The following is a 72,089-nucleotide window of genomic DNA, read 5'->3' on the forward strand; positions in this document are numbered from 1 at the left end:
CTTGTACAGATAAGCAAATGCTGAGGGATTTTGTCACCACCAGGCCTGCCTTACAAGAGCTCCTGAGGGAAGCACTAAATATTGAAAGGAAAAACTTGTTTCAGCCACTGCAAAAACATACCAAATTTTAAAGACCATTGGCACTATGAATAAACTGCATAAACTAATGGGCAAAATAACCAGTTATCATCAGAATGACAGGATCAAATTAACACATGACAATATTAACCTTAAATGTAAATAGGCTAAATGCCTCAATTAAAAGACATAGACTGGCAAAATTGAAAAAAGGGTCAAGATCTATCATAAGCATTTCTATTTACCAATAATAGACAAACAGAGCCAAATCATGAGTGAACTCTCCTTCATAATTGCTACAAAAAGAATTATATACCTAGGAATACAACTTAAAAGAGATGTGAGAACTCTTCAAGGAGAACTACAAACACTTCTCAAGGAAATAAAAGATGACACAAACAAATGACAAAATATTTCATGCTCATAGACAGGAAGAATCAATATCGTGAAAATAGCCATACTGCTCAAAGTAATTTATAGATTCAATGCTATCCCTATCAAGCTACCATTGACTTTCTTTTCAGAATTAGAAAGAAAAAAAAACACTTGAAATGTCACATGGAACCAAAAAAGAGCCCATATAACCAAGACAATCCTAAGCAAAAAGAACAAAGCTGGAGGCATCACACTACATGACTTCAAACTATACTACAAGGCTACAGTAACCAAAACAGCATAGTACTGGTACTAAAACAGACCTATAAACCAATGGAACAGACAGAGGCCTCAGAAAACACACCACACATCTACAACCATCTGATGGTCAACAAATTTGACAAAAGCAATGGGGAAAGGATTCCCTATTTAAAAGCGGTGTTGGGAAAACTGGCAAGCCATGTGCAGAGAACTGAAACTGGACCCCTTTCTTACACCTTATACAAAAATTAACTTATGATGGATTAAATATTCATCTAGTAAGGAATTAATATCTGGGATACATAAGGAATTTAAACAATAGCCTAAAACCAAATGATCACATTCAAAAGTGAGCAAAGACATGAATATTTCTCAAAATAATTTTTCAAAAGAAGACATAAAATGATCATCAGGCATATGAGATAATGCTCAACATCACTAATCATCAGGCAAGTCCAAATCAAAACAGTTAACATATCATCTTATCTCTGTTAGAATGGCTATTACTAAAAAGACAAAATATAAAAGATCTTGGCAAGAATGTGAAGAAAAGGCAACTCTTCTACATTGTGGGTGGAAATGTAAATCAGTATAGCCTATATAGAAAACAGTATGGGAATTTCGGAAAAAACTAAAAATAGAATTACCATGTTATCTAGCAATCTCACTATGTTGTTCCCTTATCCATAGGAAAAATAAATTAGTCTATCAAGGGATACTACCATTCACATATTTATTGCAGCCCTATTTACAACAGCAAAGATATCTAATCAATTTAAGTATTCATAAATAGATGAATGAAGAAAATGTGGCATGTATACACAATGGAAAGCTATTCAGCCATAAAAAAGAATGCAATTATATTGCTTGCAGCAGCATGGATGAAAACAAGAGGTCATTATGTTAAGAGAAATAAGCCAGAGATAGAAAGACAAATTTTACATGATCTCACTCATATGAGGGAGGTAAAAAAGAAAAAGAAATCTCATGGAAGTATAAAATAGAATGATAGATACTAGAGGCTGGGAAGAGTTTGTGGGTGGGAGGGGGAATGAAGAGAAATTGACAAATGGGTACAAACATGTATTCAATGTAAAGTATAAGGTCTAATATTCACTAGCAGAGCAGAGTAATTATAGTTAGTAACAATGTTTTATAAGCTAAAAGTAGCTAGAAGACAGACAAATAGAAATGACAAATACTCAAGGTGATGGATACCCCGAAGACCCTGACTTGATTATTACACATTCTATACAAGCATAAAATATTACATGTACCCTACAAATATGTGAAATATTATGTATCGGTAAAACAGTAAGCTAATAAAAATTGAGAGAAAATTACTTCATAGAAAATAGAAAAAGATTTACAAATGGACAATAAAAATGAAAAAAGGGTGTTCAATGTTATTAATATTTAGGAAAACATAAATGAAAACAATAATAAGAATTCTGAACACACTAAAGTAATCAAAGCAAAAAAAAAAAAATGACCATGTAAAATGTTGGCAAGGATGTAGAGCAACCGGAACCCTCATACTTTCCTCATGTGGATATAAATAGTACAACAACCCTAAGAAACACATTAACAGTTTGTTATGAAGGTAAACAAACATCTACACTCTCATTCAAGAATTTCAGTCCTAGGTATTTACCCAAGAGAAATTAAAAGATATGTGCAAATAAATACTTACACAGGAATATTAATAGCCAACAACTGGGAAACAATCCGAAGACTCATCAACAAAAGAAAGAATAAACAAAGTGTAATATATTGATACATTGGATTACTTCTTAGCAATACATATGAATGACTCCTGAACATAGAAAATATGTTGCTATGTATATGTATATGTATTGTATGTATCCATTTGTGTGTGTATATATGGATTTATGCATACATATACATCATATGTATATGTGACTGCATCTCAAAAAGATGTTGGGCAAATGAAACAGGATGCATAAGAAAATCTAGTGTATGGTTCTTTCTATCTGAAGTCCAAGAACAGGCAAAAGTAATCTGTGGTGATAAGTACAGATAGTGATCATTTCATCAGGTCTGGGAAAGAATGACTACAAATGGGAGTAAGGGAACTTTTGGGAATGACAGAAATGTTTTATGTCTTGCTTGTAGTAATGCTTATACAGGTTAACAAGATGAACTAGTACTTAACAAATTGAACACTTAACACATTTGCATTTTATTGTATAAGAAATATGACTTAGTATAGAAAAAAAAGAAAAAACAATGATTATTTGCCATTTATTAAAATATTTTTGGGATAAAGTTACCATAAGTATATACTTGATTTAAAATTTTTGACTTGTAATAATGAATGCAATTTATTTCTTCATAAACTTCATTATCTTTTCTTTCCATGACAAAAAGAAAGGATATAATACCTGGAATAATCATTCAGCTCTTTAGCTGGCAAGGGACAAAGCTTTATTCAAAACACCTCAAGTAATAAGAATATACTGTGAACATGCATATTGACCTAATTTTGAGAAAACCCAGAAACAGTCATAGGTCAGACCTCTGGAATTTGGAAAAGGTCAAAAATTAACGAACTCAAAGCATGTTTGGGAGCTAGTTAGCCTATCCCTGCTTCAACAGAAGAACAATGTCAATCTCTGTTTCTTATTGATTCTTCTGCTTCTTCTGATCTGGCCACTACCAAGCCAGATATCTCACGTTCTAATACTGTAAATCTTTTGCCTTCCACTTACACATATTTGCTCCCTCATAGCTTCTTCTTTAGTTGTTACTTCAACTTATTCAATTTTATTATTGCTAATAAAATAACCCCCCCTTTCTCCATATCTATTCAGCAAAACGTCTCCAAATAGAATATGTGAGTTGGCCTAATTAATCCTTATCTGCGTTTCAAGTATATAGTAACAGAAATTCAGGCTAAATTACCTCCCAGGCCATTCTACCAGACAGCCTATAGGCTAGCTGCATTGAGGCAATTGTCCTTCCTTGAGTGAACCAGCTATGAAGTAAAGACAGGGTAAGGTGATGCCATCAGAGCAAGATTTGGGTTAAAAAACTAAATTCAGCTTTTCTCTCAGCATTGGCTACTCATAAGCAAAGAAATCTCCTTTAGATGCTGCAGTAATTGGTAAGAAATGGGATTGGCCTGTCTTGTAGGTTGTTACTCCCAAATAATATAAAAACAACTGAATTCCATGATACTTTGGGGAAGGGGTAAAGTTTAGGGGAAACTAGCAGGAAGGCACTACTCCCTGAAGTTGATACCTAATTTGCATTAAATAACCTAAGACAAAAAAATTGACAAAATCTATATCAAGGTTTTAGATGTTTTAATAGAAAACATTTACATGTGACATTTGTGCAAAAAAAAAAAAAAAAAAAAAAAAAAATAATTTACCCATAATCAAAAAAAAAAATAAGGTAATCTACTACTTAATTATCACTTTTCAAATAAATTACCTTTTTAGAAACTTACAAGTTAAAAGACTCCAAAAATCCATTTAAAAATGATCAAGTAAAAGCACATTCTATTTTTCTTACTTGATTTGTTTTTAGTACTTGTTTCTGTCTTTCCTAATTGACTAGTTAGGAATTCTCTTCAAATGTTATTTTCTTTCACCAATGTCTACATCACCAGGACTTCTTTATTGTTTTGCCAACATAGTGACCAACCAGTCAACATCACAGACTCCACTGTCCCACCTATCAGTAGGAATGAAACACCCTACTGCCTTTCCACAAAAGAGTCTTCAACTTACCCCGCGGATTTGTCCTTCTTTTCACCCACTGCATTAATAAGAATTTTATTTCTCAATTATAGGTCCCAAATCACAGATTCTCCCTCCTTTCAATTCTATTTGAATCAGCACACAAACATGCTAAATCCTATCTTTTAAAAAGAGGGAGGGAAGGAAGGAAAGAAGAAAGGAAGAAAAGAAGAGGAGGGGAGGAAAGAGGAGGAGATAGGGTAGAGATGGGAAAGAAGGAAAACAATTTTCTTCCTAGTCTACTTCCCTTTGCACTGTCTCTTTTATCTCAAAATTTACTGAAATAATGATATATATTAACCTTCTCCACATCCTCTCCTTTTACTCTAGTCTCAATTTAATCCAACAATACTATCATTCTCACAACATCACAAAAACTGCTCTTGTTAAAGTCGCCAAATTTTTAAATCCAGTGGTTCAGTCTCTATTCTTATCTAATTTAAACTCTTATCAGTACCTAATAGGTAGTCTCTGTACTTTTCTGAAAATACTTTCTTTTCTTGGCTCCAGTGTTTCCACATTCTTAGTTTTCGTTCTGTTTCACTGATGGCCATTTTGAGATATCATTTGCTAAATTTTTCTTTGTTTAACTTCTAAATTTTGAAGACCTGAAAACTCAGTCTTATAACTCTTTCTCTTTTTTATTGACACCATCCACCTAGTTGATCTCATCTAGTCCCACAGCTGAATTCCAACTGCAAGTCTCAAAATTCTGTTTCTTGAACAGCAAACAAATTTCATACAGTAAGTAACTAAAGCACAGTTTCTATTTTTTCTTGCCCAAATTGCTCTTTCCTGAGCTTTCTTCACTCTGGCAAGATGACCACCATCTGCCCAGCTTTTCAAGACAAATATGTAAGCCCATGCTCTTCTCTTGCTCAATGTAGGAATTCTCTAGTGAATTCCCATTCCTCCAAGAATTGAGTTGATGGATCAGATTCGCTGTGCACTGGTTGCTTGTCTGAGTTTGCTGAGAAATATCACTTATATACATAAGTTGTATGAAGAGGGTTTTTCACTGACAGGCAGCAAGGGACAAGAGCACCATAGAATTCATTGCTGGTTGATCCTCAAAGTCTCAAGAAAACTGCAGGATGAAGGAAGCCTCAACTGCTTGTGCCCCACTTGCATCACAACTGTGAGAATCTGGAAAGCAGCCTGCCCAGGGTTTTATACTCTGCAGTCGCAAGACTCACTGCACTAAAGCACTGCATGACATCCTGCTGTTACAGGGACTGAAACAGAGCCTAGGCTATTGCAGTCAATCCCCTCTTATCTAAGAAATCTGCATTCCCATCAAATTTTAAAGTTTTTAGGTTTTTTGTTTTTTTGTTTTTTTTTTTTTGACAAGTACAAGTAAAAAGGAGGGAGAACAAGGTCACTCGCAGAACTGTTCTGCAAAATCATGGTCTTCACCTTTATTTATTTACAGTGTCCCAAAGAATCTGACCCCATGCACCTTTCTGATGTCCTCTTTTATTGTCCCCCTCCAATTTTTTACTATGCTATTGTCACATTGGACATTTTCTATTTTTTGAACATTGTGTTTTAAATTAAATGCTAGACTAGTCAATCAAATATAGCCACCAATGTTCTCTGTCTAATTATTCTTTTATAATTTTCTGCATTGAAAGCATCACCATCTTGCCTTAGTCTTGACTTTTGACAATGAACCCCATTTTAATATGTAGTATTTTTGTATGCCAAACTGGTGTCTTGTCTCTTACATATGTGGTAATGTTGATTTTATGACTACTGCTAAAACACATTTGCTGTGATTAAAATTCACACAATGATTTCAAATAGAAAATTAAAGAAATTATCACCATCTGATATTTATCTTGTTGTTTTTTTAATTTACTATCACATTATAATATTAACTCCATCAAAGTAGAAGCTTCACCTGTCTATTCTCCACCATCTTCCCAGTTTAAAACACATCTGGTTTATAGTAGACATTCCAAAAACTTTCAGAGAATTGTGATGAAATTTCAGAAAAGTATATGTGAATAGTGTGTGTCCCAATATACATTAGCTATTCTTGTTTTAAGTAATTTTTATGGCTATCACCATTTATATTATTAGTGTTATAAGTAGTTATAGGTAAAAATAGTATGTACAATATGTATACATGTTAGGAAGACTGTAGTAGTTCTCATTAAAATGTTAATGTAATGGGGGGGGCATGTGTTTAGCTTTATTCCACATGTGTGACGCTAGCCTTCACTAACTACTAGTAAACACTTGGATGTGGGAAGGAAGAGCATCCATTTACTTCACACAGCCATAGGCGACACAGTGTTCTGTAACAGCCACCTGGGACAGGTCCTAAATTGAATACAAGTCAGCCATGTGAAGCTGGATCCCACCTAGCTGATTTTCAGAACCGCTACCACCAAACGTCCCGCTCTCTCTCCCTGCTTCCAGCTTAGTGGTTTGCCTGATGCTTCCAGCCTCAGGCATCTCCTCAACCTCTCCCCAGGGAAAGTCCTCAATGATCCCCAGGAGGACCTTCATCAATATTGGTGAAAAGACTTAAGGAAATGAAAGAAGTCTCTTCCACAAAACACATAAGGTTGTTTCATAAAAGAGAATGATTATCTTTAGAGATTTTTCAGCTCAAAAAGAAAATGTTACCTTGGTTTAGATACTGAAATTAAAATGACACCTAATATAGGAAAAACAACAAAAAGCTTATGCCAGCACTATACTAAGAAATATATTCTTTGTAGTTTATGTGGACTCAGTGACTTTTACAGGCCCTAAGCAGTTCTGTTTTTGTGGGCTCCTTTCTTCATCAAAATTATCAAAAATATATTTTTTGACCCTATTAATTGACTTAAAATGAATGCCATTACATGTTAAAATTTTTTTCTTTACCTAAAAGATTCTTGCATTTTCTTCAGATTTTAAAATAAATTAAAACCATTTCATAGGCCTGCAAAAGAAGGAAGGCCCTGCTGCTGTGTCTACAGTGCTTAATGGATAAGTTGACCCTGCTCAAATGAGAGGAAAATATTTTGAATGCAGTTTGTCTCTCAAATGGCTAAATGATTCTTCAAACCAAGCACTATATTTGTGTCTCACAGAGTTTTTATAGTTTTCTGTATCACTAAATAATCATTTAACATGTACTTAGAACACTTAGAACACATAAGGCAATAAACACAAGGACTGTGGTTGCCCAGATTACTAGAGGAGCTAAATTGAATATATTTCTCTAACCAAATTGAAGCAAAATTTTAAAATAATCAAACATGTTGCTATTTAATATCCCTGAACATATGGGTTCACAACAGCACTCACTGATTTTTTTTTTTTTTTGGTAGGATCTTTAAAAACTAGAAAGATCTACATCAAAATAAAAGTTACATCTTGGTCCATTAAAAATGAATATGGAATTGGCAAACCAAAGATCTTATTACAATGATCAATTACTCTTCCCTTTCCCTTCTCTTCTGCAATTATTCAGACAGGGTTTTATATACTCTGTCCTACCTCCTTTCACCAACATGCCCATAGGGAGGATAGCTATACCTTCCAGTGAGCCTTGGGAATTCCTGCTTATCCTTTTGCCTTAGTACCTTCCTTTCATTCTTACAAGTTAAACAATGAATCATAGTCATCCTATCTATAGTGACTCGAGAGCTGATTGTTCATTCAATTCCATTTACACTCTTGTCAAATTAAACCATTTTAAAAGCAGAGAAAGATAAGGAAGCTATCTGTACCAGACGAAATCCCTTGAAACATAGGTCTGTATATGTAAATTCCAAATGCAAACATTACCATTCACTTTCCATTGGCTATATAATAAGGTTGACTATAAGAATCTTCTTAATCTGATTTCAGCCTCTAAATACACCATGCTCTCACCCATCTAATCTATTCACTGTTCTCCCCACTTACTTTTCATCATACTCTGACACTCCCCTCTCATAGATATTTCAGATAAAATATTTTGCCCATTCCAGGCCCAGCTCCAGAGAGCCAAATGTTAAAAACTAGCCTATCCCGCCAGTATCCCAAGCAGATCTTTCTCTTCCACCCTCTCTCTCTACTGTGGAGGGATATTAACTGATAATTAAATTTTTTTTCTCTACAAGAACTTTTTGGATTTAATTTATTTTTATTTTTATTTTTATTGTACTTTGGGCTCTGCTGTACATGTGCACATCCTGCATCCTGCAGGGTTGTTGCATAGGTATATACATGCCATGGTGGTTTGCTGTCTTCATCCCCCCGCCCTCCATCACCTATATCAGGCATTTCTCCCTGCATTATCCCTCCTCATCCTCCCTGTCCCTCCACTGTTCCTTCTCTATCCACCCCTCTACCCCCTAACATAGCCCAGTGCATGTTCTGCTCTTCCCTGTACCAAAGTGTTCTCATTGTTCATCACCTGCCTATGAGTGAAAACGTGGTGTTTTGTTTTCTGTTCTTGTGTCAGTGTGCTGAGAATGATGGTTTCTAGATTCATCCATGTTCCTACAAAGGACACGAACTCATTGTTTTTTTTAAGGCTGTATAGTATTTCATGGTGTATATGTGCCACATTTTCTTTGTCTAGTCTATCATTGATAGGCACATGGGTTGGTTCCAGGTCTTTGCTATTGTAAACAGTGCTGCAACGAACATATGTGTGCATGTGTCTTTATAATAGAATGACTTATAATCCCTTGGACGTATACCCAGTAATAGGATTGCTGAGTCAAATGGAATTTCTATTTCTAGATCCTAGAGGAATTGCCACACTGTGTTCCACAATGGTTGAACTAATTTACTAATATCCAGTTTACCAGTCTGTGTCTTTTGATTGAGGCATTTAGGCCATTTACATTCAATGTAAATATTATTATATTTGAATTTGATCCTGCCATTTTGTTACTTGCTGGTTGTTTTGACTGTGAGTTGATGCAGTTGCTTCATTGCATCATTGTTCTTTACCATTTGGTATGTTTTTGCAGTGGCTGGTACTGGTTGTTCCTTTCCTTGTTTAGTACTTCCTTCAGGAGCTCTTGTAAGGCAGTTCTTGTAGCGCCAAAATCTCTCAGCAATTGCTAGTCCATAAAGGATTTTATTTCTACTTCACTTATGAAGCTTAGTTTGGCTGGATATGAAATTCTGGGTTGAAAGTTCTTTTCCTTAAGGATGTTGAATAGTGGCCCTCACTCCCTTCTAGCTTGTAGGATTTCTGCCAAGAATCCACTGTGAGTCTGATGGTTTTTCCTTTGTGGGTAACTCAACCTTTTTCTCTCTGGCTGCCTTTAGTCTTTTTTCCTTCATTTCAACCCTGGTAAATCTGATGATTATGTGCCTTGGGGTTGCTCTTCTTGAGGAATATCTTTGCAGTGTTCTCTATATTTCCTGGATTTGAATGTTGGCCTGCCTTGTTAGGTTGGGGAAGTTCTCTTGCATAATATCCTAAAGAGTGTTTTCCAATCTGGATTCATTCTTCTCATCACATTCAGGTACACCTATCAAGTGTAGATTAGGTCTTTTCACATAATCCCGTATTTCTTGGCAGCTTTGTTCATTACTTTTTACTCTTTTTTCTCTAATCTTGCCTTCTCGTTTTATTTCCTTGAGTTGATCTTCAATCTCTGATATCCTTTCTTCTGCTTGGTTGATTCAGCTATTGAAACTTGTGTATGCCTCAGGAAGTTCTTGTGCTGTTTTTCAGGTCCATCGAATCATTTATGTTTTTCTCTAAGCTGGTTATTCTAGTTAGCATTTTGTCTATCCTTTTCTCAAGGTTCTTAGTTTCTTTGCATTGGGTTAGAACATGGTCTTTTAGCTCAGAGAAGTTTGTTATTACCCACCTTCTGAAGCCTGTTTGTCAATTCATCAAACTCATTTTCTGTCTTGTTTTGTTTCCTCAATGGTGAAGAATTGTGATCCTTGCTGGGGGAAGAGGTGTTCTGGTCTTTGATGGTGTCATCCTTTTTGCACTGATTTCTTCCCATCTTTGTGGATTTATCTCCCTTTCATCTTTGAAGGTGATTTCAGGAGGAATCTCTGAGTAGATGTCCTTTCTGTTGTGGTTGGAGTTGTATCATTTTTGGCCTGTATAGGTGCTGCTGGGCTGCCTCAGATACAGTCAGGTTGCAGTTGGGTGTTCTTCCCCTAGAGTTTATTTACAGGTGAGATTAGCCCTGCCTTCTCAATGGCATCTCTCCTTTCCCAAGCTTGATATTCCCCATTGGGGTCAAACTGGTGTATTCGCTGCCAAGCTCGCTAGTGCATGGGCTTCAGGTTGAGTTTTGTGGGGGTGGGGCCTGCCAGACCTTATGGCCTGTTTCCCTGCTTTCAGCCCTGCCTCTTTCTGTGGGACAGGTTGTTCTGTCCCACTTGCATGAGTCCAAACTTCTGGCTGGGTCCCTGCTGACAATTTTTGGCACCAGGCAGGAGCCGTGGCTCAGATTTGCATCAACAACTCATGGTACCCCTTAGTCTGGCAGGGGTCTTGTGGACCATGGGTTGCAGGACTGATGAGGTAAGTACAGAATCTGAATTGGAAAACTGAGTGAGTGAAGTCCCCAACCCTCCAGCTACATGTTCGAGGTGGGGACACACCCCACCCTGTCTCAGTTCGGCTTCCCTGGTCGGCTCTTGCCCTGCTTCAGCTTCTTCCCTGGGCTGTTTTTAGAGTCCTACCAGCCCCACTGAAATGAACCGAGCACCTCACTTGGAATCATTAAGTCCTCTAGCCCTCTGCATCTCATTCGCTGGGAGCTGCATTCCGGTGTTGCCTCCTCTCGGCCATCTTGGCACACCTGCTGATAATTCAGTTTTTCCTCAACACTGATAACCTGCTTTACAGGTAGACAATAAATTATCTATCTATATAGTTATTTTGGAAATTTTCTTCTGTCCAAAATACGTCTTCTACCCCCTGAAATATTGTTGGAGCTTCATCAAACATCTTTTTAAATTAACCCCCAAATACCCCTGAGAGGGGAAGTTTTTAAAGTTTTTGTCAACAACTTATAACCTACTGTAAGTTAAAATTTTGAAAATAAGTTTTAATAAGGAGAATGGAGCCTTGGGGCTAAGTCAGGGAAAAACAGTATCTTGTGAAAAGAAAATTATTTTGATTTCTAGTCTAGCTAACTCAATAGCCCATCGAATCTTTACCTGCTAGAATCAGCACTGAACCAATTTAAAAATATTTCTGTGTTGTGGAGGCATCACAGTAGAGTGTTTTAAAAAAAATGTGTTCCAAAGTCTTTGGAACTTGGACACAGACACTGATTCTGCCATTGATTTGCTGTAAAACCTTGTGCAACTTAAGAACATTCTCTAAGCTTTAAATTATTTAATCTGTAAAAGAGAATAATTTTTAACTAATATAATTGCTATAAAGCTATGTGGAAACAACATTACTATCTTGCCTAATTTACCCTAATTTCAATGAAAAAATAAAGACCCTTCCTTCTGCCAGCCTTCAAAAAAAAAAAAAAAAAAAAGTGAGACATCACAAGTGTATCAACATTACAAGAAAAGAAAGATATTTAAAATTAAAGCGATTTACGTGACAAAGTATCTGACTGGAAATAGGCAAATTAAGTGAAAGATATCCCAGTCCCCACCTGTGAAAGCACTGTATCTTCTCCGTTTTTGCCATTCTGGGTATATTAACCTCTGGAGAAAAAACAAACTAAAACAAAAACAAAAACAAAAATAAAGCCTGGAATTCAAGCCCAGAAGATGATGGGAGAATGCCACCACAATGTAAACAGCAGACAAAGTAAAAGTTTACACAGGTAAGGGTAAGACCACCAACCTTGTTCTCATCCTACTTTCAGTATATACAGCTAGGCTTATGCTACCCTACATACCCTAAAAATAGTAAGTTGGCCAGGGGACTATGCACCCTCTGGTAAAAGGGTCAATTGGCAGTTCTTCCTTTCCAAAGTAAATTTTCAGTCAGCATAACCAACAACCATCAGATATTTGCAAGAAGATCTGAACAAATGATCTTGAAAAAAAGAAAACATCAAAATAAATAGGAAATAGAAATAAAGATAATAGAATTGTGGAAAATATAATGTCATCAGTACAGTAATAAAATAGATACTATTGCATTCATACAATATTCAGATAGAGTGCCACTGAAAAATTAGAGATTAAGACATGGGCCATACATGCCAAAAATATTTAAAAATTAAAAATCAATATTAGAGGTAGAATATAAGCTCAAGGAAATATCTTAGAAAAAAAAAAACATAAGTTGGATGAGAAAAGATAAGAAAATTAGAGGATCAAATCCAAGGCTCTTATATCTTACTAGTAGAAAACACAGATAATGAGAAGAAAATTATTTTTTAAAAAAACACATAAGGAATGCTTTCTGAATTAAAAATATATATTTTCAGATATGTACCCAGTATGAAGAATGACAAAGATTCATGCCAAAGTACAAAATCATAAAATTTCAAAATGTCACATATTAAAATTAGATTCTAACTGCTTCCCAAAAGAAAACCAAAACACTCTTCTTTTAAAAAGTTAATATACAAGGGACCAAGAATCAGAGGGATATGTGACTTCTCTGAAAAAACACTGGGAGCTAGCAAACAATGGAACAAGTATGGTTAGGGGACAGATATTTAAGATGGAGAGCGCATCAGACAACTTATTTTCTAAGAACTCTTTCTCGGACAGCTTATTAGAAAATTTACTCCACAGAAGTAAAGCAAGAGAGAAATAAAGGTAATTCCAGAAGACAAATATTAACTATTAGTAGGCCTAGTTTGAAAACCATTAAACCAGGTTTGAGATGGGGCCTTCTGAGAAAGAACTCAGAAATAAAGTTGACAAATACAAAAATATAAAGGCATGGATAATTGTACTAAATATTTTAAGGTCATGGGGAGATTTAGCTCTGAGTACAAAGAAATTAAGCAAATTAAAAATAATTTGCTTTATGATATATAGGGCCCAGGGTGCATACCTGTAATCCCAGCACTTTGGGAGGTCGAGGTGGGAAGATGGCTTGAGCCCAGGAGTTTGAGACCAGACTGGGAAACATAGTGAGACCCCATCTCTAAAAAAAAAATACGTAAATAAATATGGCAGAAGATTGCTTGAGCCTGGGAGGTCAAGGCTGCATTCCTGCCTGGGTGGCAGGGTAAGACCCTGTCTCAATAAAATAAAGAAAAATATTGTTTTAAGGAAAATTATCAAAAGCCATGCAAGAAAAAAACTACTCTTGCTAAACTGGTCTGCCTCCATCACATCTTGGAATCAAAGCTTTATGCTCTGAGCTGGAGGATGATTAGAACTTTGAGCTACGCACCCAGCAGGAATTTCTAATGTACAGGTGAGACCCCTTCAAGCTGAAAGATTTTCCACTTATCTAGGACTTCACTAGCCTTTGACTTCAGAGAATAAGTGAGTTCCTGTTTGGGAGCATATAATAATCTCATAAAGCCATTTGTGTCTTTGTTTTCAGCTGACTGGCTTTCCCCACCACTAGCAAAGTGTTATATCTTCATTCCAGCTAATTAAAGTTGGTGGACTGTGTGCCCTTTAGCAGTGGGAGACCAAGTCCTTTTTGTTTTAATTTTCATAATTTTCCTTTATCTTTATATATTATCCAATAAATGTGAAAAGAATTGAAAGAAAAATCCTGTGACCTGTTGGGTCTTCATTTGATACCTTGTCTTTGGTAGAATAAATTATTTCAAGAGTGCATACCTGGGTGTATGAGAACCGGATATGTGGAGTGCACTTCCAGATAGTTGTCTTTATTTCATGTGTCCTTTTATTCCCATTTTATGGTTGGTTCCACAGAACTAGTGTCAGGAAGTTACTAAAATCCTGACTTCCACTAACGTTAAGTCATTGTGCAAATAAATGGGGGACAAAAAGTTCAGTATTTCTAGGTTCAACTGGAATATGATTGGACTGAAATGAGAAGCAAGAATGCGCCATGTGACAGAAATGACAGGAAATCGAGAGCTTTAATCTTGACTGTCTTCTAGCAACATAAGAGAAACACATGAACATTGATAGCAATTGCAGTAGACAATTTTTAAAAATTAGTGTGTCCCATATCCAAACATCTTGCCATGGATCAATGTGATGTTGTAATGAGTTGGACAATTGTGTCCTGGCCCCTTTTAATTTGCTAGTTGCAACCCTTACCTTATTATAAGACCTCCCTCTCAATCAAATTACTTGTCTAACTAGTCAAGTTGCCATTTCCTTGTTAATTAGCTTCAAAACATTGAGAGTGGTGAACTTGCTAAATAGCGCTGACTGTCTTAATGGAAGTTTCTGGAAGAATATTATGAAAGGCTGAAGCTAGATCTTACAGTCACTAAGTCTGGGGTGAATATAAGAAGAATCCATAGTAGAAGTGGACACCGGCTCCCGGGCACCACATTACTAAGGCTATGCTATCGGCAAATGGCCAGATGAATCCCCGAGTGACCATGTAGTGGATGACTTGCTGAATGGGCACTACCATCTGCACATCCAGATAGATACTTGACACGTATTGCCCTCAAATTCCTGTGAAGTTGACTGCGGAACATCAGGTGCCATGGAATAGCTTGTGCTCCTTAAATTCATAGCATGTTCAATGTTCAAGGAGTTAATTAAAAAATACTCTCCAGATTTACACATTTTCTCAGAGTAGATCAAAAGAAGGTTTGGAAATACAAGCCTAAAGTAAATAAGACCAACTGCTGATTTTTCAATTAGGTTATGTTTCAGGGATACAAAATTACATATTCCTTTCCTATGCACGTCCTCTGTACCTTTTAAACACAGAGCAACCCATTATTAAGCTATTAATCACCTCTTCCAATTAATTGCTACAAAATGACCCAGGTTTTAGTAGTAGTGTTGCAATTGAAAAGCTCTTTGATATTTGGCAAGGTAAAGTTACAGGCAGTAGTAATTTGAGACAGTGAGGCTATTAGCTGCTGTTTAGAATCTCAATTACTCTAAAGATAGATAATTACAAATAAAACAAACTTGTTCTTCTACATTAGTAAGTGCTTCTCTTTTGCTTTATGAAATTTATGAGTGATTTTTTTCAACTGCTAAATATAATTTCCATGTGAAAAATTGACCTTAACAGTTTGAAGTATAACTACAAGGAAAAGCCATGTTTTCATCCAAGAGAATAAATGCATTTCCTGAACTCTGGCTGTTAAAGCTAATTGATTTATTGGCTCTATATACAGTGCACTATTGTCTTTAAGCTCTTGGGATATGAAATCTCTTCAGAAAAGAGCTAAATTCTGCCACATCAATATGACAGTTGAAGCACACCTCTCCTTTCTGTAAGTGCAGGATTTCTTGGAGCTTAAAAATAAGAAAGAAAAAGAAAATCTCTTTGCTGGATTGGTTGGAGCTAACTGAATGCTGCTGCATCCCTTGGCTTATGGAATGTGTACTTTTACTGCTTTAATGTTCCTGAGAAGTTAATAGTGTGGGGTTCTCTTCTTTTCAATCATATTCCTTTCATAGTAAAATATTTATTCAAGCAAATGTAAAGTACTTGTCAAAATATGAGAATATGAAATTCCCATTTTTAGGTTTCTTAAATACAGAAGTGATACAAAATATAAAGTGATGCATTTTCCCCCAGGGCTAATTTTTAAATTCATGAAATTACCAAATATGTTTTTGTTTTATTTCCCTTCTACCTTTTGGTTACTATATAAATTAGTAAATATGAGGGAAATTTTCAGCTGCAATTGATCTCAACATTGTACAGTCATCTGCATAAAAAGTTATGAAGGAAAACAAATAAAGTAAAAAACATAAACACTGAAATGATTCTATCTAGATGTTCCCTTAACATGAGGTATAATCAACAGATTTGTTGACGCTTTTAAGAAGAATCTCAGTTCAGAAGGCAAAACAAGAGTGAGCATTTTATACCATGTGTACACCTATCAGGCTGACGCCGAAGGGCGTGGAATACTGATGTAATGATTCCAGGTTCAAGGTATCCTACACAGCCTGCAGGCCCATTGGGCCTTCAGTGAGAAAATTTCACCTTCCCCTATTCCAAACCTACCCTTTATATAGCTGTTGATCTGGGCTGGTTGGAAAAATAGGATGATAGATTAGTTTTTTCTTAAAAGTTTCTTTACCTCCAACAATATATACATAATAGTATTGTGTATAAATATATACTGCATAAAGTATATTTTCCCTTATAGTAAGAGCCTTAGTATATGATTTGCTAATATCACCATCATGTCTGGCCCAAGTGCCTATTAAGTCTTTATGCTGACTGCAATCAGAAATAGAAAAATAAAGAGAAGCACACATACGTTCAAATGAAATTAATAAAACAAATTTCGCTTGCTTGTCAAAAGGTCTGAATAATAGCTGAAAAAGAAATTAATTTGTTTAAGAAAATGAAACATATTTTAGATACTCATATTTTGGGAGTTTATTCTCTGCCACTAGAATTTATTACCCAAAAATTTTCCTTAGGTACACTCTTCCACAATATGTAATTGTCTTTTTCACAGTAGCACATCTTTAGAGCAAACCAGTAGAGTGCTGCTTCCAAGTTTATAAGGGAGAAATATTAAGTAATTCACAAATTGAAATTGTCTTTCTGAATGCAGAAAGCTATGCAGTCTTCATTTGAAATCAACAGTTTTGGAATAGAGAAAGTTTGGAACTTCAATTAATTTAAATTGAATAATGTAAGTTAGTCTATGTGTTGAGACAACGACAAGGCAAAGCTTTATTCTGAAATAGGAAGCTTTATCAGTAGGCTGCAAATGTTTTCATTTAAGAATGGATATATTCCCGGCTGGCCGCGGTGGCTCATGCCTGTAATCCCAGCACTTTGAGGCCAAGTAGGGTGGATCACCTAAGGTGAAGAGTTCAAGACCAGCCTGGCCAACATGGTGAAACCCCATCTCTGCTAAAAATACAACAATTAGGCGGGTATGGTGGCACATGCCTGTAATCCCAGCTACTCAGGGCGCTGAGGCAGGAGAATCTCTTGGACAAACTCAGGAGGCAGAGGTTGCAGTGAACCAAGATCACGCCATTGCACTCCAGCCCGGGTGACAAGAGCAAATCTTCATCTCAAAAAAAAAAAAAAAAAAAAAAAAAAATGGGTACATTCCCCATATTCAAAGTTTTTATAATCTAGCAGTGAAATATATATATGTTGTTTAATATTAACTATTAGATTATAAAAACTAACATATATTCACTATTAGATTATATGTATAATCATATATATACAAACATATATATACACACACATATATATAACATTATATATATACGTGTGTGTGTATATATATATGTGTGTGTGTGTGTGTGTATCTAATCAGTATTCCATGTCCATTGGTGTCAGCCTGATAGGTGTACACACACTGTAAATAACATATAAAGTGATAAATTAGTTCACTAACATAAATTAATTCACTAACATATTCTAACATATATGTTAACATATATTTACTATTAGGTTATATATATATTTATATATACTAGCATATATTCATGCAATTATTTCCAAAAAGTATAGCAAGATGAGTCATCAGAATTTTGCAGAGTAGTTAAAAACAGAAAACTTACAATCAGGTATTCTGCATTCACAGACATTCTGAATTCTATGGATATTCTGTGTCACATTGGTAAGTAATCCATCTCTTCATAACCATCACAATATTGGCTCAAAAAGTCAGAGATGGAATGAGGTATCTGCCAGTGATGAGTGTTCCTCAAATCTGACTTTATAGTATTTCCACATTTATTGACTCTAGTGTTTTATCTTATCTTACACATCTTTGCATCTGTAGAAACTTTCACAGTGTCCAACACATCACAGTACCTAAGTAAACAGTCAATGGCTCAATGAATAAATGAATAAGCAAATCTCAGCATTTCCTTGTGATAAAACACTGAGCACAAACTGAGATAGATTACACACTTTTCTGAGACCATGCCTTGGTACACATATGGAAGCCCTTTGCTTCACCCACCATTGAAGAAGAGATATCTGCAGAGGCTCTGCAAATCTCTGGCCATGTGTATGTGTGTGTGTGTATGTGTATATATACACACACACTGGTGAATACACCATAAAAACAACAAAGTTAATAGAAAAAAATCAGCCTCTATCCTAGGATTAGAATTTCTTACTGGACTTTTCTGGTCCCATAATGTTCACAGTAATTACTTGACATTGACTATGTATATACATTTTATCGGCTAGGTCCTTCCTACTTAGCACTTGATTCAAACTCTAGGATAAAACTTTGTATTTCAATATCTGTCATATTCTTTTTTTCCTATATGAACTCCTACTTATTTTTCCTTTGTTTGTTTTGAGATGATGTCTTGCCATGTCGTGAAGGCTAGTCTTGAATTTCTGGGCTCAAGCGATTCTTTCGCCTTAGCCTCCCTAGTAGCTGGGACTACAAGTGCACACCACCATGCCCAGCAAGAACTCCTACTTAGGATGTCTCCTAGTTGGCTATGGACTGTTTCCATATACCTTGCATGAGAATCCTAATTTAGTGAATGGAACAAGATGAATTGATCATAGTTTATCACATCTTTGAGGTATGTATCAATTAGATTCACCATTCTCAAAAAAAATACTATCTTCTGCCTTAATAAGCATTAAAAATCTTGCAGATACAAAGGAGAAACTAATCTGATCAACAAAAGTTTAAACTTGGCTGCTTTCATATCTTCACAGATAATCAGAAAAATAAAAACATTTTTATTTATAAATTATAGTAAAGTACCTAAACAGGTAGCTTCGATGACAAATGAGTGAAAAGGTGCAGGACAATGGTCTTGTGGCATGCCCATGGAAACTCAGACTAAAGCACTTCCATTTCTAATGCTACTTTTCTTTTTCAGTAACTGTCTGTTCTTGTGAGAAAAATAGTTTGTTGTTAAAAGTGATGGCAAGTGACAGGTGCTAAGCAACACACAAAAGCCTGAAGATCCAGAAAAAAAAAAAAAAAAAGGCAGCGATATGGCAAAGCAGAACACTTCAATTCTCCTAAAATAATTTTTAAAGTTCTTCTCTGATCATACATGACCAAGACGTATGTTAACCTAATAATGCATAATAGTCAAATTCTTACCTAACTGTACTTGGACAATGCCCCTCCAACACCAAACATCACTTTTCAGAATATGTACAGGCAATAATTACAATCTTCAGGAAAAATCAACTCAGGAGGAAGAGTATCAATTATGTTACTTTGAGTAGTTGTGAGTCTTTGTCATCCATTTTTGTCAGAATTTTCAAACAAATCTGAATATTTTTACATAGGTAAAGGGAGCCTATTGCTTGCCTGCTTGTTCTATCCTTCCTCCATGAAATGGGTAATGAGGCCTATACTCAATGGTAGAGTACATGGAGAATGAATTGTTGGACTAAGTGAACCAGAATAAGATGTCCAAGAGCCTGAGAAAGTTTAGAATAGTGTCTCAAAGAAATCATTATTCTCCAATCACTTAACTGAATTTCATCTTTTTGCTTTGCGAGACCGGAACAGGTGCTAATATCCGCCTATTGTAGAAGAGGAAGAGGAAGAACAAGATGCAAAGAAAAAGCCAGATCAACCCTGATTGTATATCATGTCTGCATATAATCTATTGCCCTATCCACTCTTCTACTCAGGCCATGTGGTTTTAAAACACAGCCCCCATAGCAAGTTTTTTAAAAAATAAAAATTTAGAATAATTAGAAATATCAGAATAAAACAGGGTGATTTTCTTCACCAGATTTTACATATTTTCTTAGAATGTTGAGAATAAATAAAAGAAAGTTTGTTCAAATACTATTTCATTTACCTGTTCCCTCAGTGCAAACGGAAATAGCAATCCTGTGCAAAAATGGCCACTCCTGCCTTCCTAGCATTCTTATGTGTTATAAAGCCCTTTATAAGATTTGATACCCAACTGAGTACTTCCTTTCACCATTAACTCCTTAAACCATGAATATGTAAAGCAAACAAAGTTTAAACCCCTTACTCTTTTCACAGTTAGTATCTATAATCCTTTTTTCCAGACTAGGTATTTCTAAATCGTGTTAAATCTTTCATCTTCCTTCTGGTCAATTTCAAGGTTTTTATTGAATCAAATGCAATTTTTTTATACCAGCCTTTCTTTTGCTTTTAGACACTTCTACTGGCTTAGCAAGAGCTGTTCAAATTAGGTGATTATTCTGTATGCGGTATATTGATTTAAGCAGTCCTAATTTTTAGACAATAATCTCTAGGTGAATTATTAACATTTTATCTACTTATTTTTAGTGCATGGGACAATTAAAATTTGTCCTGAAAAAATGAGGATATATTCCTTTCGTGGAATTTGAAAATAGTTTGATTGCCCTATTTTAGCAAACAACCCAAACTCTGTTTTCAATAATCCTAAAAGATAAAAACACAAAAAACAGATCTGCAATTAAATATTACATTTCCTCTGATAAATTGTTAGAAGAATAAACTAAAATCAATATGTATTATATTGATTTTATAGTACAGTGATTCTATAACAGGGTTTTTCTTTCTTCACCTTAAATGATTTTAATTTCTATAGAGTTATAAAAGATTGTATAACATACCTTGTTATTTATTTCTCTTAAATCATAAAACCAAAGAAAAGGTAAAGAGGAAGAACAGTTAACCTCTGGTGACCAAAGGTGCACTTGATCTGTTATTTTGTATTCTACACTCTTCAAAAGAGCAATATAAACAGAATTATTTATGCCCAGCAAAATGTTGCTTAATTACTTATGCACCACTGTTTGCTTGTATTTTAAGCTCTCTCTACCACCCACAGGCAGACGTTAAACAGCTGCTAAAAGCTAGCTTTAGTCTTGCCTGTTTGAAATTAGCATACTTGAGCTTTGAAAAAACTTTGTTACCAATTTACATATGCATAGAGACTGATATTTAGACTCACCATATGATATGTCCCTCAAGAGCTTTTCTTATTGCCTCCATCCTCAGGTCTCAACCTAGAGACTGTAAATCTAGCAGGTGATTAATTCTATACCCTTGAGAAACTAGCAATTAGCACTTGCAACCAGTAAAAAATTGTCATTTCAAAACCCTGTTTACTATGCCCATGTATTTTCTATGAACTCACAGTTAACTCTAAATAGATGTGTATGGCAATATCTGCAGACATTTCTGTCTCTTTATGTAAAATATAATATTGCTACCAGCTAATCAACCTATTAAATATATATAATTGACATTCGTTTTTTAATATAAAATAGCAAGATGTAGCAAGCATGGAAACACTATACATGATGTTTTATGTTACTAAACCTTAATCAGTTCATTTCAACATGATGACTTTGTAGGGTTTACCTGTTCTGTGTCAATTCTTATCTCTGATAGCTGAAATTACCGTACTTCCAGATGTTCTTATGCATTATTGAGGTCTTCTGCAGTAGATGCTGGAAAAGGTAAGATAAGGTTTTATTCCTTTGTAGTAGTCACAACACTGAGATCAAAGACGGTAAAGTGCAGTGCTTAGTATTGAAAACTATGATGAACCTATCATAAAAACTGCTCATCAATCTTTAGTTAACCATTTCATGTGTAATCTGTGAGTGGAATAAGAAAATATTCTGAAAGGTTTAAAAATACATATTTGACCACACAATAAACTAATGCTAATTATGCACAGACATAACACTATAGTGGAAGCTCTATCTTGTGAGACAAGAGTGAAAATTCAAAAGAAAACAGGGACACAAAAATTATTTCATAAAATAATTTGCATTAAACAATTCACTTCGGTCAGATTTAAGAATCTGTTAAAGAAGAATTTATATATACACACACACATACACGCACACATATATATTTTTAAATGGTTTCTGATAAAATCTGCCAGTGCTCCAGAGAGTGCTAACTGAAGTGAAAACAGAGTAATTCCATTTTCTGAAATGTTTTCAGCTCAGTTCAAGGGAAAGAAGATAGGTGAAAATAGCTAGCATGCATGCTACCCACAGTGTGTTAGCTTACTATAACCAAAACATTTCATTTTGAATTATATGTTACACATTTGTATGATTACAAGAGCAAAAAGGAAAAAAAAAATGCCATTTAGAATGTCTTGATTCCTAACTTAAGTAATCATCAGTTAACAGAGAGCATTACTTTAAAAACAGGCAATAAAAATTCAGAAAACCCATGCAGGAACAATTTACCTCCCAATATTAGAACACCAAGGGCAATGGATCTCCTTTATTTAGGAGAACAAAGTTAGAAGCAAATGCAAAAACATCTCACAGGAAAGTGGACCTTATTTTCTCCAGTTGCACAGTCATTAGATGATCTGCTAAGAAGGCCTGCTAGACTTTCGACTAATTACATCATCGGATCATAATATAGTTAAAATCAGTTGCAGGGCACTCATACACAACTAAATCCCGGCGTCTAATTACTATTTTAGTCTCTTTTTCCTTGTGACATGTTGGTGATAGATCATTATTTTTTCAGCAATTTGTTCACATTTATATGCAATATAATTGGATCTGATTAATTATTATGATTAATGACTGCAGAATTTCCTTGCAAAGCTATTAATACTGGTAGTATCAAATGAAAGACATGGACAAATTAAAGCCAATGGATTCCTGTTGCTCACACTTGCAGCTCATGGGCTAAAGTAACCCGTTGCTGTTCCCTAGCAAACAGAAAGTGACTGCAAACCTGAGCTCTTTGAATGGTTCTCAGAAGCTCATAATGTGTGAAGTGTTTAGGATGCTTTGGGGCTTATTTAGGTGAATTGTAAGTGAGTAATCTGGCAGGTCTATGTTCAAAAGGAGCACATAGTATTATTGACTTGACGTAGTAAGAAAATGTGTGGCATTAAAAATATGTAGAAAGCTATTAAGAAATAATTGTCTTGAAGGATATTTATAATTTCTCCATTTTCCTTGACAAACATGAAATAAGGCACTTAGTTAACTTCTATTAAATGTCAGATTACAAAATTACTAAAGGACATGTTTATGTAGAGTGTGTTTTGCATTTTAAATTATATTCTGGCTTAGAAGTAGGATATTACATGTAAAAAAAGCAAACAACGACTGAGTAGCTTAGGGGATCGACTTTCCTGTTACCTCTGGGACCTGACTTTAAGTCTGGCTTTGAGCAAACTGAAGAAAAATCATTTCAATCTAATGGCAGCAGCAAATAAAAAAATCAGATAGTTTGAGTTCCTTGAAGGTGGCAGCAAGCTTTTTGCTTTATGAAGGGTCCAGAATTCTGGGCTTTAAAGAAAAGAATTGGGTTTGGAGGATGCACGCCTGATGATAAATTGTAAAATACAAAAGATGTTGAGTATAATTTGCATCTGTCATAAACAGTACCAGCCTTCTCATAGCATGAGTCTTAACAGGGGGCACAAAGGCTTGAATCTTGCTGAGAAAATGGATTCATTCCGTCTGACCCCGAATTGGTAGTGGTGCCTGTATTAAAATCAAGATTCTCGAAAGACGTAAAATATAGCTTTTTAGTTAGATCTGGATGCAGGTATCTGATAATATTCAATGTGACGATGCTGGAAAATTATTATCTTTTTAAAATTGAACAATGCTTGCTAGCCAACACAATATATAAGTGCAAGAGATGAATTTGTTTTGTAAACAACGGTAATTTTTCTTTGATGATTCATATTAAATTCACCATAAGGAGAAAAAAAGATAACCTAAAGCTAATCATTGTGTGCAGGTTGACAGCAAAATATTTAAAACACACATGACTCTTTAGTCATTTTAGTTTTTCCCAAAGACAGTGAATTCCTAGGATGCTTTCACACAATTATTAGTATTGAAATGTAAAATTATTTATTCAAATTCACACACTTTAAAAGGTATGATTTGTCTAATCACTACAGAAATGATTAAAACAAATGCAAGAACCTCATTAAAAATCTAGTTTCTACCAGAATAATTTGGCCTATCAGAGTTCTTAAATAAGCCACCACCACCACCACCACCCCAATCCCCCACTGAATGGCTTCGTATAAACTATTTATATAAGGATAATGCTAGTTTTTTGTTTTTTTTTCCTGAGTGTGGAAAAAATGGGATTAATGTGAAGATCAACACTGAAGCTATTTTCATGGGCTTCTTGTATATATAAACCATGTTCATGGCAGTTACTCTAGAAATTAGGGCTGGCCTTCACCCCAGGTGAGAGTGAGAGTTGTGGTGAAAGGCAAGAATCTTGTTAAAGGATTTCATTTCTTTTCCTAAGTAAGCATCACCGCCCAGGAGAGAGGTCACTCGCATATCTGATAAATAATGTTAGGTGTTCACAGTTGCTAATATAAGAAAGGTAATGAAACAATTAGTAACAGAGCGATTAATGACATTATTAAACACACTCTGTGTGAATTGCCACTAAGAAAATTAGTTTTGAAATACATTTTGTGGAAAAATGCAACATAAAGCAAATAAAACCACACACCATTCAGGACATCAGTAAGAATGATCCTGGGCACTGGGTGCTTACAATTAATGTAGATGACCTATCTGTCACTACAAGAGAACATCTTTCAACTCTCCTGTTAGCTTGGTTTCAGGTAATAACTTTGGACTACTTGAGAAAAAAAACCCAACAACATAACGTTCATAACTGTAATACTTTGTAGCAACATGTATCCAAATGTTTTACACATTTTCACAGGAGAGATTTTATATTTGACATATATATTGTTATTACAGAGAAAAAGAGACCCTAGAATTGTGTCTGGTGTGTATGACCAAAAGACTCCTCAAAACAGGCCCATTTAAATTTTAATCAAAAAAAGAAACAAAATGATCAGAATCACTTATTCCCACATTACCATTTTAGAAAATCATCGTATCTGTCAATCCTTGAACTATTCAGAGCCAATAACAAATCATCTGGCAAACCAGGAGAAGAATCAGAAGTAATACTAGGTCCTTGAATCTGACCTCAGCCATGGACAGACAGCAAACCATTTTAAGTGTCAGCATCAACTCAGTGCATCCTCTAGGGGACAGAATCTCTGCAAGCTGCTCCCTGGTACACTACACTCTAGGTAGTCTGTCTTAATTCAATTATAACATCAAGAATCTATCCAAACAAGGAAGGCTTTGAGGAAATATGATCAAGACTGAGCAAGGATTAGAAACTTCTCTACCCATTATTGAATTAAACAACTGTGTAAGAGTATAATGCAACCCTGTAGGAATGTTCAGTCTGGGTTTGCCCATGCTTATGTATAGAATAGAGTATAGAGCAAGGAGTAGCTAAAATACAGGCACACAAAAGGTATAAATCCTTTCAATTTATGAAAACCCAATAGCACCATTTCCATCACCTTTTTCTATCACATAATAAGCAACCTAAAATAGCTGGTGACTACTACTTTTTCTCTGGAATATTCATCTTTTCTAGCCAGTGATAAGTGTATAGTTGCTTATAATTGCAGTATGGAGTCTTTTATTTAGTTTTTAGGCCCTTTAAAGTTCACCTACTTCATATCATTTTGTAGGTGGGAAAACAAGGCTCTGAGCACTTAGATAGCTTGCCCAATATCATATATTTAATAAGTATCAGGTTTCAAAAAAGACCCATCTCTCTTGGCTATACTTATAGCTCTTTCCAATACACCATATAGTTGCTGACTGATATTTTAAAATATAACATTTAGATCTTGACTTTTAAAAATTCTGATCAGTCAGAATTCCCTAGGAGATTCGTGTTTTATCTAAATAACCAATACTCTGGCTTAAGTGAAACATATCTTTTACAAATATTCTTCAAGGAAATGAAATGAAATTGGAAAAAAATTAAACATCCACATATAGGGAATTAGTTCAATAAATGAAATATGCTCATATCATAAAATGTTGCTAGGCATCTTAAATAACGAGATACCTCTTCTTTTCATGTAGTGGCATGAAAAAAATATGCATTATATGTGGTTAAATTTTCTAAATGCAAGCAACGAAAAAGTATGCAAAGAATGATCCAGTTTTTAAAATTTTTAATTTAATTGTATAAGATGAGAATATCTAGCATGATACACATCAAATGTTTAATAGTGGGTATCTCCAGGGATACAAGTGGAGGGGATGAGACGGATAATTTCATGACATGCTACATGTGTTTCTGGGCTACCTGATTTTTTTTTAATGATAAGAAGATATTTGCTTTTACAGTTAAAAATTAAAAGGTAAAACCAAAGAAATTGCATAAAAGAAAATTCCAAATTTTACAGTCTTAAAATGACATTTACAAAGATCAACTTTGTGGGTTTTTTTCCCAAATTCTTATAACATTTCTGAGGCGTAGACATTTTTGGTAAGCAAAGTGTTTGGTATTTTTTCAATTTTTAATTTTTTAAATACCCCTCTAAATATTTACTATTTTTTCTTCAATAAGAATATGATAACTAATGATGTATGGTGACAAAGTAAATCATGTAGTCTTCTATTTTTATAAAAAATAAAGAAAAGGTTATATTTTATTGTAATTAATATAGTTCTAGTTTGTACATGAAAATGATGAGTGAAAAAAGAAACAATTAAAGGCTTTGTTTTTGGCTTCCGTTTTGTTTTGTTTCTAATTCTTTAATATCACTTCCAAGAATGTTGGTACACACTTTTTAGTTGAAAGATTCAAAAGACAAAGCAATTTAGTTATTTGGCAACTTTCTATGACTCTGCCATGCAATTTTAACATGTAATATTTCACTTTTTCTATTTTCCACATATACAGTTTATTCTTGGGATAAAAAGATGTAACTTTATGTGGAAAATCGTACTTAGTATGAAAAAACAAACCTTTTAGGAATCTGAAGCTCCTTAAAAGAAGACATTCCATAAATATTACATTTGAAGAGTCCCAGAATTGTCTATTTATTGTAGAAAACAGTATCGGAACATCAGTTTTTAAATTCTGTTCTCATCTGAAGACTGTTATAGCTAAGATTTTTGGAGACTTTTAATGTAATTTTTACTTTTGCTAAAATCTCTAACAACAAAACAAGGTTCTTAATGTTACAATTTAGAATTTACATTATATTTATAAAAAATAAAAACTTAAGCAAAATGTATGCCTGTAAGAAAAACTGCTGAGGAGAAGAGAGATGTTGTTTCATAAATGGTGAATACATCTCTTCTTTTCTTGATGCTAAGAAGTAAAAGAAAGTATTTTTTATACATTTATTCTAGAAGATAGTGCAATAATTTCAAATTTAACAATTCCATATTAGCAACACTGCTTCTACTTAAATATTCAGGCCTTGCCTAATAATTATTTAATGAAGAGGAAGTTTCATTTGATTTCTGATGAAACAATGTACAGAGAGATTCCATTGCTCCCCTAAATCACAAAGCAAAAAATAGAAAACCAAATCAATAACCAAAGTACAGCTGATGTATTGCTGATCTACAATATTTTACTTTGAAATACCATTTACAATCTTTGGTGTTTAAATTCCAGCTTAGATAAATATTGACCAGGAAGGGTACATATTTTCCAATCAAATTTTTACAATTATTACATTATATAGAAATTACTGTGCTATACATATAGTTGTTCATTTAAAACACTGATGATAGCACATTACAAAAAAAGTAATATTAGCAGCAGTATTAGTAGCCAGAAATGTGTTCCTGGATATTCTTGTTTCTCTGATTTTTTATAATCCCAGAAGAAACATGTTCAGAATGATAAACATGCATTAGAAATTGAACTTTGTAAATCAAATGTTGAGAATTCAAGAACCTGAACATCAAAGAAGGTCAAATGGCATACTGTTTCACAGAGCCCTACAACCACTAAATATGTGGAAAATCATATATTATACAAGTAAACACAATTTATTAATGATCATCTCTAGTGACATTATGGCTTTGCAAGTACACAAGCTTTGCTTGTATGCAAATTCAGGAAAATAACAGTGATTTGCCATTTTACCTGTTAGAAGTTGCCCTAACTTCCAGTTCTATCATTGTGAAAATACTCCTTCAAGGTTTTTTCTACAATAAAAGGAAGATGGCTCATCTCCAGCTATTTAGCTGAGACACTTGAGTGTGTTCTGTTAGAACAAAAAGAGCAGAAATGAGCTTATTCACTAGAAAACACAATTGTGGAGAAATTAGAAAACCAAGAAAGGTTAAGAGAAAATCGTTATAAAACACATTGGTGGTGGAGGTAGAGAGTAAGAAGAATAGGTATATAACATCTAGGTGTAAATTTGAAGGTAAATATTTTAATAATACAAGATCCAGGAATGAGAATTTTCTGATTGCACAATGAAGAACAATAAAATTTGCTCATGCCATTGGCAATACTTGTCAAATAAAACCATACAGTTTGTGAACAGGAAGTATATTAATACACTTCACTTTTTTTTTCAAAGATGCACACATGAAATCCATAAAATCAGAATGAAAATTTATCAAACATGTGCATGCTTTTCTGGTGAATTTACTAAACCAGGAATCTAGTCGCTCAATTCTGAATCATGGCAAAAATATATTTCCCAAGTTACTGCAAGATTAGCTGGGTGCAAATAAACTGTCTGCTATTTTTTAAAGTATAGTAAAAGAACTAAGAATCAACACTGTCTTCTAAAGGGACAGAGACCAATTTTAGTAATCTCATCTGTTTCAATGTAGGTATGTATAAAAACAAGACTTCTACAACTTAAAGTCATTGAGTGCAACAGTGACCAGAAACAAGTTCGGTAAAGCCATTCTATGATATTTCATGATTGCTCTGCCTGTCCATTTTTGTGTCAAGCTGTTCTTGGAGCAAAGACTGTAAACATCTGTATTAGTTTGCTAGGGCTGCCGAGACAAAGTACCATAGGCAGAGTAGCTTAAACAGCAGAAATGTATTTATCACAGTCTGGAGGCTGGGAAGTCCAAGATCAAGGTGTCATCAGGGTTGGTTTCTACTGAAGCTTCTGTTCTTGGCTTGCAGATGGCCACCTTCTTACTGTTTCCTCATATGATCTTTCTCAGTGCTGGTGTTTCTCTGGTGTCTCTTTTTAACTAATGTGCTCTTCTAAGGACATCAGTCAGATTGGATAATGGTCCACTCTAGTGGCCTCATATTAATTTATTCACCTCTTTAAAGGCCCTATTTCCAAATGCAGTCACATTCTGAAGTACAGGAGGTGAGGGTTTCACCGCACAAATTTTGCCCACAACAGCATCCTTTGCACCCTATCCTAAACATGCTATGTAGTCTTTCACAGTGCCCTACTCTGCAGAAAATGTTACTTCAGTGTTCTGAGTTCCTCCCTCAGTGTACAATAGAGATATTGCACTAGACAGATTTTTTTCAGTTGTGTTCCTCAGAGACGGCACATCCCATAGTCAGTAATAAGTGATGAAGTGGTCAATGATTAACAATGGCTTTCTAGAAAACAGATAAGAAACCCTGATTTGTAGCCTTTACCAGTTTCCACGGTGTAAATAACAGATTACAATCCACTAATCACTGAATGGAAAGTTGGTAAGAGGTGCACACAACTGAATCTCTGAGGCAGTATGAGCTGGCTCTAGCTCACCATGTTTAGGCACTTTCATGGCTTCAAGGAAGTTAAAGTATATTGCTCCTCTTTATCAGAACAATGCTGCTTTTCATTTGGTTCAAGATTAATTTTGTTTTTTTTAAATTAACAAATAATAATTGTACATTTTCATGGGGGTACATTGTGATGTTTCAATATGTATAATATATAGTGATCAGACTAAGATAATTCGCATATCCATCATCTCACACATTTATCATTTCTTTGTGTAGGAGACATTTAATTTCTTGATATCTATTTTTTCAGGGGTTGGACTGACCCCAAAAGAAAAGTTACAAAGTATCCAATTACCTAATCTCTAAGACCTAACACTGTACTAATTTTATTCTTGATTCTGGTATTGAGTTTCCATTTTATTTTTGACAGATTCTAAAATCCTTTAAAAAAAAAAAAACACAGAGTTTTTTTTTCTATTGTTGCCTTGATTTCATATATGGTCCTTTAAAACTCTCTGCAAAATGTATGATACAGCCTTTAAATATATGATTCTAGAACAAGTGGTCAATCTCCCAAATGAGTCCATATTGTAGCAGTATTTATTTTTAATCTCGGTAAAAGTACAATAGTTACTTGTCACTAGTTGCCTAGGTATTTTTATAAACATAGTATCAAATATAAAATAATTTTCAGAAAAGTGATTTTCTAAAAAACTACAGAACAATAGAAAAACTACAACTAAAAAATACTAACTAAAAGAAACTGTTTACAGAACTATAACAACTTGAATGAATTTCTCTATTCCAACTTAGTAATTTTATGCTCCTACTGCTTTCTGAAATGCCCTCATTAAACCAATAATCATTTTAATTAACAAGTGTGTTTACCTTTGTTTTTTCTTTTTTCATTTCTGTCTTTTCATTAATGAAGAAAGTATTATATTTTTGTTTTTACAAATATGATATCTATAATTTGTCATGTATATGATAAGTATTTGCGGATTCAGTAGTTAATTAGTAGAAAACTTTATAATTAGTGCTTAGTTGAAAAAACAATTATTAACGTATATATTCCATGATTTGGTGGCTTCAGGAAAAACAAAAAGTTGAAATGATTATTTTTTAATGTAAGAAAATTTTCAGACTAGAAGGTTTTCTATATTCATATTAACCTACATTATTTTTCACTTTGGAAGAATTTTTTTAGCAAACCTTTCTTAAAGAAGCTATTAGCAAAAGATAACCAATTTATGAATGTATTTAGTTTCATGAAAATGTGTTTAATGAACAAAGACTGTAATACTTTCTAGAAAACCATGGGATAACTAAAAATGTTCTTAATATATTATGACTAACATTTGTAATTCTCTAATAATTGTGTTAGATAATAATCTGTATTATTAGGTATAAAGAATATTGAATAATCACTAAAAAAGTGACTTTGATATTTGGAATAATTCCCTAGTTTTAACTTCATGAGTCATATTCGAAAATACTATAATTGCTGTCCATTGTGGTATGGTTGAACAATATTCTTATTTTAAAGTTTTAAAATACATATAAAGTATAATAAAATGCTCCATATAAGAATTAGTCTCAAAAATGAGCCCCGTGAATTAGCTTTCAAAGGTATGCAACAGACCACATACCTTAACAGCACTCTAGTGGTCTCTATGGGGTCTCGATGACTTTACTGCACAAACACAGCACAAAGATCATAAATAACACACACACTCTCATTCATTTACATTAAAATAAGTCTTCATGTAAAAGACAACAGCAGCCGCTATTCCCTATAAGTGGCCAGATCTAGCTATTTTATCCTAAAAAATAATCACTTATTACTTCTAATTAATAACCTGAGTCTTTTTATTTTCTTTTTAAAATTCTAGGCCAAAGGAACATCTGCTAAAGAAAAAACCTATCTAAAAAATTGTAGCTAGATGAGCCTATTCTATTCTTTAGAATATAAAGAGCAGAGCTTTGAAATTTCTATGGTCAAACTATGTATATCCATAACCACAGGATTCCAGGCAAAGCAAACAAACTAACTAAACAAACATTAACAAAACTATTTAAAATGCTCCCTTTTTTTCTAATGAGAGGTATCAAGTTTCTATATTTTTAGTTTGTTACCCTCCTGTAGACATATCAAATATCAATCCACTTTTTTGTGTGTGCAACTTTCTATTTCTTCATGAGTTCATCAAATGTACAACATAGGTTTATGTAAAACTTCAGCTGAAATGGCCAAATAAGGTTGAACAATTAAAACTGAAAACCAAACTGACATGTTATATGGCATAAAAAGGTAGCATCAGCCCCCATCCTCAAAAATTTAAAGCAATATTTATTTCCTCTCTTTTTGATTAGGTACACTGCGACACTAAATCTTCTTGTCAATGGAATAACGTATTTTTAGGGGATAAAAAAGCACAGATTTATGTATTTAAAACTTTTAAATTAATTAGGATTCTGTCAATAGTTTAGAGATAAATAGAATCTATAGTTGAGCTGACCCAAAGGAGGCAGTCATTAAACATCATGGCACTAGCATAATAAAGGGATTATGATGCATGATTTAATAAAAATTTGTCTACCCTGTCTAATTGTATTCCCTATAAATATTCAGTATGTTTGAGATCACCCAACACTTAGTAGTAAGAAAATGTCTAGCAACCTGTTGGGAAACCTGAGAAAAGCCACCACATCACTCTTTTTTTTTTTTTTTTTTTTTTTTTGAGACGGAGTTTTCGCTGTTGTTACCCAGGCTGGAGTGCAATGGCGCGATCTCGGCTCACTGCAACCTCCGCCTCCTGGGTTCAGGCAATTCTCCTGCCTCAGCCTCCTGAGCAGCTGGAATTACAGGCACGCGCCACCATGCCCAGCTAATCTTCTGTATTTTTAGTAGAGAAGGGGTCACTGTTTTTAAGATGACAGTATACACAAATTTTAACTTTAAAGTTTTAAAATTTGTAATACTCTCCTAAAAAATTATGTCTTCCTTTGGCATGACTTGTTATAGGACACCAGTGCATTATCTTGATATCAGTAAAACAGTTTTCCTTCCTCAAATTACCTCAAATTTAGAAAAGAGGAAACTGATATTTAAGCATATGTATATCAAATCTAATAAATGATTGTGTGTGTATGGTGGTGGTGGAGTGCTGGGGGAGTTTATCTTTAAACCGAAGAAGTTTGAATTATAATATTGGAAGTATTGTTTATTTTCTTCCAATTTTTTCAGGAGAGCTTCTTCATAATGAAGGCATTTTCTGTAAATGACAGATCAGTGAAGACATCAAATTGAAAATGTAATTTAGAAGGTACATACAAGTAGGAAAGGCAAGAATGAGGTTTATAATCCGTTAGTGCCTTTGCATTGTATTAGCAAAATACCATATCATCAATCTCCTTTCTTTTTCTGTGTCTGACTCTGCCACCTTCTTGGCGTGCACACCCAGAGGAGCATAATTATAGGCATGTAACATATGCATTGTGACTTTGAAAGTATGGAATTTAAATTACTTCAGTACATTAATCACCCTTACCCTATAAGTCCATTTTAGTGTGCAAATGAGGAAAACCTACTGCTTGTTTTCCATACTTTGAAAAACTTTAAAAAAAAACCCTATGCATTGCATAATTATTGAATTTGTAAAAACATGCTTTGATCAAATGAAATGGGCATTTAGTTTGTTCAAAGCTACTTTGCATAATTCATTACACAGCATAAATTTCACATAACTGCTCACATAACAACTTGTAAATATACCTGAATATTTCCTTCATTTTAGCATCAAAGGAAAAAAGTGACTACAGATGTAGCATGTGAATCTCTTGTACTTACAGGTTTTCATTTGAGTTAAAAACCTCAAACTATTAGAATTAACTCAATAAGGCTTCAATAAATATATATTTGACAGTATTTCTCTCCTCCTTTCTGCATCATTAATATTAACAAGCAAAAAGTTTGGGTATCTGGTAAATACAGCAAATTTAACAAGATGTAAATACACTAGCATCCCTCAGCAACCTGAAGTAGATATTCATTACATTCAAAATCCTAACACGAGCAGAAGTCCAAGTCTTAATCTGACCCCAAATAAAATAAGGGAAGCTTGCAAACATAATTTTGGCTTTAACTGTTGTCATCTGAAAAGCAATGTAGTGTTCTCTGGGGCATGAACAACTAAGAAAGAGTAGAGTTCAGTGAGAGGTTCCATTTATTTCCTTGTACCAATTTAAGGGAGAAAAATGTGTAAAAGTTCTGAAAGAGAAAATAATCAAACCAATTAATACATGTTCTTGTTGTTTATATAGCTCAGATGGTGCTAATCTCATTCCATCATCCATTAGATACCGGCTCCTAAAGTAATTTTATTTTCAGTTTCACATGGCTGTTAAATAGCTAATGCTAAAAATTTCTCTCCTGAAAATCATACTACATTTCTCTACTGAAAATCATACTACCTTGAGAAAAAAACACCCCTTTTCCTCACCCCAAACTGGTCAGTTCTGGTTGAAATGTGAATCCTGATTCTACAAAATTCACCCAAAAATCTACACTTTTCATCTATTTTTTAGAATTTTATGTATTTCCCAAAACGTATTGATATAAACTTAGTAATATTAAAATAAAATGAAATGATCAAGACAATATGGAGAAGCATTGTCCAATTGAAATGCAATTGAAAGTTACACGTATAATTTTAAATTTTCTGGTAGCCACACTCACATTCAAAAAGAAAAAAAATGCGAAATTTATCTCAAATATTTTTATTTAGCCTAGTATGCTAAAAATATTATCACTTTACTATATAATGCACATAAAATGCTATGAATTAAATTTTAAAAGTTTTACATTTTTATACCTAACCTTGGAAAAACCAGTATATTTTACACTTAATCACATCCTGATTTGTACACGAAATTTTCATTAAAATATGTAATTTACACATAGATTTCATAGAATTTACAGAAGAGACAGTAGATTTACATACCCAAATTTCCAAACATATTTTGAAGTTTTCAATAAATAAAATATCAGATTTAAATTTAAACTAATTAAAATAAAATATAAGTAAAAAGCTATTTCTGTATTACATTAACTACATTTTAATTGTTCAATATCTACATATGACTTGTGGCTGCCATAAAGGACAGAGCATAATAGAGAAATAATAAGAAAAATTAAAATCTTAATAAGAAACACTGTTAGCAGCCAGGCATGGTAGCTCACGCATGTAATCTCAGCACTTTGGGAGGGCAAGGCAGGCAGATCTCCTGAGGTCAGGAGTTTAAGATCAGCCTGGCTAACATGGTGAAACCCTATCTCTACTAAAAATACAAAAATTAGCCAGATGTGATGGTGCGTGCCTGTAGTCCTGGCTACTCAGGAGGCTAAGGCAGGAGAATCACTGAACCCAGGAGGCAGAGGCTGCAGTGAGCCAAGATCGTGACACTGCCCTCCAGCCTGAGTGACAGTGTGATTCTGCCAAAAAAAAAAAAAAAAGACAAAAGGAAGGAAGGAAGGAAGGAAGGAAGGAAGGAAGGAAGGAAGGAAGGAAGGAAAGAAGGAAGGAAGGAAGGCAGGCAGGCTAATGGCTTTGCTATCTAACTAAAGACTGAATACAAGACCCTATCGATTTCTCTTATATTTGTACATTATTGGCTAATATTTAGCTAAATTGCTATATATGTAAACAGTATATAAATATATTCATATTTAAAGTATCCAGTTTATTGATAATTTCTACCTCATATTTAGACAAATGTACTTTGAAGTTTGTAAAAATATTTAATATGTTTACCACTGAGTAAGTATTTTGGAACACAACTAAAAGCAAAGTAACATTGAGACAACACCTTCATAGAAGCATAAATACATGGAAAGAAGAACTATTTGATTTATTAACATATTTATGATATCATTGAGTAATCTAGGTATGAAAGTGCTTTTTTCTGTCTTTTATGTTGTCAAAGTCCAGGACAGAAAATTTAATAATTCCTGTCCCACAACATTGGGTAAAGTCATAGCAACTGACAAAACTATGATGAGAGAAATAATTGTCTGTCACATTTTGAGAATGTATTTTTCATGAATTGTACTATGCTGCTTTATATTCACAATCTAACACTGAAAAACAAAACCACTATGCATTCGGCATTATTATCCTCATTTCTTTAAATTTTAATTTAAATTCTGGCATACATGTGCAGATCTTGCAGGAGTATTATGTAAGTATACACATGCCATGGTGGTTTGCTGCCTCTATCCCCCTGTCACCTACATTAGGTATTTTTCCTAATGTTATCCCTCCCCAATCTCCCCACCCCCTGCTATCCCTCCCCTAGCCCCCCACACCTCAACAGACCCTAGTGTGTGATGTTCCCCTCCCTGTGTCCATGTGTTCTCATCGTTCAAAACCCACTTGTGAGTGAGAACATGCAGTGTTTGGTTTTTTGTTCATGTCACTTTGCTGAATGAAAATGATGGTTTTCAGATTCATCCATGTCCCTACAAAGAACATGAACTCATCCATTTTTATGGCTGCATAGTATTACATGGCGTATATGTGCCACATTTCTTTATCCAATCTATCATTGATGGGCATTTGGGCTGGTTCCAAGTCTTTGCTAATGTAAACAGTGCTTCAAGAAACAGACATGTGCATGTATCTTTATAATAGATTGATTTATAATCCTTTGGGTATATAACCAGTAATGGGATTGCTGGGTCAAATGGTATTTCTAGTTCTAAACCTTTGAGGAATCACCACACTGTCTTCCACAATGGTTGAACTAATTTACACTATCACCAACAGTGTAAAAGCATTCCTATTTCTCCACATCCTCTCCAGCATCTGTTGTCTCCAGATTTTTCAATGATCACCATTCTAACTGGCATGAGATGGTATCTCAATGTGGTTTTGATTCGGATTTCTCTAATGACCAATGATGATGAGCATTTTTTCCTATGTTTGCTGGACACATAAATGTCTTCTTTTGAAGAGTTTCTGTTCATATCTTTTGCCCACTTTTTAATGGGGTTTTTTTTTTCTGGTATATTTGTTTTAGTTCTTTGTAGAGTCTGATATTGGCCCTTTGTCAAATTGGTAGATTGCAAAATTTTTTCCCATTCTGTTGGTTTCTGGTTCACTCTAATGATGATTGTTTCTTTTGCAGTGCAGAAGCTCTTAAGTTTAATTAGATCCCATTTGTCTATTTTGGCTTTTGTTGCCATTGCTTTTGGTGTTTTAGTCATGAAGTCCTGGCCTATGCCTATGTCCTGAATGGTATTGCCTAGGTTTTCTTCTAGGGTTTTAACAGTCTTAGGTCTTATGTTTAAATCTTTAATCCATCAGGAGTTAATTTTTCTACAAGGTGAAAGGAAAGGGTCCAGTTTCAGCTTTCTGCACATGGCTAGCCAGTTTTCCCAACACCATTTATTAAACAGGGAATCCTTTCCCTATGGCTTGTTTTTGTCCTGTTTGTCAAAGATCAGATGGTTGTGCATGTGTGGCATTTCCTCCAAGGCCTCTGTTCTGTTCCATTGGTCTATATCTCTGTTTTGGTACCAGTACCATGCTGTTTTAATTACTGTAGACTTATAGTATACTTTGAAGTCAGGTAGTGTGATGCTTCCAGCTTTGTTCTTTTTGCTTAGGATTGTCTTGATTATGCAGGCCCTTTTTTGGTTCCATATGAAGTTTAAGGTGGTTTTTTCCAGTTCTGTAAAGAAGGTCAAAACTGTCATTAGACAAGGGTGCCCTCTTTCACCATTCCTATTCAACACAGTATTGGAAGTTCTAGCCAGAGCAATCAGGCAAGAAAAAAAAATAAAGAGTATTCAATTAGGGAAAGAGGAATTGTCTCTGTTTGCAGACAACATGACTGTATATTTAGAAGACCCCGTTGTGTCAGCCCAAAATCTCCTTAAGATGATAAGCACCTTCAGCAAAATCTCAGGATACAAAATCAATGTTCAAAAATCACAAGCATTCCTATACACCAATAACAGACAAACAGAGAGTGAAATCATAAGTGAACTCCCATTCACTATTGCTATAAAGAGAATAAAATACCTAGGAATATAACTAGCAAAGGACATGAAGGACCTCTTCAAAGAGAACCACAAACCACCACTCAAGGAAATAAGAACAGGCACAAACAGATGGAAAAACATCCCATGCTCATGGTTAGGAATAATAAATATCATGAAAATGGCCATACTCCCAAAGTAATTTATAGATTCAATGCTATCCCCATCAAACTTCTATTATCCTTATTTTATAGGTAAGAACATCAGCATCCAGGCTTGGAGAGGTTCAGTAACAGGGTGAAGTCAAATAGTTGTGTGTTTAAACTAGCTTCAGATTTAAATATGTTTGATTCCCCCAATAAGTTTGTTACTACCCGACAATATTATCTCCCATAACTTTCTATTTTCACACAATATCTTATAATGCTTATTTTATTCTGTATTTTTTCCTGATTATACATATAATCTGTCAACTGGACTACGAATTATCTTAGCCATGCCTATGTCCCCTTTGAATTCTACTCTTCATGTAAAAAGTCTTCAGTAAATTCTCATTTTGCTGAATTGAACTGAAACCTGAGTTCAAGTTCCCTACTCTGCTGTCAATGGCTTTTCCTTGGTAATTACCAGTGATTACTCTTTTATTCTCTCTGAATTCCCATTTCCTATATATATATAAAATAATTCAATTATATTCATGTTTTTCAAAATTATATTTAGCAACAGAATTTATTATTTCAGGTAAATGTTATATGAAATCATAATATACAAAATAGATGAAAAGTGATATACATGATTATTTAACTTTCCTCTCCTCTTGGTGGCCTCAGAGGGAAAATATAGGGCTAGACAAAACTGTAAACTAAACTACAAGTAAGAATCTTTAATCTTAATCTTGTCTAGGCCACGAACATATTTACATCCTCTGGACCTTTCTTAGAATAATATTTTTTTAAATACAAAATCAACTATGTATAAATAAAAGGAGACCAGTCATATTGATATTTCATTCAATCATACTAGGAGGTCCAGGGTCCATGTAACTCAAGTTAATAACTCTAACAATTCATATTTAAAGTTCTTTGAGCAATTATATGCACAGATGCTCTATATACATAATGTACATATAGGAGTGAAAAATTAATGAATACTCACTTTATCAACAAACATTTTTGTTTGTCGTGGGTGCCAAGCACTATTATAAACACAAAAAGTCACCTAAATGATAGAGACTCTATGACCATGAACTTACCTTCTGTTTAGAAGTAGATTTATAATAAAATGTCAAATATATAAAATTACTAGAAAAAGGAGTTTTTATATTACTGTAATAGTAACAGAAAGACATCTATTTTAATCAAAGAAGTAATCATGTCTGATTTACTATTTTAAAAGATTACTTTGCAAAGAACAAACTGTAGGTAGGCAAAAGGTGGGTGAGAGATGGAAAGTGTTTCAAAATTATAACGGATAGGTTTTGCTCATAGATGGAGGTAAGACAGTGCGAGAAATTAAGTTTTTGGGGTGATTAGTTGAATGGGTAGAGTGTTACTAACTGAAATGAAGACAGGGGAAAGGGTAGATACAAAAAGGATACTTTTTAAACATGCTTAAATCAAGTAACTTACTATTCCCATAAGTGTAATGTTGAGTGGACAACTGGTTATACAGCCTGTAGTAACGGAATGGTTAAAGCTGAAGACATAAATTTGGAGGGCATAACTGAGAATTAGCAGCTTATAAATTGCATTTAAAGCCATTGCCCTGGATGAGATCTACCTAAGAATGTCTAGATCATAATGCAATGTGGGCTCAGAAACATCTTCAGGGACCTTTAATTTGAAAGCTTGGATAGAGAACAAGAAACGAGTAATAAAAGACTGAAAAGGAGTGACCAGCCAAGTGAGGAAAGAGGAAAAGCAAGATGTTATAGTGATGTGGAAACCCAGCAGAAGTATTCCGCATTTATGAGGCTTGTTTTGATGAACCTATTCAGGAGCATAATGACCAAGATGGCACTATTGACTTTGATTAGGTTAGTTTCAGGGAAATGGTGGAAATTGGAGTGAGTTCAGGAGAAAACGGAGAGCAGGAAAATAGATATAAGTATCTTGGAAAATATTTTGACAAATTTTGCTATGAAGAGAAGCAGGCAAATGGGATAAAAAGAATATTAGATGGAAATAGGAGAAACTGGAGATAGGTAATGGTTAAAGTGTGTTTGCATAATGTATTTATTTTTAGCCATCATTTTTCTTATTAACATTCTGCTCTTTATACAAAAAGTCTTTAACCTGAGTTCAAGTTCCCTACTCCGTTATAGAGGGAGTGAGAGAGAGAGAGGAATAGACAAAAGAATGAAATAATGAATACAAGAAGATAGTTTGACACTGGATAAGACCAGGAATCCTTACATAATGCAATATAACACACAAACGGAAGAGGATATTTATGTAGATGGATGCTTACATGGGATTTGGTAGTGAGAAGAAGAGGGAGTTCATGTCCTTTGGCTCCACTATACGTGAAGTTGTGAATGAATGGAAATAATATGTTTAGGGTACTTTGAAAATATTAAATAGTCTTAAACCACATGTATCTTTGACCAGTATGTCACTTAGAAGTAACCTCTAATTAATTTTCCAGTGTTACATCTCAGTGACAATAATTAGAATCTTTGCTTACTTCTAATTTAAATTTGAGAATAACCTAAACTAGCCAAATACAGTGAAGGCAGTATAAAATGTAGTAATTAAACTTAGTCTGGAATTTTGTTTGGCTTGTTCTGCAACTGTGCGGACTTGAACAAGTTACTTATTCTGTGTTTCAATTTCCCTTCTGTAAAGCCCATATTATAATAATAGGGCCCACTTTGCAAGTTATTATTATTTTCATCAAGATAATATTAATACATGTAAAATGCTTAGAAAAATGCCTGTCATTCTGAAATTAACCTAGGTGATTATCAGCTTTATCAAGATACTATTAATACATGTAAAATGCTTAGAAAAATGCCTTTCATTCTGAAAGCAATATATAAATGTTAGCTATTTAATAGGGAAATAATCTAAGCATGTACAAAAAGAAAACATTTATACATATACTTAATATCAACACATGTACATTTTTAGTGTATAGTCAGCCATCTGTACCCATGGGTCCAGCGTCTGTGGACTCAAGCAACCATAGATCAAAAATATTTGAAATAAAACTGCATCAGTGCTGGACATATACAGACATTTTTATTTTTATGATTCCCCAACAATAGAGTAAAGCAACTATATAGCATTTACATTGTATTAGGTATTATAAGTCTAGAGATGATTTAAAGTATACCAGAGAATGTGTGTAGGTTACAGGCAAATAAGACACCATTTTATATCAAAGACTTGAGCATCCTCAGATTCTGGTATTCATGTGAAATACTGGAACTCAACTCCTACAGATACCAAGAAATGACTGTATTATTATTCAATTCTTATTACTTCCAAGTTTTTATTGCATATATAATTATTAGAAACATTTCAAAATATTTTTACAAAAGATTTCTTAATAAAATTGTAAAAGTTGTATTGCATACTTAATTCTAGGAATTGGGGTTTTATGAAATCATTCTTGGCTGGTATTTATTTACCCTTAATTTCCTAGTATTGGGCACCTTTACAATTATATAATGGCTCGTATATGCCTACATACAGAACAAGACTGCCCATTGAGCTTATTCATTTATTTTTGTCTTAGAATAAATTGTTTTTTCTTTTCTCCAAGTTGATAAGTTGAATGTGTTTTCTGCTATTATCTCTAAAATATTATAGTAATTCATATTTCCCTTCAGCTCCAATCTCTATCAAAAATTTCTCAATGTCCTACATCATCTTCCAACTATTTACTTTCATTGTTTACATTTATTTTTAATAAACTTTTGCTGAAGTTCAATAAATATGACAAAGTTCATGTTTGCTACCAAATTATGATCCCAAATAATGAAGCAGCTTTAATTGATTGTGAATATTATAATCTTCGTATTTCCACTGTCATGTCCTGACTTTATTTTGTTTATTTTTACTTATTTAATTTTTGAGATAGAGTCTTGCTCTTGTTGCCCATGCTGGAGTGCAATGGCATGATCTTTGTTCACTGCAACTTCCACCTCCTGGGTTCAAGCAATTCTCTTGTCTCAGCCTCCCAAGTAGCTAGGATTATAGATACCTGCCACCATGCCTGGCTCATTTTTGTATTTGTAGTAGAGATGGGGTTTCACCATGTTGGTCAGGCTGGCCTTGAACTCCTGAACTCATGATCTGCCCAACTTGACCTCCCAAAGTGCTGGGATTACAGATGTGAGCCACTGCACCAGGCCCATGTCCTGGCTTTCAAGGATTCCCTTCCTTACGACTATAGAAATGACATTCATGATATACTACGATCTTTTCTATACTGATAAATTTAAACAAAAATAATGTGCACCTGTGTGTTCACTGCAGCACTGTTCATAATAGCAGAGACATGGAGTCAGCCTAAATGCCCATCAATAACATACTGCATTAGAAAATGAGGTACATATACAACATAGAATACTATGCAGCCATAAGAAAAGATCATGTCCTTTGCAGGACATGGATAGAGCTTGAGGCCATTAACAAAGCAAACTAACACAAGAACAGAAAACCAAATACATGTTCTCACATATAAGTGGGAGCTAAATGATGAGAACACATAAACAAATAGAGGAGAACAACACGCACTGGGGCCTTTTAAGGGTGAAACTGGAAAGTTTTATCATCTAGTTAGCATTGTTATTATGACTTCAAAAGGCCATTCCACCATTCTATCAATCCAGCTGCTTCAGGGTGATGGTGAATAGGGTAAGATCAGTGGATTCCATGAGCAAGAGCCCACTGCTGCACTTCTTTACCCATAAAGTGGGTCTCTTTGTCAGAGGCAATGCTGTGTGGAATACCATGATGGCAGTTAAGGCATTCTATGAGTCCAGGGATGGTAGCATTGACAGAAGCATTGCGTCCACGATAGGCAAACCTATACTTGGAGTAAGTGTCTATTCCAGTGAAGACAAACCTCTGCCCTTTCCATGATGGAAGAAGCCCAATAAAATCAACCTGCCACCAGGTAGCTGGCTGATCACCTCAAGGAATGGTGCCATATCGAAGCCTCAGTGTTGGTCTCTGCTGCTGACAAACTGGGCACTCAGCAGTGGCTGTAGCCAGAACAGCCTTGATGAGTGCAAGTCCATGTTTCTGAGCCTATCCATAACCTCCATCCTTGCCACCATGGCCGCTTTGTTCATGCACCCACTGGGAGATAACAGAAGTGGCTGAAGAGAGAGGCTGGATGGTGTTCACAGAACGGGTCATCCTATCATTTTGATTATTAAAGTCCTCCTCTGCTAAGGTCACCTATTGGTGAGCATTCACATGGGATACAAATATCTTCATGGTTTTTGACCACTCAGAGAGGTCTATCCACATACATCTTTCCCAAATTTCTTTGTCATCAATTTTCCAATCATGCTTCTTCCAAGTCCCTGATCAGCCAGACAAACCATTGGCTACAGCCCATGAATCAGTATATAATGGCACGTCTGGCCATTTCTCCTTCCATGCAATATGCACAACCAGGTGCACTACTTGAAGTTCTACTTACTGGGAAGATTTCCCTTCAATGATGTTTTTCAGGGGCATCCTAGTAAGGGGCTGTAGTGCTGCAGCTGTCCACTTTCGGGTGATGCCTGCAGATTGTGCAGAACCATCTGTGAACCATGCCCTAGTCTTCTCGTCTTCTGTCAACTAATCACAGAAAACTCCCCGTAAGGCCATCAGTGCAGGCTGCTTACACAGCAGCCTAGACCTGTTGCAGAGCCTTTTCCTCTTCTAACCCCATTCGGGTCACTAGATAAGTGGGTCAGAGTAACACACCCAAATAAGGAATGTGTTATCTCAAAAATCCAGACAGGCCCGCTAGACATTGTTTCTTTTTCTTGGTTGTAGGAGGGACCAAATGCAGCAACTTATCCTTCACCTTAGAAGGAATATCTTGACAGGCTCCACACCACTGGACTCCTAGAAATTTTACTTAGGTAGCAGGTCCGTAAAGTTTAGATAGATTTATTTCCCGTTTTCTGGCACACAAATGTCTCATCAATAAGTCCAGTGTGTTTGCTACTTCTTGCTCACTGGATCCAACCAGCATAATGTCATCAATGTAATGAACAATGTGATATCTTGCAGAAGCAAAAAGAGATGAAGGTCTGTCCGAATAAAATTATGGCACAAAGCTGGAGAGTTGATATACCTCTGTGGTAGGACAATAAAGATACCTTGATGGCCTTGCCAGCTGAAGACAAATTGCTTCTGGTGGACCTTATGGACAGGAATGAATGAAAAGGGATTTGCCAAGTCAATGGCTGCATACCAGGTACCAGGAGATGTGTTAATTTGCTCAAACAATGAAACCACATCTGGTATAGCAGCTGCAATTGGAGTCACCACTTGGTAAAGCATATGATAATCCACTGTAGTTCTCCAAGTTCCATCTGTCTTCTGCACAGGTCCAATAGCAGAGCTGAATGGGGATGTGGTGGGAATCATCACCCCTGCATTTTTCAAGTCCTTGCTGGTGGCACTAATCTCCACAATCCCTCCAGAGATGTGATATTGTTTTTGATTTACTATTTTTCTACGTATATGCAGCTCTAATGGCTTCCATTTGCCCTTTCCCACCATAATAACCCTCACCCTACCAGTTAGGGAGCACATATGAGGTTTCTTCCAGCTGCTAAGTATGTCTATGCCAATTATGCATTTTGGCACTAAGGAAATGACCACAGGATGAGTCCAGAGTCCCACTGTAAGTCAGACCTGAGCTACAACTTCATTAATTACCTAACCTCCATAAGCCCCTACTTTAACTGGAGGACCACAATGATGTTTTGGGTCACCTGCAATTAATGTCAGCTCAGAGCAAGTGTCCAGTAGCCCACAAAATGTCCTGTCATTTCCTGTTCACCAAAGCAGTTACCCTGGCAAAAAGTCAGAGGTCTCCTTGGGGGAAGGATGGGAGAAAGATTCACTGCATACATTTCATAAATTGTTGGCAGTGTAGTGGGGTCCTTCCTCAAGGGGACCTGGCATCCCCTTGATTCAAGGGGGTCTGAGTCTGTAAACTAGCTCAATTATGAAAATTAATTGAGCAGACTTGACTCTCTGTTTTTATAAATCAAATTAGTCTTTTGTCCATTCAACCTAGAAGTTTTCTACTCGTATAAATTAAGTAGGAATGCAGTAAGCTACCTATCAGTTTCACTTCTAGGATCACCATGATTAACTAGGCAATGCCAGAGCTCTACATGATTCTGAGTATTCTGATTGTCATTTTGCCTCTCTGCTATCCATTACAGTAGCTACACCCACCTTGCCTTTGATGGTTGAGTGCCACGACTTAGCCCCTATCACCTTGGGATCCAATTATTCCCATTGTATTTAAATTGTGTAGTTTAGTAACTTTGGTTCCCACTGTTAGATATGACATACAGAGAAGAGAAATTATAGGGCTCTTCAAAGATGCAGGTGCTGTCCTCACGAATATATTTTACAAGGAATTGATCAAGGTATATCTTCTGGATCCTCCCAGCTGGGATAAGTAGGTCTAAAGTGACTAATCCACTTCACCCTCTGTCTCCCTGACCCTTTGGATCCTTTCCTCTACTTTAAACCAAAGAAGATAAGGCATTTCAGGCTTCTTCACAGTGGGCCATCTTTTAATGCATATTTCAGCTAACCAAGCAAATAAACTATGAGAACCTTTTTTTTTTAACTTCTGAACTGCAACTTTAAATAGAGTTTCTATTCAGTGGGCCTAAATCAATAAATTCAGCCTGATTCAATTTTATGTTTCTTCCACCATTATCACACACCCTTAATATCCATTCCCATGCCTGTTCTCCAGATTTCTGTTTATATAAATTAGAAAACTCTAGCAGTTCTTTTCAAGTGTAGCACACCTTCTCCTAAGTCACACTCTCAACCTCATCTCTTTAGGGATTTAAATCTAGTTATAGGTCCAAAAGCAAACAGGGGCGTTGGGAGTGGCTCCTGAGGAGAATCAACACTGTCTTGTCTGGCAACTGCCTCAGGGAAGGCCATCACTATTGCCTTAGGCAGCACAGGGTTTATCTCCTCCGGCAAATGTGAAAAGGCTGATGGCAGCATGGATCCCGGAAGGGGTGTTGCCACTATTGGGGATGGGGGAGCTGTTAATTCTGGCACAAAATGTTCATCATAAAATCAGTGTCCCTGGCTTCATCAGGGTCCTCCCACACATCCCCATTCCAACTTTCAGGATCCCATTCTTGAGTCTAATATTAAGAAGCAAGCTCCAGAAACCCCAAAACCAATGAAAGAGCTCAATTTTTAATATTCTGCTTCTCTGGAACCTTTCCTGGTACCAAAATCTACGTTAGTCAGATTTCTCTAGAGGGACAGAGCTAATAGGGTATATATGTGTATATATATATATATATATATACACACACACACACACACACACACACACACATATATATATACATCATATATATATATATATCATATATATATATATATATCATATAAATAAACTCCCATATATATATGGGAGTTTATTTAGTATTAACTCACATGATCACAAAGCTCCACAATAGGTTGTCTGCAAGCTGAGGAGCAAGGAAAGTCAGTCCGAGACACAAAACTGAAGAACTTGGAGTCTGATAATTAAGGGAAGGAAGAGTCTAGCACAGGCAAAAGATGTATGCCAGGACACTATGCTTGTCAAGCCTTTTTACTTTTTTCTGCCTGCTTTATTTTGGCTGAGCTGGAAGCTGATTAGATGATGCCCACCCAGATTAAGAGTGGATCTGTCCTTCCCAGCCCACTGACTCAATTGTTAATCTCTTTTGGCAACACCCTCACAAATACACCCAGGAGCAATACTGCACATCCTTCAATCCAATCAAGTTGACACTCACTATTAACTATCAGAGCACTGTTATTGTTTTCAGTTTTAGTCATTTTGGTGGATTTACATTGATATGCCATTTTGGTTTTAATTAGCATTTCCCTGATGCATACTGATGTTGAGTTTACTTTCTTGTGCTTCTCTGTCATTTGTGTTTCTTCTTTTGTGAAGTGTGGATTCAAATATTTTGACCAAATTTTTACTTTTTTATTATTCTTTGCATGTTCTAGATATAAGTCATTTAAGAGCTATGTGTTTTAGAGATGTTTTCTTCCACTTAGTGGCTTGCATTTTCATTTTCTCAGTATCTTTTGAACAGGAGGTTTTAATATAAGTTCTTACTGATCACTTTTTCCCTTTACAGTTGGTGGTTTTGGAGTTCTTTTAAATAAATATTTCCCTAAATGAAAGTCATAAACATTTTTTCTATGTTTTCTTTTAGGATGCTTGGAATTTTATGTTCTACATTTCAACCTATGATACATTTTGCATTAGTTTTTACAAAGGGTATAAGATAGAAGTATAGAGTGAATTGGCAACCAACAGAATGGGAAAAAATTTTTGCAGTTTACCCATTTGGCAAAGGGCTGATATCCAGAATTTGCAATAAAAATAAATAAATAAATAAAGACAGAAGTATACATATTTTTGGCTCTTAGGTATTCAATTGTTACTGCACAATTTGTTGAAAAAATATTCTTTGTCTCACTGACTTACCTTTACATTTTTTGTCAAAATCAGTATATGGGTTAGTCTAATTTTGAACTCTATTCTGTTTCATCAACCTATTTGTGTACTCTATTCCCACACTTTCTTAAATTATTTCACTTTAATTCTTGAAATCAAGAGTCTACATCCTCCAGTTATTCTTCAAAATTTGTCTTCCTTGTTTAGGAGGTTGATATTTCCATAGAAATTTTAAAATAAGATTGGCAATTTCTATGAAAATCTCATAAGCATTTTGATTCTAATTGCAAAAGCAAAAAATCTACAGATCAATTTGCAGATAACTGATATCTTAAAAATACTGAGTATTCCAATCTATGAATATGGTACTTTCCATTTGCTTATATATTCTTTAATTTTTTCCCATAACCTTTTTATTTTTATATACTTTAAGTTCTGGAGTACATGTGCAGGATTGTTACAAAGGTATACATATGCCATGGTGGTTTGCTTCATCCATCCCCCCATCATCTACATTAAGTATTTCTCCTAATGTTATCCCTCCCCAATACCCCAACCCCTGCTACTCCTCCCCAAGTCCCCATCATCCCCCACTGGCCTCAATATGTGATGTTCCCCTCCCTGTGTCCATGTGTGCTCCTTGTTCAACACCCACTTATGAGTGAGAATGTGCAGGTGTTTGGTTTTCTTTCTTTTGTCAGTTTGCTGAGAATGGGTTCTTTAAACTTTTAGCTTTCTTATTTTCAAAATATAGGTTGATTATGTATTTCTGATATTTATCCATAAGTAGTCCATATTTTCATAAGTTGATTTTTTAAATTTATTTTTCAGTTTTTTATTGCTAGTATATAGAAAAACAATTGATTTTTGTACACGGAACTTAAATCCTGCAAACATGCTAAACTCACTTATGAGTTCTAGTAGTTATTTTACTTGTTCATTTTAGTTGGCTCAATTTAATAATAGCATCTACAAAAGGTTTTAAGTATGATTTCCATTTCTCTAATGAAATCAGCTTATTTTTAAACTGAAGTTTGATAGCTTGAATCTTTCAAAGAATGTATTTATTTTATCTAAAGCATTTACGTATTGACTGAAGTTGGTAATCAGATTTTATTTTTCTTTTAATTTTGTAAGTCCTAAACTACTATTCTTTCTTTCAATGCTGATACAGGTAATGTATTCCTCTTCTTTTTTTTGTTCTTATCACTATGGCTGCAATTATATAAAATTTATTATTTTTCAAAACATCAGCTTCTCATTTCATTGATTTTCTCTATTGTTGCTGTTTAGTAGTTTACCGATTTCTACCATTATGTTCATTATGATATTTCTTTTGCTTACTTTGAAATTAGTCTACTTTTCCTTTTCTAATTTTTTAAGTGGAACTTTAGGTTATTAATTTGATACTTCTTTGTTTTTCTTTCTGGAAATATATTTTCTCTGATATTAGCGTAGTCAGTTCAGCTTACTTGTGCTTATTGTTTACATTGAGTATCTATTTCTAGTCTTTTACCTTTGGTCAATTTGTGTCTTTGTATTAAAGTGTGTCTCATGTCGACTACATATAATTGGTTTTTATATGCATATCAGTCCATATACATATTTATATACACACACACACACATATGTATAGACTGACAATGTCTGTCTTGTAATTGGAGTATTTGGTGCATTTACATTTACTATAATAATTGATATATTTATATTTTACTGTACATTTTTGTTCTTCTGTTCCTCATTTCTACATTTCTTTGTGTTAATCAAATAGTTTATAGTATTCTAAGACGTCTATTAATTTTTAGCTATATATCCTTTTATTGTGATTTTCCAGTAGCAATAAGAAGAACACTGTGATTCTTAAATCTACATGTAGAATTAATAGTAAGTTATTTCAAGTAAAATATAGTAAGGTTGCAATCACTTATTTTTATTTGTTCTCCCAAGTTTAGTGCCCTAGTTATCATGTGCATTATATCTATATGTTATTAACTTAGTAAATGCTAAAATTTTTATGTAGTCATATGGTTTTTTGAAACTACTAAGAGGAAAAAATATTGTTTCTGTACTTACTTGCCTGCTGTTCTTCATTCCTTCTTATAGATTCAATTTCCTAACAAGTGTCATTTTTCTTCAGACTGAAGATTTTATTTAGCATTTACTGTAGTTCAGTCTGCTGGCAACAAATTATTTAAGTTTGAGTTTACCTGAAAATGTCTTTGTCTTTTTTCTTCAAAGATTTTTGTGGTAAAATAGACATACAATAAACTTTATGTACTTAAAACAAATTGTTTTCATGCACATATGTTTGTGTGAATTCATGAAATTATCATGAAAATCAATATAACAAATATGTCTATCACTTCCAAAGGTTTCCTAGTGCCTCACTGCTGTCCAGCCCTTTCTCCATTCCAATCTTCAGGCAACTACTGATCTGCTTTCTGTCACTACAAATGAGTTTGCATTTTGAAATCTTACTGTAAGTGGAATCAAATAGTCGTCTTCACTTCTGAATGATAAATTTACTTGATTTAGGAATCTTGGTTGCCTTTTTCTTTCTTCAGAATTTTGAAAATGTCAAGCCAATGTCTCCTGGCTTCCATGATTTTTATGAGAAACAAGTCATCAAAATTGCTGTGTTTCTCCCACATCGTTGCTTTCAAATTTTCCTTTATGACTTTGACTATGTATAAATTGGCTATTATTCGTCTAAAATAATATTTCTTTATTTGCTGCCTGCCTGAGGCTCAGTGAGCATTTGATTCTTTAAATTAATGTGTTGTAACAAATTTGGAAAATTTTTGACACTTTTAAAAATATTTTTTTGTCACTTTATCTTGTTCCTCTCTTTCTGGAATTTCAGATGCAGGTATGTTGGACCACTTCATGAATTACTCCTGGTCTCAGGTTCTACTCATTTTTTTTTCAATATTTTTCCTTCTAGGTTTTGGACTGAGAAATTTTTATTGATCTATATTCAAGTAACTGCCACTTTTTCCTGCCATGTTTAACATGTAGTTTTGCCCATCTTATTTCAGAAATTATAATTTTTTTTGAGATGGACTTTCAGTCCTGTTGCCCAGGATGGTGTGCAGTGGTGCAATCCTGGCTCAATACAACCTCCATCTCAGAGGTTCAAGCAATTATCTTGGCTCAGTATCCCAAGTAGCTAGAATTATAGGCACCCAACACCATGCCTGGCTAATTTTTGTATTTTTAGTAGAGATGGGGTTTCACCATGTTGGCCAGGCTGATCTCGAACTACTGACCTCAGGTGATCCACTCACCTCAGCCTCCTGAAGCTGGAATTACAGGCAGGAGGCACTGAGCCCAGCCAAGACCTCCATTTTTTAAGAGTTTGCATTTCTGTGTTGAGATTGCTCATCTGTTTGGGGCTTTTTAGTTTTAGTTTTAGTTTTAGTTTTAGTTTTGAGAGGGAGTCGTATTCTGTTGCACAGGCTAGAGAGTAGTGTCATGATCTTGGCTCACTGCAACCTCCACTTCTTGGTTTCAAGCAATTCTGCCTCTGCTTCTTACGTAGCTGGGACCACAGACATGCACCACCACACTTAGTTATCTTTCGTATTTTTAGAATAGGTAGGGTTTCACCATGTTTGCCAGGCTTGTCTCAAACTCTTGACCTCAAGTTATTTGCCCACCTCAGCTTACCAAAGAGCTGGGATCACAAGTGTGAGCCACTGTGCACAGCCTTCATCTATTTAATTATTGATGTTCTATTAACTTTCAAGTACTTAAATATATTTTTAAGTAATTATTTGAACATGCTTTAAATGGCTGTTTTTAATTCTTTCTCTGATAATTTCAATATCTGGACCTACTCTGACTAGAATTGTGTTGACTGCCTCTTTTAAATTTTTTAGTTTTACCTGCATATGAGCTATATTTTTCTGTTTCTTTGCATGTCTAGTAAGTTTGGTTAGTATCTGAACATTTTGGATAACCCACCGTAGTGACAATATATTTTCCTGAAGATTATTGGATTTTTGTTCTGGCAGACAGTTACGTTGCCTAGAATCAACTTGTAAATTTTTCTACTCCAGGTTTTGCAGGTACTTACATCTCTGCCCTGTTGTTATGCTTTCCCATTGCTATGTTTTTATTTGACATGATTGCTGTAGGGATCTTTTTTACCTACACTATTTGTCAGGTTTCTTTGTTTTCAAGAATATCCTTAATTTCTAGTTACTCTGTGGGGTTTGGGCTCTGTAATCTTGCACTTCAATCTTTCTGCAGCCCAAGACATTTAAAATTGAAGAACACATTTATTTAAGGAAAGCATCAAGTTCACATCTCTGGCTCCTTATTGCTGTAACTTTCAAGAGTGCTTTTCTTTCTGGTCTTTGCCTTTGTTTTTGGTATTCTCCATGTTGTCTATTTGCACAAGCAAAATTTAATTGTCAGCCCAGGTCTTAAATACATTTGGTTCTAAAGGGGTCTATTCTTTCTTAGTATTTTCACTTTTAGAGATTTCCCTTTAAGTTTCCATGTGATTTTCAAACCTGAATGCTAAGTTCTGGCATATTTTATTAATAAATCTGTGTTTTTCCTACTGCTTCTGATCCCTCAATGCTGTTTCCACCTGCTGTAAGTCAGGGATTGGGCAGCACATGAGCCAGGATGCTGCAAAATCTCTTCCAGTTCTATCATTGGACACTTTCTTTTTATTTATTTATTTATCTATTTATTTATTTCTTTGAAGGAATCTTGCTCTGTCGCCAGGCTGGAATGCAATGGTGCAATCTCAATCTCGGCTCACTGCAACCTCCACCTCCCGGGTTTCAAGTGATTCTCCTGCCTCAGCCTCCCAAGTAGCTGGGATTATAGGTGCACACCACCAAGCCAAGCTAATTTTTGTATTTTTTGTAGAGACAGGGTTTCATCATGTTGGCCAGGATGGTCTTGATCTCTTGACCTGGTGATCCACCCGCCTTGGCTTCCCAAAGTTCTGGGATTACAGTCTTGAGCCACCGCACTGGCGACACTTTCTTAGTGTGCTTAAATATACATTTTTCTCCACTTTTTATACTTTTTTTTTACAGATTGAAAGTTCATGGGACCATTTTACCCCATTGTTTTAACAGCTGAATCTCTGATGCAATTATTGTTTAGCATTGATGGGCTAGATATAGAATTTCTAATGGTCTTCTCAGTGTAGTATTAATATTTTTTTCTGACATGAACTAAATAAGGGCATATTTATGATTTTTGAAAACTAGATACACATTTCTGATCATTTTTTATAAAGCCTTTTAATTTTGATATGTTTGTTTGTTATTGTGCTAATCAGAGTCGTTGGGTGAATGAAACCCTGCAGAAGTCAAGAAACTTAAGTCATCTTTAGATTTAGCCACTCATCTCTATGCTCATACATCAACATTTTAAAATAATTTATTTTCTGTTAAAAAACCTGGAGAAACAGAAACAGTCGACAATGGAAAATTTCTGGAGAATTCAGCATTTTGAGAAAAAGCTTCACCACTTACTTTGTGGGATTCTGTATTACAACTCAACATAAAATTTGTTGAAGAAGAACAGTATAACATAATAAGGAACTATGCTATTTTTCTTGCCAGGGAAATGAGACTTACCCCTGAGCACAGATAAGTGGATTGGTTCCCATTTTCCTAATACTTAACCTAATTCCTTTACAATGCAACATGAGTTCCACTGGCAAGATAGAAGAGTCACATTTAAGGAGCATGTGAAATACTGTATTAAGGAGTTCAATGTAAGATTTAAAACATATAAATTAGATCTACATTTTAAGTTCAGATGAAAATAATATAAAATGATTTTTGATGCATAAGAAAAAAATGAAAAGAATTTATTTTTTATCTTCTATGAGAATGACAAAAAATGTTTTAAAACCTTTAAAATATTTTTTCCTAGTTGTCATACTCAGACAGATTTCTTAAATCTTGGTTATTTGCTTCTATAGTCATAAGCAGCAAGTGACCTATTTTTTCGACTGTCGATTTGTTCTCCAGAAGTTTGTTTTACATTCAACACTTCTGATATTTTCACACCATTTTAGCTCCAACTTGGCATACATAGTGATGCTCTCACACCATTCTATCTTAGAACTAGAATTTCACAAAAGAAAAAATAAGTAGAAACTTCCTGTTTCTCTAAAGAAGTAAGAAAGAATTGGTGGTGTGGTAGGCAGATGGTAAAATTATGGATAGGGAGAAAAATTATATTCTTGTATTTAATAATCGATCAATTTAGGCAAATTATTAACTTCTCCCTGGGTAGGATAATCTCAATTTAGCTCTAAAATGAAGTCCAATGTATCAAGAGGGCAGAGGACTTTGGCAGAATAGATTTGCAGAATAACAAAATGACATCACTGTTGGCAAACTAAATCATGCATCAGGATATTTTTTCTGATCTAGGAAGAGTCCCAGAGTCAGGCAAGGAAAATCACTGTGATTGTAGGCAGGGTAATAACACAATTTATTATCAAAACCAGGACATTTTTAAGAGAGAAACACTGTTAAACATTACAAAAGGCAATAAATATAGTCTGACTCTACTGTGCAGGGCAAACTTTACATATAGTCTTCTTAGCAATATGCAATCAGAGAGAGGAAACAGTGAATGCCAATACAGAAGAACTGGAAATGCAATTTGCCAAGTTAGAGTACTAAAGAAAAACTCCTAATAGAAATAAAGAGTGTTCCTTGAAAGATAATACTTTATGTTGATATCTGACTTAAATCACAAATATTCTGCAACTCATTCTTGCAAATCAACTATGAGCCTGAACCAAATGTGGCATGGTCCTGGAAGAATTAGATATATCAAAATTATTTGTAAATAATCAAAATGATTTATGTTTCTAGATTTAAATATTAGGAATCACATATTCTATGTTAGTTTTTCTCAAAGCAACGCTAGAGCTGGGAGATATAAAATGTTACTCTAAATAAAAATGATTCCATTGTTAGATAAATTTGGAAAGTATGATTTAAACAAATTAATAATATTTATGACCACAGACCATCACAGTCTTTAATATGCAAAGTTCACTGACTCCAAGAGTGAATGGTAATAAGTAATATATATCTTTCTTAAGTCTGGTTTCCCATTAGCAGAGCTGGAGAAAGGCATTCTAGTACAAATGATTTATTGAGAAATGTTCCTGGAGCAAAATACTGTATCAACTGGAGACTACTTTCAGTTAACTCCCCCCAGAGAACAGAAATTGCATGACAAAGTTAGTCCCACCTTGTGGCAAGGTGTCTAGCCTCTACATGACCCTTTGTCAGTCAATCATTGGTTAGGTGTTGCCTGGATCAGGAGTGTAGGACATTCTACCTCCCATGTCGGGCAGCTCTTGTTTAATAAAAGAGGGTAATTCTCTGTGGAAAAGAAAGAGGGAGGGGCGTGGGGGGTGGCTGGGGATAGTGGTGAACTATTAGTAACCTACCTTCATTGTAGCTGAAAAATGACTCTACCTGACAGTAAAAGTGATCCGGCCAGGGCAATCTTCATGTGAGCAGGTAGCTTGTTTTGCAACATATTAATAGGAGAAGTATTATTTTAACACACTTAAAAGAACATTGCTTTGAGGACATCATGCGTTATACAAAGTTTTTGTGTCTACTTTGCACTATGTTATGCTAAATTGTGGCATTCTGACAGGGAAATACCAAATTCTTCATTGTCAGATAGTTTCCAAGCAAAACCACAATCTCCTGTGGCAGAAATGTTGACATCTGGGATACTGACAGAAAATTAATATAAAACCAAATTTCAATTCATAAAGCTGAATTTTTGGATAATACAGAATCATCATGATTTGGATTTTTTTTTTAATTTCCTTATTGAAAGGGACTATGGAAATCTCAAAACTTCCAGGGCAATTTTTGGATTGAAAGCTCTAGAAAGACATAATGTCTCATCCATTAAATATGAGTATTTAGAACTACTATTAGCAATAAATAAATAAATAAATAAATATCTCAGTGAATTATATGTTGATGGCCTATTAAGGGATATTTTTTATTTTAACCTGACCAAAAACCTAATAATACTTTTATCAACTGAAATATTCAAAACAGTGTTCCAATTTTTTTCATTCATTGACAATACTTAAAATTTAAAACCAATACTAAACAATCCAAAATTTCTAGAAAATATAAATGATTAATTGAATCAAACGATTTAAAATTTTCAAGTGCAATTTGGATTAACATTGTTATTAAGTCAGTTATATAAACAATAAAAATAATATTCACTATAGACATAATTTCATAATTTTTAAAAATATTATATTTCCTTATACTAACAACGAAATAAATTAACTTGAGAATATCAAAACTTAATGTTATCAAAGATACTTAATATTTTCTTTGTATACAAAACAGAGAATAATAATTACAATGTCCTTTACCTTTCACAAAATAAGTGGTTAAAAATAGTGTGTTCTCAATTCATTAAAAAATCAGTAAATTGGGCCTTATCAGAATTAAGTACTTCTGAGTTTCAAAATAGTGCTAAAATCATAAAACAATAAGACAGAACTGAAAGAAAATAAATGGAGAAAAGATTTTAACAAACCCTTTACCAAAGAAGAAATACATAGAGCAAATAAGCATATAAAAGAAGCTCATTATGATCAGTCCTTAGAGAAATGCCATTCCAAACCTTTTATAATGGCTAACATTTAAACAAAAATCATAGTAGGATAATAACAATAATATAAAAATGTCATCAGAACGTGGAGTTGGTGAGAATGTGGAGCAACTGGAACACTCACACGTTGCTGATGGAAATGCAAAATGGTTCAGCGCCTTTGGGAAATGGGTAATTTCTTAAATTAAACATACTTATCATGTAACTTTCCCATCCCACTCCTAGCAATTAACCCAGGGAAATAAAAACATGTTCACCAAAAACATGAATGCAAATGTTTAAAATTGTTTCCTTTATAATTTTCAAGAACTAGAAAGAAAAACAACTCAAACAGAGGCTGAATGAATAATACACAATAGAAGACTAGTCAGCAGTGACAAGGTAAAAACTATCATTATAGCAATAACATGGATAAATCTCAAATGTATTATGCTAAGTGAGAAAAGCCAGAATTGAAAGGTCTAGCACTACAATCTAATCTACATGATATTCTGGAACTGTTCAAACTCTCAGGGATAATATGAAATCAGTGGTTTCTAGGGGCTGGGTTGAGAAAAAAATGTTAACTAAAAGAGACATGTAAGAAGTTCACAGAATGATAAAACTCTTCTGTTTCTTGATGTTACAAAACTATATGTGTTTATCAAAACTCACACAACTGTACACTAAAATGTTAATATATGTAAATTTTACCTTTATTTTAAAATGGGAAAAAGTAATGTGTATTTACTTAATAAAGTGATTTCTCTTATCAGAATATTGTGGCAGACTGATTAATCTCATTTTGATGCTCTAACTTGAAGAAAATCACATGCTACTTGCCATAGTATCCCATTTGTGAGAAAGCTCTTCACCTTCTTAAGACGAATCAATGAGAAATTTCCCAAAATCAATCTTGGTTTAGTTGATCAGTTAGTGAGACTTTAGAAGTTCAGCCAATTATTGCCAATTATGAATGTATTACAATCTAAATTTTTCTGATTATATATAATGCTTTAAAGTGTGATCCAATTGATTCTACTATCTTAATATCATTGTCGCATTTAAATAACTTTCCACTGAAATGGTCCATTTTAATTAAAAAAATAAGTATTGTTCTTTATGAAACAAATCTATGTTAGAGGACTTCAAAAATTAGTATGCATTCCAAGTATTCCTACACAAATTAGTAGTAAATTTTGATAAATAGATATTATATTTAAACCCTGAATGTAATTAATAATGACATTTTCACTGTTTCACAGGTTTCATGGAGCTCATCAAAATTAACTATTTGAAAAAAAAAAAAAAGATGAGTAAAGAATCCAAAAGGATTACTTATGTAATATTCAGCTTGAGTATTCTCCAATTGGACTCTATGCTAAGGGGAAAATCTGGAAGTGTCCCCAGAGTGTGGTTTGTGGCCCTCTAATAATCTGTCCAGGTTTTATAAATGAGAAATCTTGTCATCTTATCATAGATTCCAAAAAATTGTGGCAAACTATATCTGCTAAGTGAACCTAAATAACCACAACTTTAACTTCAAGAAAATTAGCCTTGGAAACATTTCACAGTTCTGCAGGTTGCTGAGGATATAAAAATTTTTCCCTCTCCTAGACTTATTAACCCTCACAACAGATTCCCTGAGACCTTAACAGTAGCAGTTCGAAAACATTCAATTATAATAATCACATTTTTTATTTCTCTTCTAAAACTAGTTCTTCTAGATTTTACATAGAAAAGCAAACTCGGGTCAAAAAGCATTAACAATTTATTCAGTTTGCAGCTGCCTAGTTCTTTATGTGAAATTGCTACTTTATTGACACTGTGGAGTATACATCAACCCTCAGGAAAGTCTTTATAATGCATACTTCAGGTTTAAAGAAGTGTGATTCTGAAAATGTTCTTGGAATACCATATAGAATTCATATAGAAATAATAGAAGAAATGCCTAACCAAAAGGTTAGCACTGCTCTTTAAAACAGTTTCCCAAATTGTTTTTGTTGGAAGGTTATGTTTTTAAATTTTAAGTCTGAACTTTTGGGAGGCTATTCTGGGAATCTATATACTAAGAAGAAGCAACAGTCAATCTCCATGTATACTCCATATAACTTAAAAAGACTAAAGCAAATTATCTGGTTTTAGAAAATGCAAGGTGTCTTCATTTAATACCCACAAGCATAATAAAATCTGGACCTGTTACATTGATATCAATTGCACCATTCTAATCTTTGTTTCTTTTTCTTTTTTAAAATTTATTTTTTTAATTTTTTTTTACATTCTAATCTTTGTTTCAATGAATTATTTCCACCCTATCATCCAGACAACTGAAAAACTTCCCTTTCACACATCTTTATCATCTCTGTGCTCAAATACTTCATTGACCTTGAATGTCCTTCTTCCATATCTCACTGTGGCCAAATCCCATTCCTTCTGAAAAGATCATGTGAAATTTACATTCTCCCATGAAGCCTTCCTTGACCACCCAACATTTGAGTAATTAATCAGATTCCTTCTTTGCTGGAATTCCTATAGAACTATATTATACCTGATAACATTGTTATGCTATAATAGAACTGCTGATATACATATATTATATCTGTTATTTGATTATAATATATTTAAGGAGAAAATATTTTGATTTAGCTTTAATCCTCTCCCTTCATCACATCATACCATGCTTAGCACATGTTGAACTCTCAATAAATATTTCACAAATAGAGAATGGAAGATGACAGTTCTCTGTTCAAATAAAAGTGAGCTGGAACAGTGTCTATGTTCTGCACAATTGTTAAAACAAAACAAGTCTGTTTGTTACCATTTCAAAGAAAAGTTTGAAGTCAGACAGCGTGATGCCTCCAGCTTTGTTCTTTTTGCCTACGATTGCCTTGGCTGTGCAGGCTCTCTTTTGGTTCCATATGAAGCTAAAAGTGGTTTTTTCTAGTTCTGTGAAGAGGGTCAATGGTAGCTTGATGGGGATAGCATTGAATCTATAAATTACTTGGGGCAATATGGCCATTTTCATAATATTGATTCTTCCTAACCATGAACATGGAATGTTTTTCCATCTCCTTGTGTCCTCTCTTATTTCCTTGAGCAGTGCTTTGTAGTTCTCCTTGAATAGGTCCTTTACATACTTTGTTAGTTGTATTCCTAGGTATTTTAACCTCTTTGTAGAAATTGTGAATGGCAGTTCATTCTTGATTTGGCTCTCTTTAAGTCTTTTATTGGTGAATAGGAGTACTTGTGATTTCCGCACATTGATTTTGTATCCTGAGACTTTGCTGAAGTTGCTTATCAGTTTATGGAGATTTTGCAGCAGTGTTTACAATAGCAAAGACCTGGAACCAGCCCAAGTGCCCATCAATTATAGAGTGGACAAAGATAATGTGGCACATATACACCATGTAATACTATGCAGCCATAAAAAACAATGAGTTCATGTCCTTTGTAGGGACATGGATGAATCTGGAAACCATCATTCTCAGCAAACTGACACAAGGACAGACAACCAAACACTGCCTTTTCTCACTCATAGGCAGGTGTTGAACAATGAGAACATATGGACATAGGGAGGGCAACATCACACACTGGGGTATGTTGGAGGGTGGTTGGCTAAGGGAGGGACAGTGGAGGGCGGGGAGGGATAACATTGGGAGAAATGCCTGATGTAGGTGACAGGGGGATGGAGACAGCAAACCACTGTGGCATGTGTGTACCTAACAATCCTGCAAGATCTGCACATGTACCCCAGAACTTAAAGTACAATTTAAAAAAAAGAGAAAAGAAAAGTTACTCCTGCTCAAGAGAACAGAGACTTACCTAAAAAGGTAGAAAACAACTAGCATTTCTGGTAATACTGACTCTTTATATTGATATAAATACTTTTATTTATTCTTAATCACTGTAATGCAAAAACTTTATCATACCACACAGTATAAATAAAATATTAAGAACATAGTTTCTGTTCTCAAGACATGAAGAAAACTTATAGGCTTGTTTAAACCTGGGTGTCAGAAAGGTAAAAATAAAACATAATTTAATAAGAACTATGCTAAACATATGTATAAGGTGTTTTGAAAATGCTCAGCAAGGCATTATAGCTTTGGGTGACAAGGAAACTTCCTAATGAAGAGGGATTAAGGTGTGTTCTCAAAAGCAAGAACAAATTTCCCAAGAAAAAATAAGAGCGAAGTTGAGGCTGTGTAGGGTACAAACACCTGGAAGTAAGATGGAGTATGACTCCTGCAATATTTCTGTTTGAAGAGGTGCTAAAGAGAATACAAGGTGGAACTAACCAAAACAGCCTTGCCCAATCTGAAATGTGAGGGATCCATGGAGATGATGGAGACGGCTGGCCTGTGAGACCTCCTCCAACTGTTCTTCTCCTCCAGCATTTAAGGAGCATTTTCAGGTACTCAACAAATGATCTGACACTTACTTTATGGCCTAGCATGTGGCCTATTTTGGTGAAAATTCTATATGCCCATATATTCTGCAGTGGTTGTGTGTAATGTTCTATAAAAATGTTAATTAGCTCAATTTTTTAAATATTATTCAGATGTTCTATAAACCTCTATAACTGATTCTCCTCTTATTCTAAAAATTATTGAGAGATGTGTTATAAGTGTTCTATTATTATGGATTTGTCTCCATCTTTCTTGTCTATTTTTCTGATTTGCTTGCATAGGCTTTGAAGTTAGGATATTAACTGCATATACATTTAGAACACTTGGAACTTTCTGCTAAATTGACTTAAAGTCCACTTGATCCAATATTAGCATAGTGCAATATTGGCTTTGCCATGCTTTTATTTTGGAATTACAATACATGTATATTATATTTGTGTCTTCTTTTATGCTGCCTGACAATTTTTTAAACTGAAACTTTTATTAAAACTCAATGTTGTAATTCGTATAGTTAGATTTAAATATGTTTTGCTATTTGTTTTCATGTTTGCACATTTATTTGGCTTCTTTCTTCTCTCCTTTCCTTTTTTTTAATTTAATAAAGAACTTTTTAGAATTCCATTTTAAATTCTCTACTGGCTTTTTAGCTACAACTTTCTGCATTTTTAATTAGCTACTCTAGAGATTACAATATGCATTTTTAACTAATTAGAGTCTACATCAAATTAGTGTTTTATTCCTTTATAAATAATGTAAGAACCTAGCAATAGCATACTTCTATTTATTCTCCTCTCTTATGCTCTGTGCTGTTGAATTCTATATTTTGCTTCTATGCATGCTACATGTCCTACAATGCATCATCTTTTTTGCTGCACTTAAGAGTAAATTTCTGTAAAAAGTTTTTAAGTGTCTTTAATGTTTACCTACATATTTACTGTCTATTCCTACATTCCCATGTTCTTATCTAGAACATTTTCCTTCAACCCAAAAATTTTCCTGTACTATGTCCTATAATGTGGGTAAGTAATAAAATTAAGGGAGAAATCAAGAAGCTTTTTGAAAATAATGAGAACAAAGATAAAAAATACCAGAATCTCTGGGACACAGCTAAGTCAGTGTTAAGAGAAAAATTCATAGCACTAAATGCCCACATCAGAAGGTTAGAAGGATCTCAAATTAATGACCTAACTTCACAACTGAACAAATTGGAGAAGCAAGAACAAATAAACCCGAAAGCTAGCAGAAGATGAGAAAAAAAAAATCAAAAGTCAGAGTGGGCTGAAGGAAATCAAAAAACATTTAAAAAATCAAAGAATCCAGGAGCTGTTTTTTCTAATTAATAAAATAGACTAATAAAGAAAAAAAGAGAGAAGATTTGAATAAATTCAATCAGAAACAACAATGGGGATATTAGCTCATTCTCACACTGCTATAAAGAGCTACCTGACACTGGGTAATTTATAGAGAAAATAGGTTTAATTCAATCACAGTTTTCTAGACTGTACAGAAAGCATAGCTGGGAGGCCTTAGGAAACTTACAATCGTGGTGGAAGGTGAAGGGGAAGCAAGCAGGAGAGTAAGAAGGCTAAGGGGAAAGTGCTACACACTTTCAAACAAGATCTTGTAAGAACTCATGAGAACAACAAGGGGGGAATCCATTCCCATGATCCAACTGCCTCACACCAGGTCCCTCCCCTAAGATTGGGAATTGCAATTAGACATAAGATTTATGTGGCAACAGAGCCAAACCATATTAGAGGATATTACCACTGACCACACAGAAATACAAACAACCATCAGAGAATACCACGAACACCTCTACACACACAAAATAGAAAACCTAGAAGATATGGACAAACTCCTGGGCACATATGCCCTCCCAAAACTGAGCCAGGAAGAAACTGATTCCCTGACAGAACAATAATGAGCTGCTAAATTGAATCAGTAATAAATAGCCTACCAACCAAAGAAAGCCCAGAACTGATGGATTCACAGCCAAATTCTATCAGATGTACAAAGAAGAGGTGGTACCATTCCAACAGAAACTATTCCAATAAGTTAAGGAAGAGGGAGTCCTCCTCAACTCATTCTGTAAGGCCAAAATCATCTTGATGTCAAAATCTCACAGAGGCACAACAACGACAACAAAACTTTAGGCCAATATCCTTGATGAATACTGATGCAAAAATCCTCAACAAAATACTTGCAAACCTAATCCAGCTGCACATCAAAATGTTAATCCACCATGATCAATAGACTTCTTTTCTGGTATGCAAGGTTGGTTCAACATATGCAAATCAATAAATGTGATTTATCACATAAAAAGAACTAAAGACAAAAACTACATGATTATCACAATAGATGCAGAAATGGCCTTTGATAAAGTTAATCACCCTTGCAGGTTAAAAACTCTCAATAAACTAGGCATTAAAGAAACATACTTCAAAATTATAAGAGCCATCTATGACAAACACACAGCCAACATTATTCTGTATGTGCAAAAGCTGGAAGCATTGCCTTGAAAACTGGCATAAGACAAGAATGCACTCTCTCACTACTTCTATTCAACAGAGTATTAGAAGTCCTAGCCAGAGCAATCAGGCAAGAGAAAGAAATGAAGGGCATCCAAAGAGAAAGAGAGGAAGTAAAACAATCCCTGTTTGTAAACAACATGGTTCTTTATCTATTAAAAAAAAAAAAAAGTTGAGTTGTGGCCCAAAAGCTCCTCTAATAAACAACTTCAGCAATGTTGCAGGATACAAAATCAATGTACAAAAATCACTAACCTTCCTATACAACAACAGCCAAATCAAGAGCCAAATCAGAAAGGCAGTGTAATTCACAACTGTCATGAAAAGAATAAAATATCTAGGAATACAGCTAACCCGGAAAGTGAAATATCTCTACAATGAGAATTTCAAAACACTCTTCAAAGTACTTAGAGAAGACACAAACAAATAGAAAAGCATCCCATGCTCATGGATATAAAAAAATAAACATCGTCAAAATGGCCATACTGCCCAAAGCAATTTACAGATTCAATGCCATTCTTATCAACCTACTAGTGATATTCTTCACAAAACTAAAAAAAAAAAAAAAAGAACTATTTTAAAATTCATGTGGAACTGAAAAAAAGCCCAAATAGCCAAGGCAATTCTAAGCAAAAAGAACAAAGCTGGAAGCATCATGTTACCTGACTTCAAACTATACTGCAAAGCTATGCTAACCAAAACAGCATTGTACTGGTACAAAACAGGTACATAGACCAATGAAACAGAACACTGTAATACTCCAGAAATAAGGCTGCACATCTACAGCTATCTGATCTTCAACAAAGCTGTCAGGGTACGTGTTTTCTAAGCACTGGATCATAAAATTTCATTCTCCCTCTTCTATACCAAAGAAAAATATTTTTTCCCACAAGGCTATGACAGAATTTATCCTTTCAATCTTATTTTTAAACTAATCTTTTCTTCTGAATTGTCATTGTTAGATTCAATTTCCCAAAAAGTAGTGACACAGTCTCAGTCCCAGTCTTTTCAGAGGCGAATTATAGAGTAGACTATAAATTGCCTTTTTCATTCAGATTTTAAATAACCATTTTTGCTAATGTTTTAAGTAACTCCTCAGTATATATAGAAAATCTGTATGAAATATAGTACAAAATAACTCATTTCTAAATATGCATGTGAAGATATGGCTAGGAAAAAAGATTATTTTATTAAGTTTAACATTCTGGGGAACTGAAAAATCAAATACTTGATTCAAAGCAGAAATTTAGAAGAATAATCCTTCTAAAAGATATACTTTAGTTTTAGCACTCCTTATCCTTCATGAATCATTTTGGGGGAAAAAATGTTAACTTAGTTTTGGAAAGATGGTAAACAGTAATGATTGGTTGCCAAGAACTATTTAAGATAGATTGATAAAAGGCAGTGAAGAGAAAGTTGAAAATTTGACCTTTCGTCTTTAAACTATGTTAAAAATAATATTAAATAATTGCACACAGAATATTCACTCTTTACATTTTATTTTTAAAATAAACTATTTAAATCGATTCTATGAAGATTAACAAAAATGTTGACTAATTTACTTAAACAAGCAGTGCATTCCACTTTTCCTTCTTAATCCAAAGGCTTAAGATTACATCGCCAAAGAAATCTCAAGTTATTACCCATTTGTAAAGCCTAAAATATGACTCTGAAAATCTAACTGTAGTCATTTAATGATGATAATATCTACTAAGTAAATACTTTAACTTGGAATTTTAAAGGTAATCTCAGTGATAAATTATTATGTTTCTTTTCCTCATAACTCCTGAATAAACTTGTCTTTATTATTTAATCCTTCAAAATGTTAAATATGTGGTGTAGTAAATGAATGTTTTTGCATATAACATAATCAAAGTGGCATAAGAATCCAAGAATATCATATCACTGGTCAATGCATGCAAAGCATTTGTCTCTGGTAGAGATAGTCAAGGAAATTCTTGTCATAATATCTAACTACTTTCTATGATGTTATTTTTACTTGTTTAAATCAACCCTGAAACTGCATTGCCCATTATGCATACATACATAATTTTATTCATGATTTTATCTCTGATCTTCTGGACTGTATAGTTTAATTCTGTACTACTTCTCAGCATTAAGAGCCTATAACCACTCTATGCAAACATGGTAGAGTAGAAATTACACTAACTACAGTAACTAGTGCATAATTAGATGTGCCATTTAATTTCTTAATGTGTCTTTCATTAACTGTAAATTAGAGGGCTTGTTGGACTGAAAAGTATCAATGGGAATTGGTTCTTCTAGCACGTTTGTAGGAATTTGTATGTGTCAGCCTGCTGTGGCTGCAAGTTTCCCATCCATAAAACAATTTATTATTTTGGCTTCAACTCCAAGTACCATAGATTCTCTCTATTTTAGCATTCTCATATCTGCATAAACTGTTATGCCTTTGCTGAAGATAAGCCTTTCACTGATATCCACCCCAAGATCCTCTCACACCATTCGGTGATATTAGTAGGTTTTACTGACATTGGGAGGAAGGGCAATGGCTCAACCATCTGCACATCCTCTTTCTAAAACATTTTTCTACTAGCTCCCTCTCCAAAGAAATAAACACATTTTTCTCCCTCTCCACCTTTCGTCAGTTCTCAAGTATGGTACCACACTAAGTGTTTTTCCCCTGACCTGGAGCCACTTCGCATTACCTTCCATTCCAAGGGTTTTAAACATGTTTCAAAGTATCAAAGCATTTGCTTGCTTATAGTAATTATAATATCACTTTTTTTCTATTTTACTGTCATTTGACTTGACATAAAACATCCTTCCAAAACAGCCAAGTTTTACTTTGTAGAGATTGTGTAAAAACATAATAACCTCTTCCTTGCACTCATGATTTTGTTAAAAATTGATCATGTTCCCCTTAACTTTTATCTTTTCAACCTCTATTTATATATATCAGCCTCTATTTATATATACATATGTATTTATATATACATATGTATTTATATATACATATGTATTTATATATGTATTTGATGTATATATTAAGCATACACACACATATATATGCTTAAAGAAATTCTTTAATTTCTTTTTTTCGGGATTGAAATTTCATTAAATCATTCTGCTCTGTTGTCTTAAAAATCTCTTGACCATTATGGTTCCAGTTGCTTTGAAAATAATAAACTCCGATGCCCTTCTTTAATACAATTAATATCAATAAATTAAAGCAGGATTTTATCACCTGTCTTAATCAGGAGTTGGAAAAAATATGGCCTCACAACCAGTACCTTTGTAAAACATGATTGTGAAGCCAATATACTGAAGTATTAAAATCAGGTCACTAATAGTTCAAGATTTGCAAATTTAAACAATTGAAAGATTTTGCAGCCTGTTTAGCGTACTTTATTTTTGCAAAAGATTTTTGAACACCTGTACACTTCTTAGGAAAAAATTTTTCATAAAATTAATATTTCAAAATAAAACATGCTATAAACTTTAATTCCAACAGAATATAATCCAGAATGGATGTATACTGAAATATAAGCCATTGGAAGGGGTTAAAACAACCAAAATTTATTGTTTTAGGAAAATGTGGATTAAGGTTTGCAATGTACAGCTTCAATGTCACCATATAAACACAAAGCCTTTTTTTTTTCTTCAGAAACAAACAGGTAGAAGTTCACAACATAAAGATTGCATAGGCATCTATAAAAGCTTTAAACTATCCCTACAAAGCTACTCTACCAGATATAGATTGAAAGAATCCATTATTAAAAGAGGGATCAAAACAGGCTGCAATTATGCCCAGTTAATCCCCTCAAAACGGTGGTATTTTTTCACCAGAGTAATTATTTGCATAGGAGAGAAAATAACAACCATATAGAACAAATTAAAACTTTACCTTCAGATGCTACCTCAATTGTTATGCAGATTTTACTCTGTACATTCAGTGACAAGCAAGGGAATCAAAAAATAAGATTTTTCTTCTCTAGTAAAAATATTTTAATACAATTTATTCCCTAAATACTTGAAAATGTTGTAACATTTTACATATTTTCTCTTTCATATTACTGTATATATTTTAGCACACTCAAAGAATGTCTTTAAATACCCACGTATTAAAATGGTGAGCAAATACATCAAGCATCCTCAGAATTTCTGTAGTCTGCACCTGAATGCATGTGCAAACACACATCAAATGACCACTGCCGTGTACAAACTGCTTGTTTAGGCTTTTTAAAATACGACGATCACATGTTTAAATGTCATGCTGGGATTTAGTTAACTAAGGTGGCAGGTTCTTAAGATGGAGAATTTATTATGTTGAAATTTTCCAAATGTAAGACCGAAAAGGAAAAAAATATGTCAACTTTTATTTATTTCCCATATAAATACAGGCAATTTAGTTCTTCCCCAAAATACAGGCGGATTAGATGAGTTAGACAGTAGTCAATTCATTTTGCATAGGAATGGCTCATTAAAAAAGGGCCCTGCATTTGTATTAAGCTCTGATTGGACAGAGCACAAAATGAATTTACAGTGTCACTCAGAGATGTAGCAGGACTAATGAGGGAGGAATGGTGCAGCATAGGGTGGGTAAAGCTGTAGTGTATTCATTCATTCCTTCAGCTGGTATCGCTCATGGAACTGAGGTGTCCCTCATTATGCATGTGTCCCAGGGGCATTCTTTAATATTTTAATAAATAACAACATCAGCCCAACAAGAAATTAATGAATAGTATCATTAATAATGAGCTGGAGTCTTGTAGTGATAGGACAGATATTAAATTGAACCACTGTGGTGCTATCTCTAGAGACTTGGGATATTTCCAGTGGCAAACAAGGCGTCTGAATGAAGCAACCAGCTCTCTGTGCCAACAGCTTTTACAACAGGTTGGGAGTAATAAAAGAGGATTTTCTGCACGATAAAGTTAAGCCCTAGAAAATCTGCTGGTGTAGATCGGTGTGAAAAGTACTGCCAAACGTGATCCTTAATTAAACTTTAATTAAGATAAAGCTTTTATTTTTTTTTCTCTTCCAAGAAAAGTAGCAGCCAAATGGGCCTTGGCTATTTTCTACCAAAAGCTAACCTAAAATCATTTTGTATTATACCCTAAAAATTATGCTAGAATAATATTAAGGTGCTGATTTAAATCCACCAAATGAGAATATTATGAGGAATGCTGAAATGGCATAATTTCTCGCAACAACAGTAGGAACATCTGTGCATATCTGGAGTTGTATGAACAATGAAGGGGCTCTCTGTTTTAATTTTTCACTTTCTATTACTCTCATTTTGAAATCACTTTAAAATATTTCAATTTCGTTTTGCAATATCAAGAACATTTTTATTTTGAAAACAAAGATATGGTTTATAAAACTTTTCAATTAGTCTTGGGCCTCTGATTATATTCAGATTATATCAAACTGCTTACAACTTGAATAACTGTTGTCATTTTTATAAAACTGCTTCAGATTCCAAAAAAATTTAACTTTAGATTTCTTCTTTTAATTACGTGGCATGCTATTGTTAGTTTTATTTATGTTAATAATTTTCTTTCTGTATTTTTGTAAACTAAGGTGGTATAATTTAGTTGCTGTTTTTCAGTTAAACTGTAAATTATGCAGAGACCTGTTATGCTGATTAATAGATATGAGACTCAAAAGAATTATTAATAACTATTTTATTCACATAGTTTGCATAGATAATTACAAATTATTATTGTGAAGTTTTCATTTTCTACATACCTAACATTTGCTATACTGAAAAATACTAAAAGATGTTATTTCAAAATTAATTTTAAGAAAATTTGAACATTCCTTTTATACACAGAAGTCTACATTTGATTTTTTTAAATAAAATCTCTCTCTTTCAAATTTCTCATTCTTATCCTGAATTGTTTTTCTAATTTCTTTGTATTATTTTTCCATGTTCTCTTGTATTTCATGAGCTTCTTTAGTATCACTATCTTAAATTCTTTTGGGGGGGATTTCATACTTTTTTTAATTGAAATCTGTTGCTGGAAAATTATTGTATTCCCTTGGAGGTGTCATATTTCCTTGCTTCTTCATATTTCTTGTGTCCTTACACTGGTATCTGTGCATCTGGTGTAACAGTTGCTTCTTCCAATTTTTTGGATTTGCTTTCATAAGGGAGGACTTTTTCCTAAAGTTGTATCTGTGATGTTGATTGGGTAGGGTACATTGGCTTTGATTCCGGGTGTGTGCAGTAGTGTAGTCTCTGCACAATTTCTTCAGCCTTTCCCTGCATTAGGGAGCTCCTCCAGGGTCCCATTTGATCCCAGAAGAGCAGGCTGCCTCCTTCACTATCCTTCCTTGCTGTAGGTGTTTGCTGGCATTCTTCATTAAATTCCAGTATTCTCCCTTAGATCATCTATTAAAAGTGTGATTAATATCTATGCATTATTTTGGTTCTTCTTTGTGGAGGAGTCAAGTACTAGGTGCCTCTGGTCAGCCATCTTGAAATCCTTCTCTCCTTTTCATATTTTAATAGACTAAAAGATGGTTGCAAGGTATACACATTGCTGCGAAGCTCTATGGTTTTTATTCATATTCAATTACATAGTGACAGAATTTAAACAGTTTCCTCTTCAATGACAATTTTCAGATTTATAAGAATTTTGATAATAAATAATTTGAGTATAATCTGTGCAATTTTATTATGTCATTGCAGTTTATCACAACTTTTTTACATAATATAAAATTAATGGCTGTCACTTATTTTAGGAATGGTTTTTATATGCTTTCGAGCCTAATTCTGTTAACCAAGAATGAATACTATCAATAAAAAGTATCCAGATTTTTATCCACCATATGTTCTTTGACCAACATAGGCATGGAGCCATAGAGAACTAATGCAAACCTACCCCTAAGAAAACACCATCTTCATTTTCTCCTTGTTCATATAGTTTCTACACCAACTCTAGGAAAGTTTAGGAAATAAACGTCTCTTCAACCTCTAAATAGCAGCAATTGAATAGGGTGGACTCATTTATAAAGATATACATAGAACCCATCTATAAGGAAAGCTATATAGATGCTCATTTTATGGTAAGTATTGTCATTAAAAATAGTCTAAAAACAATAGAGTAGTTCTTGTCAACTTCTGGCTTAGATAAACAACGTTGGCTAGAGTGCTCAAGGTGTGAGGAAGAAAGTAGAGAAGCTTGTTAATTTCCCCTGATCGGCTTGTAAATACTGACAAGTTGCTGCTGAGAGGAAGCTGAGTCAATGAGATGAGATCAAGAACAGGGCTCTCAAATTTAGTGAAAAGAAAGTTATTCACTGCCCTATGTATCTCATTTTATTTTATCTGAATCAAGTCAATTATGCCTCCTTTTTACAACATGCATACAGAGATCTCGAGTCAAATAAACATTTAAATTAGTTCTACTCTAGAGAGTTTTGGGCCATTTCCAACTCACAGATTATATTCTTTCACATGAGGAAGCTTAGTTTTTCAAATTGAGTTTCATCAAATGTGTGTCAGTAAGACTTTTTGAACACAGAATTAATTTATTTTTTATTGAAGAAAAAATTACAGAGCATTATGTTACATGTCTTTATGATTGCAATAGCATAGTATCTCCAGAATAATATAATATCAATACAATAACAGTTAACAAAGCATATTCTTATTGTGCAGCTGAGATAAAATAATTTATACCACATTCTTATAATCTTAGCATTTATATATGATTTGTAATCTCCGTCTTAATGCTGGTAATTCATATGGATAATGACTGAATCCTCCCACACATGAAAAACTAAGTAAAAACATGTTCACCACATAGTTACGTATAATAGGAAAAATTTAGAACTATTCACAAATTACAACAGTGAGCTGATTAAATAAAATATGCTGTATTAAGTCAATTAATTACTGGGTAACAATTTAATTATAAAAATTGCGATTTTTGGCTGGGTACAGTGGCTCATGCCTGTAATTCTAGCACTTCGGGAGGCCAGGGTGAGCGGATCACCTGAGGTCAGGAGTTTAAGATCAGCCTGGCCAACACAGCAAAATCCCATCTCTCCTAAAAATACAAAATTAGCCGGGCAGGTGATGGCACCTGCTCAGGAGGCTGAAGCACAAGAATTGCTTGAACCTGGGAGGCACAGGTTGCAGTGAGCTAAGATTGCACCACTGCAGTCCAGCCTGGGTGACAGAGTGAGACTCTGTCACACACAAAAAAAGAAACAAACAAACAAAAAAATACTATTTTAAAATTTAGAAAGATGGCAAACACTTGTGCTACATTCCAATATTAAATTCAAAATTATGATAAAGAAAAGACATGTATAACAATATTCATAGATTTGTTCACAGTAGTAAAATTTGAAAAGGTTCAAATGTTATCAGAAAATAATAGATATATAAACTTGTATATGCTCATATTGGAATATCATATATAAATTTGTATATACTCATATTGGAATATTATAAAATAGCCAAAATGATTTTACAGTGACATACAACAATGTGGTTGAATCTGAACATCTATTAAGAAAAGAAAGTCCAAAATAATTAGTTCAACATGACACCTTTTGTACAACTTTCTTTGAGACATGGTCTGACTCTCATCCAGGCTGCAATGCAGTGGTACTATCATAGCTCACTGTCACCCCAAACTCCTTTGTGCAAGTGATCCTCCCAGCTCAGCCTCTCAAGTAGCTGAGACTATAGGTGTATGCCAACATACCCAGTTAATTTTCTTATTTTTGGTAGATATGTGGTCTTATCATATTGCCCAGGCTTGCCTGGAACTCCT

The 72,089-nt window shown here is 34.3% G+C and overlaps 2 long non-coding RNA genes across 2 annotated transcripts; both read right to left on the reverse strand.

Moving 5' to 3' along the window:
- Positions 1 to 11,138: 11,138 nt before the first annotated feature.
- On the reverse strand, positions 11,139 to 26,312 carry LOC116556944. Its single transcript, XR_004271271.1, has 4 exons — positions 26,302 to 26,312; positions 20,857 to 20,861; positions 16,521 to 16,525; positions 11,139 to 11,257 (listed from the first exon to the last, which is right to left on the reverse strand). It is a non-coding gene; the product is annotated as an uncharacterized LOC116556944 (long non-coding RNA).
- Positions 26,313 to 35,579: 9,267 nt separating this feature from the next.
- LOC116556945 lies at positions 35,580 to 42,796 on the reverse strand. Its single transcript, XR_004271272.1, has 3 exons — positions 42,699 to 42,796; positions 38,957 to 38,959; positions 35,580 to 35,592 (listed from the first exon to the last, which is right to left on the reverse strand). It is a non-coding gene; the product is annotated as an uncharacterized LOC116556945 (long non-coding RNA).
- Between the last annotated feature and the right edge of the window lie 29,293 nt (positions 42,797 to 72,089).

This window comes from Sapajus apella, unplaced genomic scaffold (assembly GCF_009761245.1).
Source record: "Sapajus apella isolate SASKATOON/1434 unplaced genomic scaffold, GSC_monkey_1.0 scaffold18, whole genome shotgun sequence".
NCBI lineage: Eukaryota > Metazoa > Chordata > Mammalia > Primates > Cebidae > Sapajus > Sapajus apella.